Genomic DNA, 69,117 nt, shown 5'->3' on the forward strand with positions numbered 1-69,117 from the left:
CATCAAATCATTCAGCCTCTTTGAGTCATCGACTGATTTCCCTTTGCTGTACTAAGAGCAGAAACTCTCCGTCCTGGACTACAGAGCTGCCCTCCACAGCCTGTGGTGTCCAATGTTGCCTGTTTTCCGGAAGGTCTCCACATTCCGTGTCTGCTCTCCCAATTGCCCACCCTCCCCAGGCCCATCCTCACCCAAGCCAGAGTGTGGGAGCGGGAGTTGGGGAGTCACCAGGGGAATCCTGCACTGACCCCTCTTGCCAACCCAATCCCAGGGATTCCTGCTTGGCTGACCAACTTCCAAGACAGGGGGGTGGAAGCAAGAATCCTCTGTCACAGAGGCCCCGCAGGGTCTTTCCTGGGGCAGGAGGGACTCCCAGGGCAGACCGTCACTGTCCAAGACCAGCAGATGCCAGCGTGTCTACAGACCCCTTCGGAAAGGAGTGAAGGGTACCGATTCCCCCGGCCTAGCCACCCTGTCCTTCCCCTTCAGCAACTGTGGCGCCAGTGGACAGCTAAGGCCTGAGACGGTTGGAGGGTCCAGGTGTCCGGTGACCCCACAATTCCTCAAGAGCGCTTCGCCAAATTGGGCCTGGATGCAGCCCCAACTCCAGCGGGGCCTAAAGTCAAGGCCTCTGGTAAGATACGACCTGGAAAGAGGGAGGGGTAGGTGGGAGCAGAAAAGTGCCGAAAGGGGTGTCCGGTCACAGGGATGTCATCACAGAGGATGCGGGTGGAATGCAGATCGACCAGACAAACGTTTACTGAGCCATTGCAGTACCCGAGGCCCTGCGGTAGGCCTGCTGGTGATGCAAAGAGCGTACCGTGTTCCTGGAGGGGAAGCACGCTGTGCTAAGGGGCACCAGAGAAGTACAAATTACACCAAAAGTTGGGGGGGGGGGACGGGAGGACTTTTGGCCCAAAACATCTGGAGAGCCAGTGGGGGGAGGTGGGAACATCTGGCATGGGCTAGGTGGGCAGGAGTACGAGGGGACTGGATGGGCAGAGATGAAACAGCAGGCTGCCGGGCAGAGGGAGCCAGCATGAGTGACGCGTCGCGGCTCCTAACTCAGGTCCCGCGGGTGGCAGCCACAGACCTGGGAGTGGCCGCGGCCCTCCTGAGCACAGACCTGGGAGACACCTGGCCCACAGCTCGTGACTGGTGCTCCCAATAAGGAGGCAGCGGGCTGGGCTGTTCACGGGAGGCCCTGGCCACGGGGCAATGGCGACCGGAGGCTCTGCCTCTCAGCAGGTTCTCGGCCTGGCCCAAGGGCCTGGAGCGCCAGGGCTCCCCATCAGTGCCCATCCATAGCCTGGCAGGCTGCTGGCCCAGCAGCTCAGAGCAGGAACACTGTCGGGGTGCCAGCTGCCCTAGGTGTGGCTGCCCTGCCTGTGGGCGCGGGCGGGTGACTCATCAAATTACCATCGAGGCTGTGCGAGACTGGGGTTGGGGCTGGGCAGGTGACTGTGAGACAGAGATGGGTTGCATGGCTGCCCAGCTTTTTGGGCACACACCCCACGCGGCTGCCAGCTTTGTGGCTCCCACAGCCTTTCCCTGGCTCCCAAGTGCTATCGATTCTCCCAGCATGGGGCAGAAGGAGTGGCACCTCCAGGAAACGCCACTTCCTGGGCTCCTCTCCTGCCGTGGCCTCCCTTCAAACTTCAGGCCTATCACCCAGTCCCCTACCCCCATTCTTCCCCAAAGGGAGGAAGGGACCGTGCCCCGTGGGGGGAGGGGAGCAGGGCCCATACACCCAGGCCTTCACAGAGCCACGTCTCTGTGCCTCTGTGCACTTGGCTGCCTCTTCTGACAAATCAAGGGGCCAGAGCAGACGGTCTCCGAGGTCTCCTCCACCTCTGAAGTTCTGATGTTTCCAAGGGCAATCGCGGCAGAGCCACACCTAGACCACAGTACTGCGCCAGGAGGGGAGGAGAGATGGGGGCGATGGGAGAGAGGTCGAGCAGAGCCTGCACGGAGGCATGGCCCAGCTCCCAGGAGTGGGGGGAACGTGCCTCTCTGAGATGGAGGAGAGGCCCGCGCTGGGAACCCGATGGGAGTGTAAAGCGGGGAGCGGAAGAGGGCAGCCACATAAAAGGCCAGAGCTGCTGCGGGAGGAAGGAAGGAAGGAAGGAAGGAAGGAAGGAAGGAAGGAAGGAAGGAAATTCTGTTTATTATTACACACCTGCGGGTACCAAGCACTGTGTGCGCTATTTCATGTCGCTTTATGGCCCTAAGAACTGAGAGGTCAGTGTCATTAACCTCATGTTACAAATAAAGAAACTGAGGTAGGAGAGGTTAAGTGGCTTGTTCGAGGCCACACAGCTAACAGTTCCAAAGCTGGGGTGCAGAACTTGCTCTGTTCACTGCAAAGCCCCCTCCTTGTTTTTGCTGGGGTGCGTCCCAGGAAGGCCCTGGGGCCTCTGCTCAGGTGGCTTCTGCTCCTGCAGAGAGCGGAGCCCCCCCCACCCCTCCCCGCCCCGCCCCGGGGCCTTCCCTAGTCCTGCCAAGGGTTTGCAAAACAGCAGCGCGGGCCTGGGGGGAGAGGCCAGGTGGAAAGGCAGGTCCCAGGACGCTGGCGTCGGGAGCACACAACTGGAATCTGGGGTTGGCAGAGGGGTGGGATGTGGAGCAAATCCAGTGCTGACAGCAGCCAGTTGGGACACGGCTTGTTACTCATCACCTTCCCTCCGCTCGGGCCGCGCCTCCACCCACCGCGCCCAGAGACCCGGACCGTGAGTTTTGGCCCGTGGGGCGGCGAGGTGCACGCCCCGGCCTCGCCCGCAGGGCCGGCCCCGCCCGCCTCGGACCCCCCCCCCCCCCCGCCCTGCTCTCCCGGCCTCCGCACCCGCCCTCCCTGCTCCCCGGCTCCCAATCGGGCCGCCAGCCCGTCCTCCTCCTCCCGGGCACCTGCCCCTGCTCCCCGCTGCGGACCCACCATCCAGCGCCACCTGCCTCGATCCGCCAATCAGGCTGCGGCCAGGGGTGGGCGGGGCCAACCAGGCTGAGATCAGGGGTGGGCGGGGCCAACCAGGCTGCGGCCAGGGGTGGGCGGAGCCAACCAGGCTGAGATCAGGGGTGGGCGGGGCCAACCAGGCTGAGATCAGGGGTGGGCGGGGCCAACCAGGCTGTGGTCAGGGGTGGGCGGAGCCAACCTGGCTGCAGCCAAGGGTGGGCGGGGCCTCCGCCATCAGGTCCCCTCCGTCCCTTTCCCCTGAGTCCCTGTCCAGGCCCGGGAGGCTCTGGGGCACCCTCTGTACCTTTCAGGCACAGGGCCCTGTACAAGGGATCTGTGGCACCCCCCCTCCAGGGTGTCATCAGGTCACCCGAGGACTCAGGTGGACCTTCCCGTCCTTTCCTGCCCGGGGCCCCCAAGGACAGCGAGGGGCCAGGCCTCTGAAAGAGCTCCCTGGAGCCCCGCCATTCACACGCTTGGGAAGATGGCTTCAGGGATTGGTTTCCCCCAAGGTGACCGGGACAGGGCCAAGTTTCCCTGCGCTGTCACAGGGCTGCACGTGCATTCCGAGAGTCCCTACCTGCAGAGGATGACAGCCCTCATAGGAGAAATTGGCCTTTAGGAAAAAGCAAAGGCTTGACCTGGAGGCCCCGAGCCTGAATTATCCAAGAGACCCAGGGAAGAGCTTGCTCCGGAGCAGGAGGGTAAATGCAGTTCAACAAAGCCAACATCCACTGGGCACTCATGGGTGCCCGTGATGTGGCTGCCTGGGAAGAAGTGCCTGGCACCCATCCCCTCCCTCCGGCTGCTCAGAGTCACATAGACAGGTGCAAACGGCAGCGTGGGACCAGAGCTTTAGTGCAGGAAGGCACCAGGTACAAAGGGTCCCAGGAGACGGTACTGAGTTCAGTCTGGGGATCCTCAGTGAGATTAGAGAGGATTGACATGTTGACAAGCAGCAGGGAGGCAGGAGGTGGGAGTGTCTGGTCCCCTCCTTGCTTAAGGCTTCTCGATGGCCTCACAGAGTGAAATTCAAACCCAGACAGAGGACTGGAAGGTCCAGCACGATCCTGTGCTGTCCCGTACAGGGGCCACTAGGGACACGCGGCTATCAAGCATTTGACACATGGCTGGTGTTTCAGCGGAGAACTGAGTTTCTTATTTCATTTCATTGTAACAGGCTTCAATAGCCTGCGCAGATACGGAACGTTTCCATCATCCCAGCAAGCTGTACAGGACGGGACAGCCCACCTGCCTCCGTGTCCATCTTGTGAGCACCTCCTCTCCCTCCCCTTATGGGCCACACTGGTCTGCCAGACCAGAGAACATGCCAGGCCCAGGCCCACACCCACTCTTCCCTCTGCCTGGAGCCCTGTCCCCCCACTCCTGACATGGGTGCTCCTCTCATGCTTTGGGGCTCCACCTAAGTACCCCTCTCTATTCTGCACCAGCCTCTCATTCGTGTCCTTCACAACACCTAATATCACTTGTAATCATTTTGCCAGCTCATTCACAAGCTTACGCTTTGCCCCTTAGAATGTAAGCCCAGAGAGAGCAGGACCCGGATTTTTTTTCCCTGGTTGTATTCCCAGGGACTGGCATGGTGCAGCCCATTTAGGCACTCAGCACACCCAGAAGCGACTGTCAGTGCTCCACGCAGGGGAAGTAACACGTGTGCAAAGGCAGAGGCCGGCATCTGCGTGGGGCCGGTCGGTGGAGGGCTGGTAGGGAAACAAAAGGATAAGGGAGACGGTTTCAAGATTGGGGACGTGGCAGTGTGGTTCATCGGGGGAGGTGGTGCCTGAGTCAGGAAGCCACCGAGGAGCCTGCTCGATGACCAAAGGAACTCAGCCAGGAACGGCTGGACAGCAGGGAGCAGGCCCCTTGGCCGCCGTCGCTGTCTATGAAGTCCGAAGGTGCCTGGAACAGGGGTCAGTTGCAGAAGAACAGGGCTAGGTAAGACGGGGGCCATGATGGCAAGCCTAGAGCTCCATAAAGGAGGGTTAACTCTTCCAATTCCCTAGGGGTATCTGCATCAGTCTGGGGTAGAGGGAGGCACAGACCAGTCACCAGGGGGGCTGGAAACTGAGCAAGGAGAAGCTTCGGCCCAATCACTGAGAAGCAGTAGGAGCACCAGAGGCCTCCTCTCAGCCTTCACCCGGGCCGGGCCTCCCCGCTGGCCCAGCTGCCCCTCCTCTTCCCATCTCTAGAGTGTAAGTTCTATTGAGGCAGCACTTCGCCTCCTTCACACCGTACCCCCAGTGCCGAGGACTGGGCCTGTCACGTCGTAGATGTTCAACAAATACCTGCTGAGGGATGCCTAAGTGGCTCATCCGGCTAAGCGTCCGACTCTTGATCTCAGCTTGGGTCTGGATCTCAAGAGTTGTGAGTTCAAGCCCCACACTGGGCTCCATGCTGGGCCTGGAGCCTACTTATCAATCAATCAATAAATACTTGTTGAATAAGTAAATCCTGTTTCTATTCTGTTTCTTAATGAATGAAACTTCAGGTCACAGGGTGTTTGACTTCCAAGAGCACGGCAAGCCCTGGGTGTTGAAAGTGAAATCTGGGTCACAGGTATTGCTGGCGGGAAGGCAGCAGAGAGAATTAGAGCACCATCCCATGCTCATTCATGCTATCACCTTCGAGGATGATAATTTCCTCATCTTGTTTCAGAATCAAACCGAAATTAATTCCTTTCAAGAGGCTTTTCCCACACGCTCCACGTGCACTAACTCAGATGAACTCATACCCCTTAGAGTTTTGTAGCCATCTAAAAATCTGTTCTGCGACTTGCCTGAAAGCATTTCAGAGCTCAGCTCATGGGGCAGAGTCTCACTGACATGTAATCCTTCCCCCTTAGGAGTGTTACCCTCGTCCCAGTCCTGTCTCTGAGGCAGGGCCTCACATGGGGTGGGGCTCAGGCAGGCAGAAGAAAAAGGTGATGGAAAAAGCTCCAGCCTGCTGGCTCAAAGCCATGCACTTGAGCCCCAAACCAATCCGTCCAGCCTGAATATACTGGCTCATCTTGGGCTAGAACGTGTGGCCGACCCTCTTCCTTCCCTTCTCCCAGGTGGGAAGTCTGACCTTGGTCCAAATCAAGGCTTCACCATGGACTTAACCTTTCTGTGTTTCCAGTTCTGCAGCATAATACCTCCTCAGGGGTTATTGGGAGGATGACATCAAATAATATAGGCCAAGCAGCTTGCTACTGGCTCTGCAGATATTGGCGCTCCCCCAGTCCACTGCCAGGCTCCCCTTCACTCTGATGTGGGGTAGGAGAGACAAAGAAAATGTCGTCCAGAGGAGGTGCTTCAAGATTCCCCTGTCTTACGTAGCCCCATGGGTGACATCCGAATCCCGGAGCGTTAGGGCGAGGGTGGATTTGGTGAGCTATCAAATCTACCTCCACTCCTTACAGATCTGGTGCCAGGCGAGAGGCAGGGACTGGTCTGGCATCATGAAGGTAGTTAGTGACACAACTGGAACCGGTACACGGGTCGCCAGACTTTCATGCCACGTGATAGAAACAGATCCTGGTAAAAGATTGATCCATGGAAGGCTTTTGAGCCTTCTGCTTGTCACCGGGAAATCACAAGGAGGCAGCCCGGCACTACCACGGGGTGCCCAGACTCTGGATCCAGGGTGTGTGTTTGGCCCTGTCTCTGCCACTCACCAGCTCAGTGGCCCCACTGAGCCTGTTTCCTCATCTCAAAAAGAGAGATGATGGCCTTGACACTGATACTCACCTTGTAGGATCACTGTAAGGATTCGGATGAGATGGTCCATGCAAAGGGCCCAGAACCATACCTGGTTTGTAGGCTGACTGCTTGAAGGAGCATAGCAAATGTCGGATATTGCTATCAATATATCAAAGGACTGTCAAGGTCGAAATAACCGAGAAACTGAACTTCGTATCTGGGAACAATTTTAAAGATGATCTGTTTCAACTTCCAGGGGCTACAGTACGGCCTTTCATAGCAGCAGAGGCTGTGCAGTCGCCTTCGTCAGGGCTCTTCCACATGCTTGAGGTAGCAAAATCATCATTATATAAAGACGTAATTAACATTTATTGTAGCCAGCATATTAGGCTTTAGATAGGGCAAATGTGTGATACAATGCAGTTGTATTTTTATGTGCTGTTATGTATACTTTATAGTACACTGGGGCCTTTATATAATCAGTGAGCACTGTACTTTAATGCCCATTTTATAGGGCTTTTATAAGGGAGGTCAGATAGTATGGAGGGAAGAGCAGTGACCCAGGAGTCACCAGGCCTGAATGGAATGAAGGCTTTGCCTCATATTAACTGGGTGACACTGGGGCAAGCTATCTCCTCTCCTCATCGGAAAAATTGGGAGGCTGGGCTGGATGATGTCCAAGGATCCACCCAGCACTGACGGCCCATGGCTGGAAGCAGGATCTTAAAATTTCGAGCGATGATAGAGGTCTATGGGTATTGGACTTCTGTACCTACGACATGTTGTTGGCCACATCTCTGATTTATTTGATGCTCTTAGGAAGACAACCCTCGATTATAAAACTATTTCTCTTGGAAACTACGATCTGCTTTACAATACTCCGCTCTCCACATGGCTACCCCATGTATGATGGGGAAAGGCAGGGGCTCCCTCCATATAACACCCACTTCTCGGGGAATGGGCAAGTGACCTTCACGAGGTCCCTGAGACCGTAGCTCAGGTTTTGCAACCCTTTGTCATACGATTCCCAACTAGCATAGACTGATGGCCCCTTCCTCTGCAGATCAAAGGGCGAACGAAAAATGAACTAAGCGAGCTGGGAGCGTGAAATACAAAGGGCAGCTAAAGAGGCAGCTGTGATCGCGTAACACAGCGGGAGGACTCCCCAAGAGTGAGGAGCTGACGGGATGGCACCCTCCGCAGCTCAAAAAGGATGTCCTGAATAGGAATCCTGAGTCATCAAGAAGAGCATGACTTATGTGACCCTCCTCTGCTTAAGGAGGGAAGGCAGGGCGTGATGCCATTTAGAAAGATTTCCATCAACACAGTTTTTAAGAATTCTCAGCCTCTTTTAAAACCCTCAGCTAGCTTTGTGCCTGGGACCATACTCCACGTACATCACTATACATGTGTCCCCAGGGGTTTGCGTGTCTAGGAGGATGCACCCACAAGTGCCGGAATAGTAAGTCCAGAGTGGGGCAGCTTTATGGGGCAGGCAGCCTTCCAGGCTGCCAGGAAGGATCTGAGGACTTGACTTTAAGCTGGCTCTAGCTTTCCTGCTCATTCACCCATTCAACAATATTTTTATTGAGCCCCTAATGCGTGCCAGCCCCATTTTACTCCCGACGTGTGGAGTCTCAGAGGACACTCTGTTCACACGGCGCTTTCCTCCGCGTGCCCGGACACGGCAAGTGTACTGTTCCCTTGTGTCTCAAGTCGGGTCCTTGAGGCTTCATGCCCCCACCCCAGCCCCTTGGGGAGGAAGCCGCCTTAGAGTAGGGCGGTTGTCCCCAAAGGGTTGAGCGCGCCTTGGGACAGGGCTGTGCTTCAGCGCTTGGCCTGGGAGCCCCAGCACGGGGCTGGTCTCACCACGACCCAGGGCAGCAGGTGGCCGCCCCCTCTCCCCGGGGGCCTGCTCCAGACCGGCCTGTTCCTCGAGAGAGAGACGGCTCCCTGGGTTCCCCAGCCCAGCGCATACTTTGTCCCTGAGCGAGCAGGGACAGGACCGAGGGGCGTCTCCCGGCCTCGCCCCTGCACGTCACGGGGGAGGGCGGCGGGAGAGGGGAGCCGAGGGCGCAGGGCCTGGGCCCTGCCCCCAGGAGCACCCGGCTCCGCCGGCGGTGGGTGGCGCAGGGCGGGGGCGGTATATCCAGTCGGACGCAGGGCGGGCCCGCCAGTGCGAGCGCAGCGGGGACGCGGCCAGGCAGGAGCGCACCGCTCGCTCGCTCTATGGGCCTGGGGAGCCGCCTGGGGAGCCGCCGACGCAGCCGCAGCCATGAACCCCTCGCCGCTCAAGACGGCCCTGGCCTACGAGTGCTTCCCCGACCAGGACAACTCCACGCTGGCCCTGCCGTCGGACCAGAAGATGAAGACGGGCACGTCGGGCCGCCAGCGCGTGCAGGAGCAGGTGATGATGACCGTCAAGCGGCAGAAGTCCAAGTCCTCGCAGTCGTCCACCCTGAGCCACTCCAACCGAGGTAAGGGCCCTGCGCCCCCGCGCGCCCCTGCGCCCCCCTGCGCCCCCGCGCGCCCCTGAGCCCCTGCGCCCCTGCGCGCCCCTGAGCCCCCGCGCGCCCCTGCGCCCCTGCGCCCCTGCGCGCCCCTGCGCGCCCCTGCGCCCCCGCCTCCCCTGGGCCGGCGGCGGGACCCAGGCGGCGCCTCCCGGACTGCGGGCGGGGGCGCAAGGGCGCCCGGCACTGGGCACTGAGGGCGGCCGCAGGTGCACCGGCTCAGATACCAGAGCGCGCCGCCCCGCCTGCCCCGGGACCACCCCCCTGCCCACCCCGCCCCTGGACTCGCCGGGGCTCCCCAGTGCGGCCCCTCACCCCGCGCCCCGACCTGGGGCGCCCAGGCCCCCAGGCGCACAGAAGCTGCAGACCCAGGACGCCCCCGGGCCGTGCGCCCCCCGCCCCCCGAGGCCCAGCAAGGGCGTCTGCAGGTGCCTCTGTCCTCAGTGGCCACCGCAGAAGCGCCCTCCTCCCCCATACCCCTCACTTGGCTTGAGCGGGAAGGAGCAGGCGTCAGCAGGTTGGCAAGGCTGCAAATGCCAGGAGGCGCCGGGGCTGAGCGCTCACCGCGAGCACTTGCCCGTTTAGGTGCCCGGCCCCATGCCCCCCGCTGCTGCTGAGGTCCCCCAAGCCGGGGGCTCGGAGAAAGCATCCTTGAAACTCCAGGAGGAAGGGGCGGCATCTGACAGGGACATTTGTGGAGAATTTTTAGACCACGAACCTTAATACAAAGGCTTCCCAGGAAGAATTACACGCCAACTAGCCAACGTTCTGTTTATTTGTGTGTTTAGTTAAATTTAATAAGTACTGATGAAAGATTCTACAGCCCAAACCAGGACAGGCCCACCAAGAGTTATTTAGGGAGTCGGGCCCCTAAGAGAGGGTAAGGGGAGCAGCGGGGGTAGCTAAGAGGAAGGAGGCAGGGAGCCCTGGGCACCTCCCGCCACACCCTGGTGCTCACATTTCCTCCTGGGCCTGGCCTCTCTCCCACTCCCCCTCACTCCTGAGCGACCCCTGTGTTGAGCTGAGGGGGGGAGAATGGCTGGTTGAGCGCTTCCCTGGACCCCGAACTTAAAAGCTCTTTGCTGCTGTGTGTGCCCCTCGCCCTAGCCTGGGCTCCTGGTCCCCCTCCTGCCAGACTTCTCAAGGTCGCACAGACTCCAGGGCATGTGCCACCTCTTTTATTTAGTGCTTTGGTAGCTGCTCACTATCCTTTTTTGGAAGTAGGCTTGAGATCATTAAAAAAAAAAAGAAAGGTGTCGGCATTTCTGGCCACAGCCCAGTCACAGCTTGAGACAACCTACTCTCATCTCTGCGCAAGACTTACCTGTCCCCCTCCGGCTCCCATGTCATCCCTGGCCTGAGCTGCAGGCTCACAGCTCCAGAAAAATCTTAAAAATCCCGGGTGCCCCGAACACCCCTTCTTCTTCCCACCAATGGGGATGCGGTGAGTGTCCGTTATCATGCGGTGCCCTTTCTGGCTCTGCCCTTCGTGGGTAACATCCCTCTGATGGGATCTCCTTCTCTCCGTCCTGGGGTCCTCCAGGGGGCTTCAGCCAGGTGAGGGGTGACCTCCCTGGCAAACACGTACCTCTCCGGAAACAGGCCTCTCCAAGGACTGACCCTGTAGGTGTGTCCCCTCTGCCCTCGGCTCTGGCCAGGTTCCCACAGGGGCAGTTTCCCCAGAGGCGTCCTAGGTGGAAGAGGCGGTTAGGTCACTTGGAGCTGGTGTTTCTGGTTTATCTGGCTTTGTTTTCATCAGATTCCCCCTTCTCTTCATCAGAACCGCCCAAGCATTCCCTGTTTGCTCAGTGGCCATTCCTCCCAACTCTGCTGTCTCTTTCTGTGTTGGTTTCTATCTCATGCACCTGCTCTGGCTGCTGGGAGGGGCGAGCTGGCCCTTGTGGAAGGACCAGGCCCACCTCATTGCCTTAACCCCTCCTGGACACACCGGAATTCTCCAAGAGGGAAGAGTCCCATTCTCGAGGGTGTCTGGTTCTCTGGGGGCCCCTGAATCCTACCAGGGCTCCTCTGGTTAAGAACACCCGCCCCAAAGAAGGCTGGCCACACCTCACAGGCTGCCCGGCAGGTAGCCACCACGCCTTGGACCCCACAAAGGGCAGTCAGGAATCAGCGACTGGTGGTCCCAGCCATAGATCCAGCTTTTCTCCAGGGTCTACCCCGCTAGGGTTTTCTTCTGTCTTATTGGTGAGGGGGAATTGAGTCACCAGGGGTTGGGAGAGGAGCCCCACAGAAGGAGCCTGACACCCAGTACCTATTTCCACCCATGCCTTCCCCAAAACACAGCAGAGGAGATAGATGCCTGGCCCTGGTCAGGACGTCCCCGTGGAGGGGGGCTCCGGGGTCGGGAGACCCTGCGGGAAGAGGCGCCTCTCAACCTGCCTGACCTTCTGGGTCTTTTTCTGAACCGGCTGCTAAGTATTGCTCTCCTGTGCATCAAGGGTGTCCTCATGTGCGTGCGTCAGGGTGCCTTCTCCCACCGTGTGGGAAGCAGGAGGACACCCAGGGGCTGGGGCTGCCCAGCCTGAGATCTTGGCTGGGGAAACTCGGTGCTCCCCATGAGCCGCCCTGCTGGGGGCCAGGAGCACCCGTTAGGCAGCCCAAACGGAATACTCTCCCACCTTCAGGTTCTGTAGAACTTCACTTGGAATCTCTTCCTAACGCTTATCCCGAATCTCATTTGGTCCAACTTGAACGCTGCCGTCACCGTGAACACATCACGCGCGGAGTCTAAGGACACCGCCTTTCTTTCTCGGATCACTTCTCATTCCAGGGAAATCCCGACGCTACCAACGTCCTTGTCCTTGTTTGTCTCACTACCTGCGTAGACAGCTGTGATGTTTTGTTTTTCTTTTTTACTTTCAACCTTCTCATAACTACCATTTCTTATGTAAAATGGCCAAACCTGTATTTCTCCCTGGTCGGAGATAGGGTTGGGCCCCCTGGGGCTAGGGAAGGTGCCTGTCCCCTGGTGCGTCAGGCTGCATCTGTCCCTCACGGGGCAGTGACTAGTCGAGGCCTTCCTAGGGGGCAGGCTTGTGCTGGCTTGGTGGCCCGGGCGCACAGGGGAAGTCCCCCACCTCGGACCCCGCCTTTGTTGGCTTTTCTGTATTTGCCATCAGCCGTGTCTCTGCATAAACCTCTGCCGGAGTGAGGATCAGCTCAGTCTATTCTCTTGGAGGCTGTCCCTTCCAGATGTCACTTCTGGGGTGGGTTTCTGGGGCCCAAATCTGGCATGGGAGAGGGTAGAGGGTGTCTTCGCTTTACCTTGTTCCAGGAACAAAACGCCCTAATTAAACTTCAAATGAACCAATTCCTGTTTCTTTACAATGTACCTTGGCTTGAAGCGAAGGTTTTACCAGACTCTCTGTTTGCCTGTTACAACGCATACAAAAATGCCAGGTATTCCAGAATGTTTCACAGCAGAGTTTGTTTCCCTGGATCCCGCTCCTTTGCTAAATAAAGCTCATTGGCAGAGGTTGGGGGAAAAAAAAAGAAGAAGAAGAAGAAAAAGAAAAAGAAACCAACAAATATTTCTCCCCACGCACCAAATTATAAACACCGATAAGCCAATCCCTCCAGGTCTAAAACTCGGGGAACTGCTTCTGTCGTGGGCTGCGACCCCTAGAGGGTGATCTTTGGACAAAACAAGGTGCGAGGACCTTAGGTATCCTCCCGAGGCTCCCACGGGCACGTGCACACCCGCGCCCCTGCACGGACGCACACGCTCTCCGCCGCCTCGCAGTGGTGCTGGGCAGGAGTCCAGCCTGCGGCCCGGACGCTGAGCGCTGCCTGCACGGATTGCCGGCTGCTGTGGGATGGTGGCCGAGGCACGGGCCCCTCCGGCTTCTGCAACTGTGCGACATGGGGTTAGGTCACCTCCCAAGTGTGCTGTGGTGGTGATCATCGGAGGTAGATTGTGTCGCTCCCTGCCCTGCGCACCGCTCCCTGAGCCGCCTGGGGCTGTCCTTCCAGAAGGCTCCTCCTCGCAACCAGTGGCCCTCACGGGTTCTCAGTGTAGAAGCTGGAGAGACACAGGCCCTGGGGGGCACAGATCAGGCCGTGGAGGCACAGCCGGTGCAGATGCCCCGCGGCCAGGCCTCCCGAGGAGCCAGGGAGAGGGCGCTGGGGGATGGGGGGACACGCACTGTGGGGGACCTCGGCCCTGTTGCAGCCTGTTGGTCAGGCAGGCGGACGTCGGGAGCACCTTGTCCCGGCAGGACCCCGGTCCTGGGCTCAGGAGTGGGGTGGGGATCTAGTGCAAGCGGATCCCTTGCTTCGGGGAGTCCCCAGCCCCCCTGCTTTCGGGGAGAAGGGCCCATAAGTGCATGCGCGTGTGTACACACACACAGTACGGAAGCCACAGCCAGCACAGTGAGCAGAGCAGCTGACCAGAAGCTGACAGGGGCACGCTGGAGGGTTTGGAGTGCCCAGGGCTGGGTGGGGTCTCACCTCTAGAAGAAGCTGATTTTTGTGCAAGGTTTTGAATGCAGGGAGAGGGTTTGGCCGAGACGAAGAGAATGTTTCAGGTGCGGTGGGTGTGACCTATTTGAAGGCTTGGAGGTGGAAGGGGATGAGTCACCCCCTGCAAGGTCTGGCCGTCCGGTCCGGTCGGAGAGAGCCGTCCGCGTATGCTCACAAAGAAGCTGCCTCCCTTTCAAAGCTTTGGTAGGCGAGGAAGCTCGCGTTGGCCCTGTGACACAGGGGAGAATCAGATCATTGTCTCGGGCACCAAAGGGAAGCAGCATCCAGGGACGCTGATGGTCCGAGTGGTGGATTTTGGGAGATGGCTTTACACCCTGGAACGCTGACAGGGATGAGACAAGCTGTGTGGACCGAGCTAGCTGGAATTGAGTGTGCACTGGAGAGAGCTGTGCCTTCTCTGGACACTTGCCCTTGACCTTGGGGTTCTGTGGGTGGGCAGATGCCTCCCGGGGACAACGCACAAGCTGGGCTGGTGGCCGGTTCCACTGAGAAGCCACCATCCTTTGAGTCTGGCCTGTGCAGCCTTCTGGAGAGAAACAGTGGGAATGCAGGTGCTCAGCTACAAGAGTGGGGGTGATTCTGTGGGGTGAGCTGGGTGCTGGGATCTCCTCCCCTTACCGCCCCTGATACCAAGCGTGCTCCTCAAGGAGGGGGCTGTGCCTGTCCTAGAGCTGCTCTCAGATCCTCTGTCTGCCTCCATTACCCCCACCCGACCAGGGACGTTTTTTGGTGGGAAGAGGGCCTGGTTGAGTGGCCTTCAAAGGCTCTGGGCCTGGGCTGCGATTTGGGGGATATGGAGCCTCCAGGCTCCTAAGCGCCTCCACCATGAGGGGTGGGTAGGGACAACTGGTTGAAAGAAAGGGCCTGAGCAGGCCAGGTGTGGCCACATCCCAGCCAGAGCCATGCCCTGTGCCCCAGGTCCCAGGGAAGGAAGAGACACGGCACTTGCTGCAGTGGGTGCCCGAGGTACATGATGATGGACGCTGGCACGGTCACGAGGTCCTAGCACTGTTCCGAGGGCGCAGTCAGCCAGCGGCCACGGGACCGGGTGGAGTCGATCAGGAGAAGCTCCCTAGAAACGAGGGACTAGCTGGGGAAGGGGATACTGTCAGAGCCGTTATCATCACTGTCACTGAGAGCCCCCGTGCTCTTGCTGTCGAACCTGACTTTCCAAGGGTCACGTGCACCAGCCGGACACCCTAGGGTCAGGAGAGGGGAGCAGCATCTTATTAACAGAGGTCACCTCCTACCTGCACCTCTTTGGTCATCGGGCACAACGCAAAGTGTGACTTCAAGTAGGCAACTTCTCTGGACTCCTCCTCTACCTCAGAACCTTGGGCCCCAAGTGCAGCTGCCTTTCTGCCAGAAAAGCAGCGCTGGCTGGCGTGATGGCAGCCTCGTTCTCACAAGGAAGGAAGCAAAGCATCTTAGGGTGGGACTCAGGTGCTCTGGTCCCCTATTGCAGATGGATCTTAGGGAGTGTCTTCAGGAGCCACCTGGAAGGGCCTGGCGGCCGTGGCCCCACCAGAAGTGAGTGTTATAACCCACACCTGTCATCACTAAAGTCACCACTGGGACACAGAGACTGGCTTTTGGAAGCCTAGGGCATTCCAGAGGTCTTATTCACCCCTGCCTCCATGACAGAGAACTCCCTCCCTCCCACATGGAGAGAATTATGTGAGAGGGAGGCAGGCAGGTGCAGGGCATGGAGGGAGGAGATGCTTCATCTGATGACTGAGAGGGTGAGTGATGTCACTGCTGACAGGTTGCCTTTTGAGAAGAAGTGGAGGCCCCACAGGAGCCTGCCCTCCACTGAGCCTCCTGGGGATGCCTCCCCTAGCAGAAAGCCTCGCTGGGGATCCATAGAACCCTTTGTCTGTCACCACCCCAGATTTTCCACCTGAAAGCAGCTGCTGACCCACACCTGCCCTTGGGTGAGATATCCCTGCTGTTGGGGCAACGGCCAAGTGAACTCTGGCCTGTCAAACCCTGGAAGAGATGATAGAAGTAGGCTGGATGCAGGGGAGTCAGACGAGACCAGGCTGTCAGCTGCCTCGGGACCTGACCGTGCGTGCCTAGGGTCCTGGCTGCAGTCCCTTCCCTGGTATGAGCTGGTTCTGGGTGTCTGAGCCCATGAGATTGCCTCCAGGCTCCTCCTGACAGAGGCCGCCTTTTGGGGGGCTGGGGCAGCTTCCCAAGAAAGGAAGAGCAACAAGCTGCCTGCACTCAGTAGGGGAGCTTGGATGAAGTCAGAGGCTCAGGAGTCAGGCCTGGGCCCGCAAGACACCTCTCTCTGGGAGGCCCCCGAGGCGGGCAGCAAGGAGGTGGTGGCGCAGCCTTTGATGTCGCCCCATCTTCCTTGCAAGCTTCTCTGAATGCCATGGGGCATGAGTTACTATAATCACACAGCCGTGGAATGCTGGGGCTGTGTTGGGCCTTTGGGGTATACAGAGGCCAACCCCTTCATTTCACAGAAGAAGCTGAGGCCCAGGGAGAGCAGGTGACTTGCCCAAATGTCAGAGCCAATGTCAACACCTCTAGGCTCCCAGGGCAAGTTACCTCTGCCATGGGCGATCACCCTAATGGCCTGCTGATCCTCCGTGATGGCAGGGTGGGAATCAGGGCAGTGCCCCCTCCTATGTGCTGCGGGGTGGTCCTCTGGCTGGCTTCGGCCAGAGGAAGTGGCCCCAGGCAGAGACACCTGCCACAGTCCAGAGCTGCCCCTCTGCTGTTCCTTCTCTTAACCCAAATACTCCAGTCCTCCTATTGCCCCCAAAAGGCTTGGGAATCTGAGCGGGTGTGGCGGGTGGGGAAGGAGCTAATTTGGCCGGGCAAGATCACTGTCAAGCCCTTCCCCCTACACAGGGTTTCTGATGCTGGAGTCTGACCATCACTTCAGAGAAAAGAAGTACGCATCCCCCTTAGGAGGCTCTCACTGGATCCCACTTTCCTTCCCCCTTCCCCCCCCCCCCCCCGAGGGCTCATCATTTAACGAGTGTGGGGCAAGCTTTGCTCCGGATGTCCAGGCCGCAGAGCGATGGCATTCCCCTCACGCAGAGCCAGTGTCGGGAATGGGGCAGCAGGCAGGATGTGGCTCGGGTACAGACAGCAGGACAGTATGTGTTTAGAGGTAGGAGACATCACCTTGGGCAGGGCTGGTCAGAAGAGGCTTCTCCAAAGGGATGAGATCTTGGACTTGACCTTGAAAGATGGGCGAGATCTGAATGTCGTGGCCGAGAAGGGAAGGCAGACTCGGCAAGGGGCCTGGTATGAGCAAAGTCGTAGGCGTGTCCCCGTCAGCCGTGCTTCAAGGACAGTAAGACAGCCAACAGACCAGCTTTTGCCGGTTGGGACCCACCTACCATCTTTAGGGCCCACCTACCATCTGGTGAAGAGGAGAAGGGAAGGTAGCCCCACCAGGAGCCCAAAACCCAGTTCGGATTTCTGGGATTCAAAGCCATTTTGCCCCTAATAACCCTAATGACACTCTGTCCTCTTGCAGAGCCTGTCATTTGTGGGTCTCCAAGCACTCTGAAAACATTAATTAATCCTCACTGGGGCCTTTGAGGTTGGTGGCCACCCCCCCCTTCACCATCTAGAGCACCTAGGAGATGAAGGAAGGGACAAAAGATCACATCGTCACTAGCGGGGGGCCGGACTGAGGTTTGAAACCAGAAGCTCACCCCGAATTGGCCTCTAATCAGCCCTCCCTGCTCTGTGGCTCTGACCCCGGGGCTCTGGACCCGGAATGCTGAGATCCTGCCAGCCGTCCCCCAGTGGGGAGCTTATCCTCGTGGACCGTGGAGTTGTGATTCCCTGGAGTGGACTGGCGGTGCTCCACGGCCCTCCAGGCCAACTCCTGACTTGTAGGTGTCAACGTAGCCCAAGCAGCAGGGAGTCCTTCCGTCAGCCCAGGGAGGGCTCGGCCGAGATTTGCAGAGCTGTCCCTGCAGCAGCCTGCGTGCGCCCTTCCTTGGCCCTGGCTGCGGAGGGGGGAGGGAGAGAGAGGTGGCGAGCGGATGATGTATTTCCTACCCTCCTCCTTCAAGAGCTCAGACCTGGTCTCCTCCACGGGGCGCGGTGGACCTGGATGCTGTGGGGAGGAGAGGCGAGTGACCAGCATGGCCATCACTGTCCTAACCCCCTGCCTTTGCCCCCAAGGTTCCATGTACGATGGCCTGGCCGACAATTACAACAACTATGGGACCACCAGCCGGAGCAGCTACTTCTCCAAGATGCAGGCGGCGAATGGCTCATGGGGATATCCGGTAAGGAGCTGCTTCCATTCCAAAAGACCTGGAATGTTGGTGGGGATGGGATGGCTCAGACTTTATGGCCGGGCAAACCTGCACTGGTTCCTGAGAAGAGTGACACCGGGTGGGAAGGGGCTGCTTTGGTCCACGAAGTGAGGCCCAACAGCCCTGACCGGGGCCATTGGCTTGGCCATTATTTCATGGATGGCTGTTAGTGTCATCTCCTGTTTGGGCTGATTGGATATTGCCAAGTGTCTCAAATGAGAGTGTTTTAGAAAAACATAAAAAAAAAAAAAAAAAAAAGCCTATTTTCCTAAATGTCTGATATGATCATGGATTTGAGAGAAGTTTGAATTCTTGAGTTCCATTTGTGGATTAACTGAGGAGACCTCCCTGTTCCGTGTGTGCTGATGACCATGGAGAATGCTCTAGAAGTCCCCTGGGGCTGGAAGAGCATGTCCCCTGCAGTGATTCTTGGATAAGAGGGTGCATGCTGGACTGGAGTGTTGCTTGAGTTTATAAGTTGGGCGGGGGCCCCTGGCTGGCTCAGTTGGTGGAACATGTGATTCTTGATCTCAGGGTCATGAGTTTGAGTCCTACGTTGGGCTTGGAGTGTCTGTGTCTATAAGTTGGACAAACCTGGATCCAAACTCTATCTCTGCTACTCACTGAGCATGTGGCCATGGGCAAGATATTTCTACCTCTGGGCCTAAGTCTCCTCACATCTAAAATGGATATAACAAAGTGTATCTCATGGTGTTTGTTGTCAGGATTAAGTGAAATAATGTGCATGGGAAAAAAAAAAACTGATGACAATCAGTCTTAAGGTTATTTTTTCTATCAACATAGGTAGAGATGATCCTAAATTCTTTAATCCTGACCCTGTCACTGCCTTTCTGTGTGATTTCCAACCACCATGACAATCCATCCATTACTGAACAAATATTTATTTAGCCCTACCCCTGCACCAAGGTCTGTGGTAAATGCTCCGGTTCAACCATACAAACCAGTGTACGGGGTTTCCTCTACTCGAAAATCAGGGATATTGGGCTCAATGACACCCTGTCTCTAAATTCTATGACTCCCATTTATTTTTTGCCAGTTTCAACATTAGCCTGTGTGGCTCTTGGGAATTCTTTTGTGAGACATTATGCAGCTGGAGTGAAAGGCTGCTTTTCCAGGGGGCCCGGGGCACTGTCTTCTTGGGACTCCAGGTGTCAGTGGCATTTGCTTGGAGTCCTCGTTGTTTACAGATGTCACCTCTGGGTTTTGGGGTCCTGGGCAAGGGAGAGGGTAGATGGTTTATGAGTCAGGTCTTCTTTTTGCTCTCAGTTTGAGCCTTCCTTCCTGAGCTCTTCTTGGGGCTAATTTGGGAATATTTGCCTTTCTTGCATGTTACAGGGTAGGGACCGAAGGGAAGAATTAACTTTCCTCCTGCAAATCTATTCCCCTCCCATTTTTCTAATTTTTTTTTTATGGCAACTGATACCCTCAGTGCAACCTATAGACAGTTGACTGAGCCCACATGTGGCACAGACGTGGATAAAGTGCTTTGGCATCACGCGTGATGACCAGAGAGAATCTGACTTAGAGAAAGCGGCTTAATAACGCAGTATAAAGGCTTCTGTGAGACCCCGGGAAGGCGGATCACTGGACTGGACCAGCAGGCGGAATGAGCCATCCTGCGGCCTGTGTGGATGTTACTCGTCTTCACATCTATTCTGCTACAGATCAGAGCCGGGAAAGCTTAGTCAGGTCCTTTCGGGCTCTATCACTCCGTGGCTCTGAGACTTCGGATAAACCTCTTACCTTCTCTGGGGATCGGTTTCGCATCTGGGAAGTGGGAATAGTGGGAATGAGGATCTGTGTGTGTGGACTTCACCCACAGGTCGGTGTTACATTAACAGGGAGTGTTATCAGAGGGGCAGCGCGGGGTCATTGCCCTGGAAGCTGGCAGCCAAGAACTGCAGAGCACCTCTTTCAGAGGTCTTTGCTTTAAAAAGAAGAAAAAAAAAATCTCCACCTGGCCCACGTTGGGCATTTCTTCTGGTTCATCAACTCCGTCCTCAGTAATCTGGGCAGCTCCTGATGCTCCCAGGCTCTCCCACCCCTCCCCGCGCCTGTCTCTGACAGTCCATGAAAATGCCTTCCTTTCACGCGCCCCAAGGCCCAACCCTCCTTCCTCCTTCTTCGCTGGCGGGACTTCAGACATGACTCACGTCAGGGTAGCTGCTGAGGCACGTCCTGTCTCCTCTCCACTCAGGAGCGGCTATGGGAACGGCGAAGAGCGCGGCACACACGAGGTTTTGGCAGAGGGAAGGGGGCGAGGTGGCGAGGAAGTGGAATGATGGATGTTGGAGCCAGGCCTGAGCCAGCCAAGGCCGGGGCAAGCCCGACAGGGCCAGGACTGGGGAGGGGGCGAGAGGGACGGCCGGGAGCAGGCTCAGGGCTGGTGACCTACGCCGCGGGCTCTCCCGGGGCTGGTGGCCCTCTCGTCTCCCCCTTCGGCTGAAGGCAGCACAGGGGCCCGGGTGGCCCGAAGCTGCCGGGGGACAATTCCCGCCGCCTTCACGTTCGCCCCGTCAGCCAGCCCGTGTGGGGCAGGTCGGGCCAGGCAGGGGACAAGTGCCCCGCAGACACCCAGCCGGCGGGGTCCTCCCGCCCTCCGTGCCCTGGCAGGGGAGCCGGAGAGCCAGGGTCGGAGGACGACCCGGGCCGGGCTTCCTTGCCATCCCAGGGTCTGCGCCCCTCTGCCGTCGCTCCCAGGATCCTGCGACCCTCTAAAAATTTTTTTTAGACCCAACTATCCGTGTCATTTAGGAGCTATATGATGTAGGAAACCAGCCTTGTTCCTTTGCTGTCATCACCTGTGTTTGACCAGGGACAGCATTAGCCGCCCTGAGCGCCTCACTCCTTAGATCTGGCTCCAACGAACATCCCAAGAGCCAAGATCTGTCGCCGTGAAGTCTGTATGTCATTAAATACGCAGAGGATCTGCAGGCAATTCCAAAAGGAAAGTTCTAAAAATCCCTAAAAAGCCGTGGTGCTACCTTCCCATCTTGCCTTGTGTTCTGTGTCGGCAGCAGCCTTCTAGTTTGCGCACCTCTAACCGCGCCACTTCTGGCCGCCGTCGCCCAGGTCGCAAATTAGGGGAATTGAACAGTCTCCTCATCAAATAAAACCTCCAACAGAGTTAGCCCGACACACAAGAGGCATCGGGGGGCTTAAGGGAAAGAAAAGATGGATCCCAAGACCAGTCACTGGCCCAGTCAGCTCCCCGCTGGCCGCGCCAACCTCCTCCTCCTCCAGGTGGTGCAGATCTCCGGGAGGAGCCGGGGTGGGGGGCAACGGGTGGGGGCAGTTTCCAGCGCCCCTGCTCAGTTTCTCGGGTTGAGCCTCTGCCGTTCCCTTCCGGGTCTCAGAAGCACACTAGTGAGATGCTCGGGCCCCAGTGGGGTTGACGCCGCACAGCTGAGGACGGGCAGGTTCCCAGAGGGTAGATCACTCCGCAGGGTCGCTCGGCTGCTCACGAGGACGGCACCCAGAGCCCCGCCACCCAACTCCCGGTCTAGTGGAGTTCTGCTCTCGGGCTCCAGACTTTCGACGGCCCTGGTATGTGGGGTTTTCACGTCGTCTTCTATTTGTGCGCTTCAATATTTTAACACCACAACCGTGTTTTGGGGACCCGCGTGAGATCTGCGAGTTTGCATCTCTTCATCTCCTCCCTCCTCCTGTCCCCCAACCAAGCCTACTCTTCCCTTGAGGAGCCAGCCTCGTTCAAAAGAAGCGGGAAACACCCATTTTTTTCCTTCTTAAACTCAAGCTGGATTCACTCGGCTATAAGGGTTAATGGGGGTCGGGGCAGAGAGGCCAGATAAAATGCCATCAATGTTTGGGACACATTTACACTAAAAAGTCATTTGTCATTTACCCGAAATTCCAATCTTGCATTTTTATTTGCCAAACGTGGCAAGCCTAGGTCAGGGCATCTCCCCACAGCACCCTCTGTAATCAAATACGGGACCCCCCTGAAGTGCTCCCCTCCCGGGCCGGGGACCCAAACAGGGTTACTTCAGGCCATCGCCACTTCTGGTGAAAAAGTGGAAGCTGTTTGAGTCCCGTTAGGGGACCTTGTAATGGGTCCCTTGAACACCTTCCTCTGGGTCAGCTGAGACCAACTGGGGCGACGAGAGAGCTCGACACCGGAAGGCACAGCCCTTCTGTTCCAAAGCTGGAGACGGGTTCCTACCGCAGGGGTTTGTCCAAGACGAAGCTGAGGCCGGTGGACAATTTTGATTTCCAGGGAATGGCTTTGTCTCCTTTTCTGTCATCTCCTGCTTACCAATCCAGAGGCACACCTTGAGCACTCAGGTCTTCCGGGAGTCACATCAAGTGATGCTCTCGGGTGACGGACTGACCTGGACCGTCCGGCCCACCTGGGCATCGTCAGCCGGGAGGTCTGGGCTGGGGGACACCTGGGGCCGTCATATTGAATCACTCAACTGTGCTCACCGAAATCCAGCCCCGTGCTCCCGAGGGTGGGAGTCTCCAGCAGCATAACCAGGGAAAATCCTGCCTTTGTCCTGCTTGTTGACCCCATTTGTCTACTGTAATCCAGGATTCACTGGCAAATCTTTCTCCCAAACCCTGCTTAGCTGAACTCGCCTAACACACACGTCAGTATTTGATGACACACCCGTGACGGAGTTTTGTGGACAACGTGCTAGGGACCCTCATCCTGAGAAGAACTGATCCTGCCCAGCCCAAACCTGAAGCCACCCGGGTGGCCCCCTTTTACAGATGAGAGCACTGGGGTTGGGTTGCATGAAGCTTCCATAGGGGACGGGAAGCCCAAGCACAGTGTTCTCCAGTTAGCCATGTGGCCGGAGTGTCCCCAAAGGCCAGGCCCTGGGCCTGGTGCTTCAGAGGAGCTGCCAGAAAGAGACATGACGGGATCCTTGCCCTTGATGCAGTGAGACCATCTTTACCAACCCACAGTTAACACCGTCTGTTCCCCAAAACACCCCGGTGTGGAGGGGACACTGGATCTAGATCCTGGCTTTGCCCCTTCACCACTGTATGACCCAGGCATGTTCCTAACCCGACTGAGCCTCAGCTTGCCCATCTCTGAAATGGGTGAGAATTCCGATTCCTATTCTGAAAGGCAGTAAGGGTTGTGGATCCGGCATGGTGGGTCCACAGGGGGAGGCTGGACTCTAATCTCAGCTGCCACAGGCTGCGGGATCTGGGGTGGTCTTCCCCTCTCCAGACCTTGGCTTTCCCATCCATGGGGCAAGGCAGTTGGGCCAGATCCTAGACAGGGACCCGGCTGGCTCGGACCTCTCGGGGTCTCTGTGGGATGTGAAAGCCGAGGGCGAGAGGCTACAGGGCAGCAGTCACAGCCTGCAGGGTGGTCTCCCTGGGGGCAGGGCGGGGCATGTCCTCTGGCTGAGACCCCGCTTCTCCCGCTGGGACCCCGCTTCTGGCCTATGGTGGGTAACGGCTTCTGCAGTCCTCCCTGCTTTCATCGGAGCATTTCCAAGCACCAGGAGAACAGCAGTTTCACCCTTGCAGCAGGAAGGAAAGGCGGCAGGACTCATTCACTGTAGCTTTACGGACAGGAGGCAGGCGCAGCGACGCTCCAGCTGGCCGCTCCCCGACTCAAACCTCTGGCTTCGCCTCCTCCCCGCTCCCATTCCTCAGCTCCGGATGGCCCTGCCCTCCGCGCCCGCAGGGTTCCTCAGGCAGGGCCCGCTGGGCCTCTGTTCTCGAAAAGTCCAGGGCAGGCGAGGTGGAGTGGTCCAGGCTCCCTGTCCCGGCAGCCAGGGCTCCTGCTCCGATGCGTGTGCCAGCTCCAGGTCCCTGCTGCCAGCCGGTGACTCACACCCTCAGCCCGGGAGGTGGGAGGGTCCGCGGGGCCCCAGGCTCCCCCCGGCAGAGGAGTCAGCGAACCTGCTGGCTGAGGGACAGGAGGTGCCCACGAGGCGAGGGGGCTTGGCCCGCGGCGTCATTTCACGGACGCCAGGCCAGGCCTCGCACGCCCCCTGGAAGAAGCCCGTGGCCGACACCTGCATCCGGTGTCCCAGGGACGGGCCCCTGGTGGGGCATCCTTTGGCTCTTGATCCTGTCCTGGGGAGGCCCCTCCTCCTGCTGAGGTCGGGAGCCAGGGAGGCCTCCGCGGAGGCCGGGACGGGCCTCTGCACCACTGGCCCTGATTGTCGCCGGGACCCCGCGCTGGCCCTCAGCTACCCGGCCGCAGACCAGACAGTGGCTCAGCCCACCTCCGGCTCTGATGGCCCAGATGCTGTGTCTCTCCTCAGGGGACGCCTCCCGGGCCCACAGCGTGGCCTTGCAGAGGGCTGGGGACGTGCTTCCGGCAAGTGCGTGCCCCGGGCACCCGAGGGTGGGCTCCAGGGGAGCAAACGAGGCCCGGCCCCTGGAAGAGCTGCGCTTGGAGCGGGGCGTGAAAGGAGAGGGGGTGCCCTCGCAGAGAGGATGTGGGCAGAGCAGGACCCCCCAGGCCTGGGGCTCGGTCCGGCTATAGCACCTGGGCCCTCTTTCCTGACCGATTGCCCCCAAGGAGTGCCAGCTCCAGAGCTCTCGCGAGCCTCCCTGGCCTCCCGCCTCCGATTCCTGGAGGCCAGGACCCGGGATGCCGTCGGAGCTGAGCCAGCCTGCTGTGGTCACTGTCCCCTCTTTCTCCTCACACCCGCATTCACAGCAGAGCCTCCGAGACTTCAGAGGGGAGATTTGAAGAGTTGGGGATAATCGTAAACTTCTTTATTTTACGCCAGAAAAAAAAAAATTAGTGGAGTTTTGTCCGGGGCCTGGTGTTTTGTTTGGGTGCTTGGTCGGTTGGTTTGGTATTTCTTGGTCCCGACAGGAACCACTGTACTCAACCAACAAGTCTTGAAAGTCCTAACGCTGTGGTTAGAAACAACCGAAGGAGGGAACAGCCGCCGTCGAGGGGATATAATTAAAAGCAAACGTGCGCAGCACAAGCTGACCTAGACCCCGCTGGCCTCCGTCCCTCATCTGTAGGGGCGGGGGGGGGGGGGGTCCTGCCTCAGCTCCGGCCTCAGCTCCGGCCCCAGTCCCCGGAAGGAGCAGGCGCTTTGGGCAGGGGCGCCCCAGGTTCTGGGGTGAGCATGCGGGTGGCAGCTTGCCAGGCCGCCAGCGCCCCGGCGCCCTCGTCTGCGGCCGATCTCGAGCATCCCCGTCATTTAGTAATGAGCCGGTGCAGCCTTCTGAATCTACACCAAGGTCGCGGGTTATTTCCCCGCCCGATCCTCGGTCTCCGGAGATCGGCGGGAACCATCGCTCGTCTTCTGATTTTCCGTGCGGGGACGTCAGGCCGCGGGCAAGTGCAGGGACTTGCCCGGTGCCTCACTGCTAGACTTGGCAAAACCCAGTCCAGGGCCCAGTGGGCCGGGGTGAGTCAGGATCTCCTGTCCTGCCCCGCCAGCTGCACATGCTCCAAAGCCAGGAAGCGGGGGGGACGGGAAGCAGGTCCGCGGAAACAAAGCCCTGGGTAAATCTCCTGATGCCTCTTTTCTGGTGTCAGAGTTTTCCTCTTGTCACAGAGCTCAGCGAGACAAATGGGGCGGCATTTCCCAAGTGGGTGGAAGAGCCATCCCCACCCTCCGCTGGGGTGAGGCTCAGCATTCTCCCCCGGGGCCCTGGCAAGTCTCTGCGGAGGCCGTCCTGCCCCGGGAGAGCAGGCTCAGCTGAAAAACAAAATCAAATGGGGTGGGGGGTGGGGGCGAGGGGTAGAGACGGGCTGGGCGGGAAGAGGAGCAGCTCTTGGGCCCTAGACCCCCACCCACCCCGTCCTACTCTCCCGCAGGGCGCACAACGGGGAGGCCCCAAGGGGATGAAGGTGGGGTTTGTTCAGAAGCACCCAGCTAGGTGGGGAAGCCGGCGTTTGTGACTCCAGTGGGGGCTGAATCCTAGAGCGCCCAAGTCCGAGGAAGCCTCTAGGGCACTCCAGCTGGAGAAACAGGATCAGAAAGGTGAGATGAGGGCCCAAGGCCGCACAGCCGGACGAGGAAAATCCCAGACTGGAACCCCCGGTCTCCCCGACTCCTTGCCCGGAGCACCTCGTCACACTGTTACATCCGGGGACCCTCGCCACCGTGGGCGACTGTTCCCCAAGCCTGCGGGCGTCCCCGGCAGTCTGCTGTCACGATTTTTATGGAATCAGCGACCAGCTATGATTTGTTGCTGATGTACTTCATTTTAAATTTCTTTTTTTTTTTGTTTCATTTTAAATTTCAAAGGAAATTTTGAAAGGAAAATGTATATCACTAACTCAGAAGTGAGAAAAAACAAACAAAAAAACCAGGATGCTTTGCCCTGGATGAAAGCTGACTATGACTTATAACCAGTACTAGTGAATAGAAACAAACAAATCATTTAGTTCCCGGTGGATAAAGCTTTTTTTTTTTTTTTTTTCCTTTTTTTTTTTCCCTCCCCCCCCCCCTTTTTTTTCTTTCTGCTCTGAAAGGGAGGCTGGCAAGTACTAAAAAACCTTACTGGTGCCAACCTAGACTTTCTCCTTATGGTAATCAAATGGAAGAAGGAAGAGCTTTCTGTGTGCTTCAGTGTTGGCTATTGAGGTGCCTTAAATGCTCTGATGTCACCTCGCAATCACCTGCGGTGCGTGTCTCACCCTTGGGGAGATTCTGGGTCGCAAAGTCATGACGCAGGATAATTGTCCTAAAGCTGGTCCAGCAGGTCAGGTGAGGCTGAGAACCAAGGAGAAAATCGCCAGAGTGAAGCCCCCTCCCCGAGGTGACCAGCCACACACCCGACGGAATAGTTTTGTTTCTTTAACGGAGCCTTTAAAGACAATATATATTTTTTAACCCTCTGACTCCCTTCACCCATTTCTCCAGCCGCCCCCCACCCCCATTTCTGGCAGCCACCAGTCTGTGCTCTGCGTCTATAAGCATGGGTTTTGTGTATTGGTTCTTGGGGTTTGGGGTTCGGGGTGGATGGGTTCTAGATTCTACATGTAAGAGGGACCATGAGATCATTGTCTTTCTCTGTCTGACTCATTTCACTTAGCGTAAGGCACTCAAGGTCTGTCCATAGTGTCGCGAATGACAAGGCTTCGTCGTTTTTATGGCTTAGTAATATTCCATTGTATGTGCCTACACACCACGATTTCTTTATCCATTCATCCGCCGGTGGACGATCACGCCCACGTCTTGGCCATGTAAACCGTGCTTCAGCGAACGTGGGAATGCACGTATCTCTTCAAGTTAGTGTTTTCCTTTTCTTCGGATAAATGGATCACACAGTAGTTTTATTTTTAATTATTCAAGGGAACTCCATCCTGTCTTCCGCAGGGGCTGCACCAGTTTGCATCCCCACCAACAGGGCACAAGGGTCTCCTCCTTCTCTCTGCTTCCTCGCCAGCATTTGTTATTTCTCCTCTTTCTAGCCGTTCTAACGGGTGTGAGGTCATATCTCGTTGTGGTTTTGATTTGTATTTCCCTGATAGCTAATGCTGTTGAGCAACTTCTCATGTACCTGTTGGCCATTTGCATATATCTTCTTTGGAAAAACGTCTATTCTGTCCATTTTTAAATCAGATTTTTGTTTGTTTTTTTTTTCTATTGAGTTGTAAGAGTTCTTTATGTATTTTGGGTATTAGCCACTTATCAGATAATAGGATTTACAAATATTTTCTCCCATTCTCCCATAGGTTGCCTTTTCGTTTCGGTGATGGTTTCCTTTGCTCTGCAGAAGGGCTCAGTAAGATGGAGTCCTTATTTATTTTTGCTTTTGTTTTTTTGTTTGTTTTTGCATTGGTGTCAGATTCAAAAATCCATCACCAAGAGTTATGTCAAGGAGCTTACTATGTTTTCTTCTAGCAGTTTTATGGTTTCAGGTAAAGATGGTGTTTCTTTTTTTTAATATTTTATGTATTTATTTCAGAGAGAGCATACACACACGTGGGGAGGAGCAGAGGGAGAGGGAGAGAAGCCCAAGCAGATTCTGAGCTGTGGGCAGAGCCTGGCATGGGGCTCAACCCCCGGACCCTGGGATATGATCCAAACTAAAATCAAGAGTTGGCTGCTTAACCGACTGAGCCACCCAGGTGCCCCTAGATGAGGTTTCTGACTGTCTGTTGATGGCCTGAGTGCTGAGCTCTGTGGGAGGGCTCCCGGGGGCCAGCCTGGAGAGGGTCCACAGGAGATTCTAGGCCTCTTCCACATCTGTCTGGAGCCCTCATCCACTCTTGGAGGCCCCATGGTGCCAGGAGCAGAGTGGGGGTGCTGCAGGAGGAAGCGTGAGGAAAGTAGGGGAGCTCAGAGCCAGCCAGTGGCCCAGCCCCCTCTTCTCCACCCTCCTGACTGTCCCCGAGGCTTGGAGCAGGGTGGCCCAACTCCCTGAGCATGAAGAAGCTCAGCAAGACTTGGCTAATTCCAGAAACTCCAGGCCCAGCCTCAGGCACCAGTCTTGACATGACTCCCTGCTTTCCCAGCCCAATCTAGGTGTGCTCCGTGGTGCATTTGGAATAAGGCGTGGTTGAAAGGGTACAGTCACTTTTCTGCACCTTCACTCTCACGGTCCTGGCCCAGACAGACCAGTTGTCATAACCACAAGGTCTCCTTGCCCACCGGTGTCCCTTGGAGCAAAAGGTCTTCCAGCCCAGGTCTTTGGGTAGTGGTGTTGCATCACACAGCCGAGGAGCTACCATCTTCCTAAATGTCTCTAAGGATCTCCCAAAATAGGCCAAAAATGGGGGTGGGGGGCAGATACCTCCTATGTCTGCAGCCCCTGGGGAAGGGGCTTCCTAGGAGTCAGGGCCAGCAACTAGCCAGATGCAGGCGGAGCCCCTGCAGGTGCCCCCTAGCTGCAGGTGCTTTTCGCCATTTAGGCTCCGTTCAAGTCACCAGACCCCCGCGGCCCAGCGGCTGGAGGACAGACACCAGGAGGGAAACTGGAGACCTGAGTCCTGGTTCACCGTCTGCCTCATCTTAGCCGCGTGGCCTTAGCCAGCCGGGTGGCCTTGAGCTCTATGAACGTAATAAATGCTCACAGGGAGCATGCGGTTGCTGCCGTCTGCCCTGACGCTTCACTGGAGGCAGGAGACGATGGACGTGCTGTCAACAGGAGTCTCCAACAAGAGGACGACTGGGGAGCTGTTGGCACACTGTAAAGCGCCACGCCGGCTGAGGCGTTCTTACCGTCCGTTCGAGGAACTTCAGGGAAGTGCTCCACGTAGGCAGGTGTGCATGTGGGAGTGTGTGCCCACGGGCACACGGGCTCCTCTTCCAGAGTGGAGATCCAGCACCCAAGCCCTGGGGGATCCTCCTTTCATGTGAAATTCTCGGCTTCCTCATCAGCGGGAGTTACTTTCCTTCCATGGTCGGGGTCTCCAAGGAGCTCTGTTCTGGGCCACGTAAGCATCTGCCCTGAGGATGTCCCCACTTCACAGCCCAAAGGCCCTCTTCTTCTTACGTCTGGAAGCACCTCCTGGCCCAGTATGTGGGAGGTGGTCAAGCGGGCCACTGAGCCGCCCTCGGACTTCCAGCATGGGGTGCGGGGTGCCGAACTTAGCGGGATCGTCCTGACCCTCGACTATGCTCTTCCAGGAACTGGTGTATCCTCTGAGATTCCGGGATTATTTCATGTCGAAACCTTCTTAGGCTCCTTCCCAGGATGAGCAGTTATAGGGACAGTGGGGTCAGCCTCTGGGTTCAAAAGCTGTGACCACAGAACAGGGGGCTCGGAGGGCAGGATAGTCATGCCTCTGACTTGTCTGACATGAAAGAGAGATGGCCAAGGTCTGGGGGGTGTCCTTTGCCACGGGGTCTGTCCTCACAAGAGGTTAACACCTGCCGGGGATTTCCTTTCCAAAATGTAACAGAGATGTGTACACATGAAACTTTAGGTCCTTGCTCCCCAAACCTGTCCTAAGAAGCTAAGAAAACCCACTTGTCAGATGTGAAGGGGGAGGAGATTCCAGAGAAGATTTTCAGAAAATCCACGTTTTCCTGCAGGTTAGCAGTGAGGCAGGGAGCAGGGCGTGGAGAGGAGCTGGCTTCCCAAGGGCCACGGTGGTTTGTTCCCACGGCAGATGTCATGGAGCGCCCGCCGGCGGCAGGGTGCTGGGGTACACAAGACATTTTGCGCCCTGGTGCCCGATAGCGCCGGGAGCCGCGGGGGCCTGACCCTCCCACCAGCCTGGGACTCAGACTTGGAGCCTCGAGCCCAACAGGGCAAGATGCCTCCTTCACCGGAGCTGTGAGCTCCCTGGAGGATGTAGCACCATCTTGAAAGACCCACAAGCTACAGCCTGGGGTTTTTATGGTCTTTTCTAATTGGGCTGCAGATGTCCAGATGCTTTGGAACCAGAAACTGGATCCGAACTACCCACATTTCTTACTACTGCCCTGGTTGATACAGGCCCCCAGTTTCCACCTCTCAGAGGCGACGAGGGACACTAACCATTATTAACCAGATCTCTGAGAAACTCTGCACTCCCAGGACGGGCATCAAAACTTTCATGGGTTGGGGGTGGGGTTTTTTTACATTTTAAAAATTCAGGTGATAGAAGATGCCCGACACCTGACGTCAGGTTGTGCCTGTTGTGCCTCACCTGCCCGAGTAGACCGATCCACCAGCCTCTGTCCTTCGGTTTGCAAACTGGGATTCCCTCCTGAGTAGGTGCTGCTGGCCTCAGGGTGCTGGGATGGAATCATGGGGCCGTGCCTCCCTGGCCTTAAGGACACCCCAGCAGACCCCCCACCACCACAGCCACCTCCAAACAGAACGGGCTAGCTCTTTGCCCGGATGTCAGGGCTTTGGCTTGGGGAGCAGGGGGTGGCCCTGCTCTCCACACTCCACACGAACCTACGTGCCAGAGACAGGAAAGGAGGACCAGCCCAGGGTGGGACCCCCTGCTCCCCGCCAGAGCGGGAGTGGGGCCCAGGAGGAGACCGGGATCGGCACTCCTGCTGCTGAAGTCCCACCTTGAGTGACTCAGGCCCAGAGGCTCTCGTCTCTCCCTCCCTCCCTCTCTCTCTCTCTCTCTCTCTCTCTCTGACTCAAACTGCTCAGTAAGCAGCTCCTCTCGCCCAGAGAACTCCCCGCGCCCTGGGGCCCTGATTGTCCCCTGCTGGGCAGCCCCTGCTGAGTGAGGCTGAGCTCCCCAGACCCCCCGAAAAAGTGGAGCGCAGCACCGTGAGGCCCCCTCCGCCCCCTGGGACGAGCCAGCGGCGCCTGTGCCCGGTCCTGGCTAAAATCCCAGGAAGACGAAAGAGAGCCCCTGCATGCCGGGCACAGAGGGGGAGCAGGAGGCAAAGGGGGTCTGTCCTCGAGGCATTTTCCATACAGGTCCTTTGTCGGGGCCTCGCCGGGCCCCGCGTGTGTGCTCTGGCTCTCAGGAGGAGAGGAGGGCGTGGGGATTCCACTGCTGAAGGTGGCCCTGCCGGCACCCGCTGGGTGTGTGACTCGCTGGGGAAGAGCCGGGTGTGTCCTGCTGGGAGCCGGTTTGGCCAGCCCCACCTTGCTGGCAGAAGCGTGTTTCAAAATGGGCTAATAGCTGGGGACACAGACACTCTTTTCATCTCGGTCTGCCCAGCACATGCCTGCCTCCCTCTGTCTGGTCAGCCGCGGCTGGAGGAGAACCCTCCAGACTCAGCCAACCAGCTCGGGAGGCCCCGGTCAAGAGGTTAGGGTAGGAACCCCGGTCCCCCACGGCCGGAAGCCACACGCGGGGCCACCCCCACACGCGGGCTTGCCTCCTCCGGAACCCCTCCGCCTTCCTGGCGGCTCGTTTCGTTGCCAAGGATCCCCTGTGCCCACGGAGGCCCGAATTCCCGTCCCCGGCACACATTCCCACGGCAAGTCAAGGCACTCCTTTGGGCGCTTGCGATGAGGCCAGCCCTGTTCTAGGCACGGCGAAGGGCGTCTTTACCCCGGAGGACTTGGGGAAAATGACCATCGCCAACCAAAGAACGCAGGAGGTCACAGCCAGTGGGGGTGTGCAGATGGGTCAGTCCGGCTCTGGGCCCAACGGGGATCCGGAGAAGGGACCTTGGTTGGGTCAAAGCAGGCTTTGCGCAGGTGACTGGAGAAGAGGCCTCGGAGAAACAGGATTTGGGAGGAGGGGCAAGGGAAGCGATGCAGGATGGAGGAGAGGCTGGCGGGCGCAGGCCGCGGCCCGTGTCATCAGACGGCATCAAGCTGTATGTTGGGGGGGGCAGGGGTGACCGGACAGACAAGGGCCCAGGCTGGTGAGTTTGTCTTGCAGCGGGCTTGTCAAGCAAGGAAAGCTGTGTCCGAGGAAGGTCAAGTGGATGGCACCACCAGGAAGGCCCCCGGGTCCCAGAGGCCAGTCGGGGGCTGGCGGGAGGCCCTGGAATTGTTGAGCAGCGATCTGAGGCCTGCTGGGGCCGCGGCCTGGGTGGTGGGAGGGGGAAAGGAGGAGTCAGAAGGGATTCTCAGTTGGAAGGACAGAAGGATGCCATCTCTTCCTGAATGGCTGGACACTGTCGCGTCCCAGGACCTTGGGCCAACTGGAGCTCCTCCAGGTCGGGGGCCTCTTCGGACTCTCTCAGGGAGAAACTGACTCTAGTCAGTTCTTTGAGGCCCTGGGCCTTGTCCGTGTTAGTCTGGTCACCCTCCCAGACTCAGTTTCCTTGCCTGCCAAGTGAGAGGGTTGGCCTCTGAGCCTTCCTGACGTGAGGAGGAGCCGGAAGAGGGGGCAGGACTCAGCAGGATATAAATGACACGGTTTTCCAAGAATGAAGGGGAGAAAGGGGAGAAAGGGAATGCCAAGACCTAGGTCATCAGCAGAAGGGGGGCAGAGCAGGGCCTGGGCGGGAGGGGCTTCTTGCAAAGGGCAGCTCTGTCCAGGGCATCTGGAAGGTGGCTCCAAGTGCCGACCTCCCGAGACCCCGTGGTCTTCCAGGTGGAGAAACATGTCTCTCTGGGCACACCCTGGGCTTCCCCTAGTGTCGGGCCCAGCCTGGTCTCTGGTTGAGGGTCAGCTCTGCCCACCCCGCCGCCCGGGAAGTCGAGCTTCCAGCCTCTGGAATGTTCCGATGCATGGGCCATCCGTGGAGGCTGGAGTTTCCCAAGGAAGCCTGAGATAACCAGACGGGGGGTGTGTGTGTCTCACTGTCCTTTGTATTCAAAGCAGAGGACCTGCCAGCAGATCACTATCTGAGTGTGGGGGTGGGCCTGGGAGCCCCGTTGTCGGCGTCGGCAGTGGAGCGCTCCCCGCTGCTGGGGGCACATGTGCACGCTGCTCGGATTCCGGCCCAGCTGCGGCGGCTCGCTCAGGACCTGGGGGGCGGGGGGGGCGGGCATCCTCGCGGGGCACGATGACTGCGAGGCCGACCGGCGTCCGGGGCCTGGGGGCCAGAGGCAGCTAACCCTCCCGCAGCCTGGTGAAGAAGTGTCCTGCCCCACATGCAGCCGGCACCCACGTCAGGAACACCCCGTCGCCCCGTCATAAAGCCGAACCCGCTAACCACGCTCCCCGGAACCCTACTGAGCCCCGTTCCGCAGCCGCGGGGTGAGCCCAGCGGAGGGCGGCCCCTCTCCCGCACCAGCCTGCATGGGCTCATCCATGTGCGATCCTGCTCCCCCTTTCTTATGGCTCGGGTCGTATAAAGCCCTCGGCCAGGTCCTGGAGGCCACCGTCTGTCTCCCGCCTGAGCACCGGAGGGCCACAGATGTCCCTACTGAACAAACATTTACGTCATGCGCTGTCCCAAGCACTTCACAAACATCCATTCACTGCATTCTTCCCACACTGGGTACAATTATAATCCTGGTTTTATAGATTCAAAAACAAAACAAAACTAAGGCGTGCTGTGTTTAATTAAGGTAGCCAAGGCCACCCATCGGGTCGTCGCTCAGCCCGGGCGGTGCAGCTCCAGAATCCCTGGTCTTGACCGTCGGGCCTCCCTCTGCCTGGGGGGCTGGAGCAATGTAGCTGGGGTCCCCGGATTCCAGCCTGATAGAAACCTGGAAAGGTCACGGGCCATTGGTCTGAGCCTGGGAGGGAGACCGGACCCCCTGCCATACGGGGACGGGAAAGGGCCCGGCAAGGAGGAAGCCTGGCTACACCCCACCACCCCCGCCCAAGGACAGCACAGGGTCATGACGGCGGGAGGCACCCACGGCTGTCCTCAGCCCCCAGCCGCCGTGACACCGGGGCCTGGGTGACGCCGCTGGGGTGTGGCTGGCGGGGGGTCAGGAAATGCAGTCCCACCGGGTCATTCTGCCTCCTCCACCACAGCTGCTCCCCCCGCGCCCAGCGCCCTTCCCTGGGGCTGCCCACCCTCGCCGAGACTTGGCAGGGCCGCCCGCTGCTCCTTTTCCCAGCACAGGAGAGCAGAGCCCAAAGCCTCTGTCAGGCTTAATCAGCATGATCACATTTTCGCTGGGTTTGGTCCAGGATGAGCCTTTGGGCTCCTCATCAGGTGTCTGAGATGACGTCCAGGAGCGTCATTTACTGAGAACAAGAGAGCTCCTTGTTGCATTTCCATGTACGGCCTAGCCGGCCCCATGGGAGTGCTCAGCTTGCTCTCGCAAGTGCCATCATCACCTTCCCCACCCAGGGAGGATGGAGTGCGGAGGGGTGTGGCCACTGGCCTAAAGCCGGGGAGGCCTAATTGCATATTTTGTGCGAGGTGCACATTCCATGTCAAACATGCTCAGAAAATTGCCCCACTCCTCTTCGCTCTGCCTGTTATTGTCCACTTTGGCCTCCCCGGCACCTGCACACCTGTTCCCTTTGCGGTAGGTTGGTTTGACCCAGTTTGGGGAAGAAAACTGTGCCCGCCTGAATGCCCAGCCGAGCGTGTGGGTGGACGAGGTGGGAGCGCCACTGCCGACGTTAACAGTGTGTGGCTGCTGACTTTTGGGTGCCACTTGTGACTGGGACCTTGACCCATGGGGCGTTTCCCCCACAGAGATGAAAGGCCACTGGCCAAGACAAGGCCCTTCCCAGCCTTTTGCGGCTACAGCTGGTGGGAAGGACAGTGAGCCAGTTGCCCCACCACGTCCCCTACACGCGTGCACACACGCACTCACACTCATGGGGTGGGGCAGGCAGGCTCTGGGCTGCTAGACTTGGCCTTGGCTCATCCCAGCAAAGGTGAGATCCAAGTCAGCACCTGTGTGGAGACACTTTATCTCTGCAGACTCGGTGTTGCCCTCTAGTCAGAGGACAAGTCGGAGCACGCAGACCCACCACCAGCCTGTGAGCTCCTGGGAAAGTCCCCCCTTCCACAGATCAGTTCCGAGCCCGTCCTCACCCAGTCTCCAGCTTTGCAGGCTCTCCCCGGGGGGGCGGGGGGGGGCCTGCCTCCCCAGGTGAGCTCACACAGAGCCCTGGGGGTCGCCCCATATTTTCCTGCCAGATGGAGCCTCTGCCCAACCTCTCCCTCCTGCCAGCCTGACAACAAAGCCCAGAAGACCCCCGCCCCTTGCACCCCACCCTAAGCCCCTGGGCCGGAGCCCTTGTAAAAGAGAGCCCAGGAGCAGAAGCGTTTGCTCCCTTTGGCCTGTGAGGGGTTCCCCTGGAGGGCCTGTTACCATTTGCTTCTTGCCCTGGCAGAGGAGAGGCAACAGGAGTTCAGCAAAAAATAATAATAATAATAATAATTATAATAACAGTGCAAAACAGTTCTGGCCGAAAAAGGAGGAATTTCCCCACGCTGCGTACCGATAACCCAGGGAGGCTGGCTGTGTTGGAGGCTGCTGGTAGCTGGGGATGGTACGGGGGGCCGAGCGGGGACGTGGGGGCCTGAGCACATGCCCATCCCTCTCTGAGTTGGAAGTCCCCTGTCTTCTCTGGGCCTCTGACTCCCAGGTAGGGCTGGATGAGTGGCTTCCCCCCACAGTAAGGAGCGCATCACAGCCCAGCATCCCTGTGCTGTTTCTCAGCACCACATGTGTCTCTGCTCCCTGCATCGCACTCAGAGAGCTTACGTGCCAGCGTATGCTATTCTGTTCCTTTAAAAAAAATTTTATTTTATTTTATTTTTAAAGATTTTATTTATTTATTCATGGAGACACTGAGAGAGAGGCAGAGACACTGGCAGAGGGAGAAGCAGACTCCCTGTGGGGAGCATGATGTGGGACTTGATCCTGGGACCCCAGGGTCACGCCCCGGGCCAAAGGCAGGTGCTAAACCCCTGAGCCACCTGGGCGTCCCTGTCCCTTTTTATTTTTTTAATTTTTTAAAAATATTTTTCCATTTTTTTAAAATGAGAGTCACAATCAGCTAAATCGATGTCATAATCCATAATGGGTCACAACCTGCAGTTTGAAAAATAATGATGTATGAGATGACGGCCAAGGTGCCTTCCACTGCAAACATCCCGGGATCCCACGATCATCGTGACACAGGCCGGGGCAGGCCCACGTCCCGTGGAATCCCCGGTCAGGAACCTGGACTGAGCCTTTCTCCCTTTCTCTGAGCAGATCTACAACGGGACCCTCAAGCGGGAGAATGACAACCGGCGCTTCAGCTCCTACAGCCAGATGGAGAACTGGGGCCGGCACTACCCACGGGGCACCTGTACCACCACCGGCGCCGGCAGCGACATCTGCTTCATGCAGAAGATCAAGGCGAGCCGCAGCGAGCCGGACCTCTACTGTGACCCTCGCGGCACCCTGCGCAAGGGCACGCTGGGCAACCGGGGCCAGAAGACCACCCAGAACCGCTACAGCTTCTACAGCACCTGCAGCGGCCAGAAGGCGGTCAAGAAGTGTCCCGTGCGCCCGCCCTCCTGCACCTCCAAGCCGGACCCCGTGTACGTCCCACCCATCTCCTGCAACAAGGACCTGTCCTTTGGCCACTCAAGGGCCAGCTCCAAGTAAGTGCCTCCAGGCTGCGTGGGGGGCGGCGGGCAGGCTGGGGGCCGGGCTGGGGGCCGGGCTGCACTCTGCGAGGCAGCTGCTCACGATAGGAAGGACCACCTCGGTCCCCAGGACGTTCACCGTCCCCGCCAGGGGGTGTTCCTGGCCTTGGGACACTCTCCGTGAAGCGGGGAGACCGAACCCCGACAGCAACACGAATGCAGGAGCCTGGAGGTTCTACAGGGTCGCAGGCTGTGGACAGAGCGGGGCTAATGAGAGGACCTGGCCAGGCCGGCGGGGCTCCAAGCCTGCGCCTCCAGACAGCAGCAGCACCTGGGAACGTGTGAGAAATGCTCATTTCCGGGTCGTGCCCAGACCTACGGACTCAGAAACTCTCGGGGCGGGGGGCAGCGTGTGCTTTAACAAGGCCTCCAGGGGACTGGGCTTCTGTGATCTTGGGCGGGCAGCTCTCTGCCCGTGTCCCGAAAGAGCAAAGCCGCGCGCCCTGATGTAGGCCATGGGAGAGGGGGCCACGTTCCACCTCACAGGACAAAAGTCAACCAGGACAGACAGACGTAAAAACCGAGGAACTGGAGCTAGTGCTGAGGAACAGAGGACACGTCTTGTCTCAACACCCAGGGACCATCACGCAGTGAGAAGGAAGGAGACGAAGTGGGGTGTCCTGTAAAGAGCCACAGGCACAGGGTGGCTTGGGCACGGCCACAGCGTTTCGGGGACGGGGGACGTTGGGCCTGCGCTCCGGGGCTCAGAGCTCCATAAGCCTCCAAACTGCTCCTTATCACCTCCTACATTGATTCCTTCATTTGACAAACATTAACGCGGCATCTACGCTGCTCCAGGGCCTGTGGTAAGCGTCGGGGACGGCCCAGAGCTACCCTAGGGCGACAGCATCAGCTGATTAACCGCTTGTCCCAGAGCTCCAGGAGCCTCGCAGGCCTCGTCTCTGATCCTCAAGGCCCCTTCCAGGCAGATGCTGGAACTCCTGAGGTGGAAACGCGCACGGCAAAGTGAACTCAGGGTCACACAGCTGATAGAGCATCCTGTGCTTGTCCCCGCTGTGTCACAGTGTTTTCATAATAAGCTGAGCCCCGCTGTGAAGCTGGACCTCTCCTAACTACTCAAAGGCCATCAGGTGGACTTGGGATGATTTGGAGAAGGACTGAGAAGCCCTCTCCCGTGGAGCAGGGGTGGCGGCGGCATCTAGCCCGGGCTTATTGCCCCAAACCAGAGGCCCTGAGAGGACAAGGCCTGGGTAGGACATGGAAGGGGATGTATGGCAAGCCACTTAGAGATGATGTGACATTTTCTCAATGCAGGGTACGAGCGCTACTGATACCAGAAACACCAGAGAGCTCTGCCCCTTGGGTGATTTTTCCAGAAACGGAGCCAGGATGCCACACTAAACCCACAAATATTTACTGAGCATTTACTATGGCAAGGCTGAGGCTAGTACAAACGAGGAGAAGGCCCCTCCAGAAATGCTGGGGAGACGTCTAGTGGGGGGGGCTGGGGCCCCAGGAGGAGCTGCCCCTGCCCTCGGGAAGTTTCCATCTCTGTGGGGAACCAGGACACACACAGGTGGAAAGGCAGCCTGGCAGTCAGGCACACCTGAGCCCTGATGTGGACTCGGCGACGAGAAGAGTCTGTCTGGGGTGGACCTCGTAGGCGGCTGGAGAGCGTGCGGCAGGCAGAGCAGAGCCAGAGCCTTGGTTTGAAATATGCGATGTTTAGGTCTGTGGCTCCAAAAAGCTGGCTCTCCGCCATTTCATGGGGTCCAACTTAACCCGGGCCCTTGGCTATCGGTGTCAGTGGTCTGCACCTGAACCTGCAGCCTGGGGAAGCCACTGTCGGGAGCACCACAGTGAGCAGGTTTCAGGGCCGCTAGTCTGGCAAAAGGGAGCAAAGCTCTGGATGGGGGAGCTTGGAGGAGAGAGGCAGTTCTGGGGGTCTCTTGCTGTGGTCCAGTGAGAGCCCTCATGGTCACGAGGAAGGCAGTGCCGTGAGGATGGAGCGGGTGTGAGAATTTTTATGTAAGAAGCTGGGGCAGCCCGGGGGGCTCAGCGGTTTAGCGCCGCCTTCAGCCCAGGGCGTGATCCTGGGGTCCCGGGATCGAGTCCCGCGTCGGGCTCCCTGCATGGAGCCTGCTTCTCCCTCTGCCTGTGTCTCTGCCTCTCCCTCTGTCTCTGTCTCTCTCTCTCTGTGTCTCTCATGAATAAATAAATAAAATCTTAAAAAAAGAAGAAGAAGAGGAATTAGCTGGACTTTGGGAGAGATGGAGGCATCGATGGATAGAGACAGAAGGGAGGGAAGATGGATGCATGGACAGGCTCGCAGCGTTCTCTTCCATTTTCCCAGCATCGGGCATAGGCATGAGAGATGGCGAGTGGGTGGGGAGCCCCCGCAGAAATAGGGCCATTTGTCCTCAGTGCACAGCTAATTGACCAGGGCGTCATCGCAGCGAGCCTCTTCCCTCTGGCAGAGCTGCTCCACGGAGCGTTCTCCAAGTGGGCCCGGGGCTGCCTTGTTCTGCTTTGATGAGGCCGTGGCCGCTTGGGCATCCAGGGGGATTTCTGAGCCCCCAGCCTGGGGCCACCAGCCTGCCCTGTGACCCGCCCTCGGCCCATTGCCCACAGGATCTGCAGTGAGGATATTGAGTGCAGTGGGCTGACCATCCCCAAGGCTGTGCAGTACCTGAGCTCCCAGGACGAGAAGTACCAGGCCATCGGGGCCTATTACATCCAGCACACCTGCTTCCAGGACGAATCGGCCAAACAACAGGTAACCGCATACCTTCCTCCCCTGGAGGCTGGAGCAGGGACTGGGTCTGTCAGCCTGAGCCCATTTCGGGGGGGGGGGGGGGCCAGTGGCAATTGCTCCCCTTCACCCTGCCTGGCCGCCTGGGGCGAGGGGTCTGCTGGGCATTGCCTAAGATCACAGCTGGGCAGCTTAGCCCTCTAGCTGGGTGGACATTAGTCAGGCGTGTTTCCTCCACTGGTCGTGGAAGAAACAGCCGTGGGTTCAACAGAAATCCCCTTTCCCGACTGCCACCAGAGAATGTGACTACTTTCCACCCTTCAACTCCCTCCCCACCCCCTTTCCCTCTTTCTGTCTCGTCTCTCTGCCTCTCTGTCTCCCCCCTCCCTCTGCTCTCCATAGCTTGATCCTCTTTCGCACCTGGCACCCACGGGAGATCTCACCATCTCCCGAGTTTGGCTGGCGGGAAGGACACCTGTGGGGCTCTGCAGCGCAGCGCAAGGGCGTAGGGTCCTAGAAGGGTTTCCTAGAGATTCCAGGATCCTTCCGCATCAACGTTCCTGCCACAGGAGAGAGTTCCCGGGGGAGGGTCTGTCCTGCTTTAGGACTCTGTATGCATCCCCTCCCCTGGTCCTCCGAGGAGGGAAGCGGGGCTCCGAGCAGAGGAGTGCCTTCCTGGGGTCTCCTGCGCGGACGTGGGGGAGCGAGCATCTGAGTCCATCTTGCTGTCTTCTGGCCGGTTGCCATTACCCCACGCTGTGTATTTATTTGGGTTGACTTGAATATTTCGGAACTGGCAGTGGACTCCCGGGTCTGAGAACAATCGCTTTGAGTAGAGTCCTTCGATCAGCCTCACGTCCTTGACCGGGCAAGGCGGGCCCCCTGTCCCAACAGGTGTATCAGCTGGGAGGCATCTGCAAGCTGGTGGACCTCCTGCGGAGCCCCAACCAGAACGTGCAGCAGGCTGCGGCTGGGGCCCTGCGTAACCTGGTGTTCCGGAGCGTCACGAACAAGCTGGAGACCCGGAGGCAGAGCGGGATCCGAGAGGCTGTCAGCCTCCTGAGGAGAACCGGGAGCACTGAGATCCAGAAACAACTGACCGGTAGGGAGCCCGAGGCCTGGGGGGCTGGCGGGGTTCCCGGGCCGCTGGCTGCAGCCCCCAGGTGGGGTGTGGGGCAGCCCCTCCAGGCTGGGCTGCAGACTCGGCCCCAGGCTAATGCCTCGGGAGCCCCGCGTACCGGCCTCGGCCAGAGTAGTGGTGTCCACATGGTGCGCACCCGCGAGGGACCGAGGTCTTTTTGAAGATAGAAGGCGAAGGGTGCAAGGCCAGGTCCAGGCAGGATCCAAACTCAGCGGAGCCTGCGATCTGCAGGTGAAGGGAGGAGGGGCGTCAAGGAGACAGACTAACGGGGTCTCAAGCGCCTTCCCGTGCTCAGGCCGGGGCTCCAGAGACAGAAGGAGCTCTGAAGCCCTCAGACTGGACGGGGAGGAGGAGACCATGCACGGAGTGACATGAGAAGTATTTCTGGGGTGACTCTCAGGTGGAAGCCAGAGAACATTAGGCGACTCTGAGTGCTCACATTCATATTAAGAGCCGCGGAGCAGTCAAGTGTGTCGGGATCACTTTCCATATTCCTAATTTTAACCTAGATAAAGAAGTCGAGGTGCTCCCTGCCCTCTAGAACCCGCAGTCTCCTGGGGACGCTGCTGGGAAGCGGGCTGAGGGGGCCAGGAGACGCCAGATGTAGTCAAGCAGGCCCGCTTGGAAGGTGACCTTTCCGCAGGGCTCCGTTGCCGGAGCAGGCTGGGGAGGCACCCGTTGCTGGGCCCTTCCCGAGCCTGGCCTGTGTGGAGCTGACCGTCCCCACCCTGCAGGGCTGCTCTGGAACCTGTCGTCCACTGACGAGCTGAAGGAGGAGCTCATCGCCGACGCCCTCCCCGTGCTGGCCGACCGGGTCATCATCCCCTTCTCCGGCTGGTGTGATGGCAACAGCAACGTGACCCGGGAAATGGTGGACCCCGAAGTCTTCTTCAATGCCACCGGCTGCTTGAGGTGAGAGGAGAGCAGGTCCCCGGGGCTCTTTGTACCCGGCCCCAGGCCTTTCCCCAGGCCGCCCCATCCCGTCCAGGACTCGGCCTTGGCGGAGAGCATGCAAGGCGGGCTGGTCCTCGTGGGCAGACCCCAGGCGTCCCTGACCCCCCCATAAGGATCGGGACTCCGAACCTCCTTAAGGGACCACCGCCGACTTAGGTAGAAACCTAAGAGTGGAAATGCCGGATCTGAATCGCCAAACTGGTTCAACCATGTCCCCTCCCCGCCCCCCCGTCCCCCCAAAAATGCCTTTCATGGACTGTCCTGAAGAGTGTTCTTTTGGGCAAAAGCCTGCGGATTGGCTCCTAATGAGTCACTTCCCAGCTGTGGTGCTAAAACCAGCTGCCATATTCGTCGGCACGAAGGCAGCACTGCTCTGCGCAAAGTCTCCTGCGTCCCACGCGGGAGTGAAGCAAGGCCCCGGGCTGTTGGTGGAGGGACCCGGAGAGGGGTTAGAAGCCGGCTCGTGAGTGCCGGTGTGGAGGTGAAGCGGAGAATGGGTCCCCTGTAGGGCCACGCCTTGCTCTGATGGTGCTCCTGGGAGCCCCAGAATGAGGGCTGCAGTCGGCCTGGGCTCCTGTGGCTCAGCCTCCATCGGTGGCCTCCAGTGAGCAAAGCCAGAGGACCAAGGACTCAATGGGGCACCCGCACCAGGCGAATAGGCCCAGGCTGCTTGGGAAGGAGCCCACGGCTGGGACAGAACAGAGCTTCCATGGGGAAGCAGCACGTGGCCCCCAGCCGAGCACCCCTCGGCTCCATCCTGAGACCCGGCCCCTGGCCCCGGCACCTCCCAGCGCTTCTCCTGCCCCGCAGAGAGAAACTGGGCAGGCCGAAGCTTCCAGCCCCAGTTCGGCAGGTGCCCACAGGTGGGAGGACGTGTGCCTTGGCCTGCCAGCTGCCCCGGAGCCCGTGACAGTCATAAAGTTCCAGGCCTGGGGCCCAGGTGGGCAGACAGGGGGGTGCACGGAGCTGAGCTCAAATGAGAGCCCACCCAGCCTCAGGCAGGAAGGCGCCGCAGAACTGGCCGGAAGACGTTCCCTTCCCTCGTCCTCGTTTCTCTGGCTTCCTCTCCTCCTCCCCGGCCTCCAGCCTCTCCCCATCCCCTCTGCCCCCGCGCCCCCACCTGCGTGGCCCCCGCCCGGCCTCCTCCCTACACCCTCCCCTGCTGCCCTGCCTCCTCACACCCTCCCTGTTCTCTCCCCCAGGAACCTGAGCTCGGCCGATGCCGGCCGCCAGACCATGCGGAACTACACGGGGCTCATTGACTCCCTCATGGCCTACGTCCAGAACTGCGTGGCCGCCAGCCGCTGTGACGACAAGGTGAGGGCGCCCAGCTGGCACCCCACGCCGGCCCCGGGCCTCCGTCCTCCTCTCTGTCCCGAGCTCCGAGGCTCAGGGCCTCCCCCAGCCCGTGAGGGCGGTGCCCTGGACTCACTCCTGTCCCCGGCTCCACGAGGCAGGCCTGTCGGGGCCCTTACGGCATGGCCTGGGGACAGGACGGAGGCCCAGGGACCGGCCAGTGAGGGGGAGGGCTGGGTGCAGAGGGCTCCACTGGCTGGGGCATGGGGGGCAGGGGCAGGTCCCCGTCCCTCGCTTAGAGACACCCCCGTGACGTCTGTTTGTCTGTCTGCGCTTGGCGCGCCCAGAGGTGACCGTGGTCCCAGCTGCCTCATGGGCTGCTTGAAGGGCTCAATGACACAATAAGCAAAGCACGAAGAGGGCCGGGCACCGGGTGAGCTCTCCGAGACCTCCGCGGCTCCCGTGGTCCTGAGGACCCACGCTCGTGCCCCCAGAGACCCTCCCTGCACTGGGGCTCTGGCCCCACCACCGCTTCCCGCTGCCTCCCAAGGAGGCCATTGGCAAAGCCACCCTCCTGTCCCCTCTGGACTTCTGGACACACTGTCACAAAGAGACAGAAAGGAAAAACCACGGAGGGAAGAGAAACTGAGGGCTGAGATGTTTGTAGCACGGCAGGACAGCGACTCGGGAGGACAGCGAGGTCCCGCGGTCCCCAGGTGACCGGGGACTGTCGGGGCATCACGGGCACTGGGTCCCGCACACGGTCTCCCTGTGGAGAGATTTTGTCTCTCCCTCCTCCACTGGAAGTGACAGCGGAGCCTCAGGAGAGACACAGTCAGGGGCTCAGCCAGGTCCCGAGGGGCATCACGTTTTTCTGCTCTGGAAGCGACACCCCGTGTCCTGTGTAACCCGGACCCTGCAGCCCTGAGGCCCTCAAGCCCTAGCGGGGCCAAGCATCACTGGGACAGGGGGTTTGCTGGCCCAAACCCCAGCCTGTCCCCAGGGGACAAATGGGTCAGTGTCTCAGGTCTCACAGCCCGTGCGGACGTGGGGTAGGTCAGGCACCTCTGGTTTGGGGAGCCGAGGACCAGCCAGCCGTGAAAGGGGAATCACAGGGACGTGGGGGCTCCAGGGCTTTGGAGCCTAAATACGTCAAGGCCAGTCCTGGAATACCTGCCAGGACAGGTGTGTTCTCAGGAGCCCGGCCCGACCGCCGGCACAGTGGCTGTAGCGGTAGAAGCAGTGGCCGCTGCCAGTCGTGTCCTACTATGTGCTGCCCCGTGGCGGGCGCTTCCAGGCGCTTCTGATCTGCCCAGTAGCCCAGTGAAGTAGGTGCCACAGTCCTGTTTTACGACTGAGAACCCGGGGCCGGGAGGGGAAGCAAGCCACACCCCGGCTGGGAAATGATAGAACTGGATTCAAATCCAGGCTCGGGGAGGTCCGGGGGGTTGCTGCAGACGGTGGCGGCTGCCCGTGCCCGTCCCTCCTGGGGCCCCTGGCTCGTTGGCTCGGGCAGGCGTGCGCCCGGGAAGCCCTCGGGCCGGGCCAGGCTCAGCCGCCCTGCTTCTGCTTGGCCCCTAGTCCGTGGAGAACTGCATGTGCATCCTGCACAACCTCTCCTACCGCCTGGACGCGGAGGTGCCCACGCGCTACCGCCAGCTGGAGTACAACGCGCGCAACGCCTACACGGAGAAGTCCTCCACCGGCTGCTTCAGCAACAAGAGCGATAAGATGATGGTGAGCACGGCCCCCTCGCGGAGCCAGGGCCCCTGCCCGCCACGCACCCCGCTGGCCCGCTGCCCGGCCCACCCTTTCCCCTCTGTCCCCACGCCCACCCCCCGAAGCCTGAACGCAGCCAGAGGGCCCAAGCGCAGGCCAGAGCCCGGGCCCTGGGCGGCTCTGCTCTCTGGGAGCTGGGGACTGGCCTTCCGTCCTGCACACAGTGGGGATCTGTGCTCTCCACGCTCTGGGAGCTCCGACCACCCAGAGATCAAAAGCTCCAGCCCCGTTTGCAGAGCTTTCCCCTCTTACGCGTGCTTGGCAAGTCTGGCCCGGCCTCCCCATGACCCGGGAAGGTTTGGGGCTAGCCAGCCCTCCGAGCCCCCCTGGCCCAGTTGCCACCAACTCCCAAGCCTCCCAGGTTCTCCCCCAGAAGCGGGAGGGGGCTGTGGACGCAGGGTCAGGCTCCCCCCACTGGGTGCAGCTATGGAAACTGGGCCCCAGACCCGGGTGAGTCAGGCTCGGGATCTGACTCCGGGAGGGGAGGAAGCACCGTGGTGTGAGACCCCAAAGCCGCCCGGAAGGTCTGGGCAGAGCTGGCCTGCGGCACCCGTCCCAGGATCCCGAGATGGTCTCTGCCCCCCTCAGAGACAGCCCCGCTCACCTCTGCGGAGCCTCCCATCAGAAGCAGCACCCTGAGGTGGGGGGCACCCAGATGCTCCCTGCTGACCTGCCCTCTGTCCCCAGAACAACAACTACGACTGCCCCCTCCCGGAGGAAGAGGCCAACCCCAAGGGCAGCAGCTGGCTGTACCACTCGGATGCCATCCGCACCTACCTGAACCTCATGGGCAAGAGCAAGAAAGACGCCACCTTGGAGGCCTGCGCCGGCGCCCTGCAGAACCTGACGGCCAGCAAGGGGCTGGTGAGGAGCGGCCTCCTCCCTCCCCGCCCGCCGCGCCCCCCGTCGCTCCAACCGAGGCCTGGCTCGCCTCCCTTCTCTGCCCTCCCACAAGCGTGTCCAGGGTCTGAGCCCTGTCGGACACCCGTGGGCTTCGGAGCTCGCTCCTACAGACACGCACAGAGGCAGCATCACATGTGCCGGGGGAGCGATGAGGAAGGAGAAGCGGCCCAGGCCCCTCTAGGAACTCGCAGGCGGGGGCTGGGGGGGACCCACGCCCGTGGGATTCCCTATGTGCCCGCGGAGTCCCCTGTGCCTCGTGACTCCTGACCCCACGCTGGGCCCTGCCTGGGGGGTGGGGAGGACACAGGGATGGAGCATGTTTGTGGCAGGAGGGGTCTCTCGTGTGTGGAACCGGCAGAGGGGAAATGGAGGGTCGGGAGCACGGGCAGGTCTAGAGGAAAGCGGGGCCGACTCAGTAGATGGAGAGGCCAAAGCGAGGCTGGAGGACCTGGCGGGCGGCGTGGCACGGAGCACGGGGCCGCTGGGGTCTGCAGGCGTCGGTGGGGAGGCAGCCGGCCATCCCTCCTCTTCACTTAGCACAAAAGAGAATCAGGTGGAAGCTGGACCAGGGTGAGCGGAGGGAAGGAAGGAACTTTCCTGACCTGACTATGAGAGGATGCAGCTGGGGGTCTGCAAGAACTGCAGGCCAGTCTGGGAGCAGGCGACCGCCAGGTGGCTTTGTCGCTAGAGACACAGATGAGCGGACCTGCTTGCAGGGGCCCTGGGCTGTAGCTGCACCTGCGCACCAGTCCGTCCTGGGCAGGACCCAACACATAACGTATTGGGTTCTACGGAGGCGTGGAAGCTGGAGGGTGGTCGGTGCCCCCTTAACTGACAAACACCACGGACCGCATGAGCGCCCCGGCTGGGAACCGTCAGGGAGGCGGGCTGGCTTCCTGGGTGGGCAGCGGCATCGGCCCAGGCACCAGGGCCACTGCAGCGCGGGGCCCGAGACGTGGCTCTCATCACCCTGCGGGCCCAGGCGGGTCCGGGAGTGGAGGTCAAGGTCAGGAAGGTGGTGCATTTTTGCCCGGGAGCTCCGTTGGCTCCTGGGGCGCCAGCACATCTGTCTGTCGTTGCCCGTGATCCCAACACGAAAGAGACAAAGGTGCTGGGGCTCCCTTGTTTGGGATTTCCCGGCCGGGTCCACCGCGGCCCCCGGGCAGCCCCAGGCGGGAAGGCCCTCACCCGGCCCTTCTTTCTCAGATGTCCAGTGGCATGAGCCAGCTGATCGGGCTCAAGGAGAAAGGCCTGCCCCAGATCGCTCGCCTCCTGCAATCGGGCAACTCTGATGTGGTGCGGTCCGGAGCCTCGCTCCTGAGCAACATGTCCCGCCACCCCGTGCTGCACAGAGCGATGGGTAAGTGCCCCCCCAGCCCCGGACCGCCGCGCGCCCCCGGGGCCTCCAGCTAGGACTTGGCAGACGCGCCACTTTCCAGAGCCGGCTGCAAGGCCACCCTCTCACCCACCCGAGGGCGGGTATTCCACGACTGAGGCTGGGAGGCAGCAAGGGCAGGTCACCCCGAGATGGGGAGCAGGTGTGCAGAGGTCGCAGCTGGGTCCCCCCCTGCGTTGTTGCTCTGAGGGGTTCCCTTTCCAGGACCCTGGCGAGGGCAGTCGGGGACTGTGGCCCCAGGGGGAGCCCCTCGGCCCCTCCCTCCCCGGGCCCTCTGACCCTGTGCCCTCCGCTCCTTTCTCTCTCAGGGAACCAGGTATTCCCCGAGGTGACCAGGCTCCTCACCAGTCACACTGGGAACACCAGCAACTCGGAAGACATCCTGTCCTCGGCCTGCTACACGGTGAGGAACCTGATGGCCTCCCAGCCGCAGATGGCCAAGCAGTACTTCACCAGCAGCATGGTCAACAACATCATCAACCTGTGCCGCAGCAGGTGGGCCGGGAAGGGGCTGGCCTCCTGCCCACACACCTCCACCCCACCCTGCCCGCTCCCCAGGCAAAGCAGGCGGCTCCCTGAGAAGGCCCAGGGTGGCGGGCAGGGGAGCAGCAGCGCCTCGTGCAGACAGGGGGAGGCTTGGACACAGAGAAGGTCCAGAAGCCAAGAGCACTGCGGGGCGGAGTCCAGCAGCCAGGCCTCCGGGCTGCGCAGAGGGGACAGAGGCAGTGCATCCTCAGCTGCGGGCCACACGGGAGGGTCCCCGGAGGGTCAGCAGGAGACACGGAGCAGCAGACCCTGCCGGGTGGGAACTTTTTTCTGCTCCGTGAGGCTTCCTCCTCCCAGGACGAGGGCCGGGGGACCAGAATGGCCCCCGAGACAATCCTAGGGTACTTCTAAGTGGGCAGGGCCACGGGGTCGTGCCCAGGGTACAGAGTGACCAGCCCAGTGGGGCTCCTCTCTCATGCACGCCCGGGGCTGCCCCACATCTCTAAGGCCCGAAGGGGAGGGGAGGAGGCAGGAGGGTGCTCATTCTCATGCCTCCCCGAGTCTCACCCCACAAATGAACTTCCCGCCTGCCCAGTGCCTCACCCAAGGCTGCGGAAGCTGCCCGCCTCCTCCTGTCCGACATGTGGTCCAGCAAGGAACTGCAGGGTGTCCTCAGACAGGTAAGGGCCCGCGCCGTCCCACCGCGCGCCGCCCTCCACCCCTGCCCCCTGCCCCGGAGGCTCTCCCACGCGCCCCCTGCGCTGAAGCAAACCCAGTGGGGCGAGAAGAGGGAGGCAGCATGGCCAGCCCGCCCCGGGGGAGCCCGCGCGACAACGACACGATCACACTCTGAACAAGCCTCTGGGCTGGAATCCCGGGAGGCTGCTGGGCACGCGGAGGGCAGAGGGAATCAAGGAAGTGTGCGAGGGGCCCGGGGTAGGATCCCTTCGGAGCAAACTGAAAAGTGTGGGAACAAAAGGCACAGAATTCGCCCGAGGGCCTGGTATAGCTGCACAGGTCGGTGTGGGCCAGAGCCCGGGGGCCCTGGGGGGGTTGAAGTAGAGAGTTTCATGATTAAAGCAAACCTGGAAGCCGCCCTGGTCGGCAGGGGCAGTCAGAGGGACGGGGAGGTGCCCGGCGCAAGCCTGGGGACGCTGTGGCCACACTGCAGAAACGGGTGGGTGGCGGAGAGGCCGGGCAGCCCTGTGGGAAGAGGGAGAGCAGTCCCGATATCAGGAGTCCGAAGGGATGGGACTGGGTGCGGGTGCGGGGGCGGGACCCGAGGAGAGAGGCCAGGCTGCCACGCAGGCGGGAGCGCTGGGCGGGCGAAGCCACGGGAGCGGCAGGCCCGTCACGGGGCACAGGTGTGGGGGCGCCCGGGGGAATAGGGCAGAAGCAGGACAGGAGCCTCCCCTGGGGCTGGGGAGCCGGAGGGGCTGTGCAAGGTGGCCAGGAGGGGCCCGAAGCCCGTGGGGGGCAGCACTGGCGGGGGGCGGCGGCTCCAGGGCTGCTGAGGCCGCAGGGAGGACCCGGACGTGGGGATCCCGAAGCGCTGCCTGTGAAGGCCCTGCTGGCGACTCTAGGGGAGCGCTGGGGCCCCTGCATGGGCGAGGAGGGGTGGGGAGGATGGAGCAGGGCAGAGCTGCGCCCCTCAGTTTGGCCCAGGAAGGAGGAAGACAAAGGGATGGGGAACAAAGGAGCCCTGTTCCATGGCAGAGGGGACCCAGGCGTGTTTGTCGTGGGATGCAGAGGAGTGGACAGAGCAGGAGATGGTGAAGGGGCAGCGGGAGGACGAGGAGACCACAGGACCCAGGGGGCGCAGGGGGTGGAGGGAGATGCGGGGGGACAGCCGCCCTGCAGAGGTCAGGGTTGACGGGCACGTCGGAAGGCCCGGGCCCGGGGGGGACCCTGTCCCCTGGTGGACAACGCAGTGCTCCTCCCCGGCCCCCCACCCGCCTGTAGCCGCCCAGGAGACACAGCGGAAGGGAGGCCGGGGAGGACCCTGGTGAGAAGGCCCTAAGCCCTTCCATGGGGTCCAGAAGGGTCGGCCCACCCAGGGATCCCGAGACCACACCCAAGGTGAGGCACACGGACAGCCCCCTGCCTAGTTAGGCCCCTTCCGGACGGAGCCAGCGGGAACCAGCTCGCCATTGGGCCCCCCCCCCCGGCTCCCCGACGCCTGACAGCGGGGCCGCCTGCACCCGGGCCGCACCTCCACCTCCGTCGGGTCCTGTCAGCCGCAGCGAGGGGGGTGACCCTCTAGAGGAGCTGCCGGTGGCTTCTGTGCACCCTGCGGAGTAGGAGTTTGCCGTGATGAGGGAGTCACGCAGGAGGGTCCGGGACCCGGGAACGCGCACCTGGGCTCCCTCCACCGAGTCCAGGCACACAGGAGCGAGCAAGCGTGGGCGGCGGCGAACCAGCACCGTGTGGTGCTGCCCCGACCCAGCGGGCTGCGGGCTCCCGGCACCCGGGATCTGGATCCCTCGTGTTCCCACAGGCCGGACTGAGGGCGGGCTGCCACGGGGGCCCCCTCCGCTGTCCTCGTTCACTGCAAAGCACTTATTGAGCGCCTGCTGTATGCTGGGAGAGGCCACAGAAAGGAGATCGTGTGACTCCTCCGCAGGCGTGCAGGGCTGGCGGGGCCGAAGGGGGGAGGACAGGCAGGCAAGCGGAGCCCACGGAGCCCACGGAGCCCACGCGCCCGGCAGCTTCTCAGGGCTGCACCCCGCCGCTGCGGCGAGTGAGAAACGCTGGACCGGACGCGTCCTCCCTGCCAAGGGCTCTTGTCAAGATGGGAAAGGAAAGCAAAACCCTGGACGGGGAGAGCCAGAGGGAGACAAACAGCTGTTCTAATGTGCTTGTGGGTATGGTTGTGTTTAAAGCGTAATGACCATGAGCTTGAAGCCCTCGTGGGAAATTCGGATTTCTGCGGGTGCGCGTGGGAACCGCAGAGGCGCTGCTGGAGGCCCAGACGCACTTCACTACCCGGGGGAGCCGGGGCCTTGGTGGTGGCTGGTTAGGCCGGGCTTGGCCCTGACACACGTGTGCAAGGCCTCCAGGGCCCGGGCTCGAGCCCCAGGACACCCTGGGAGGGCAGTCGCCGGCCCCGCGGGAAGTCCCACCGTTTCATCCTAGAGCATTTCATGCAGCTGCTGTTTCTCCCCACCCCCCTCCTGCAGCAAGGCCTGGATAGGAACATGCTGGGGGCCTTAGCCGGACCCAACAGCCTCAGGAACTTCACCTCCCGATTCTAAGGGGCCGAGCAAGTACAGATTGCAGGTAAGAATTGGCTCCCCCCAGGGCAGAGGCACCTCCAGGACACTCGAGGGCGAGGCGGGGCCTGCGCTCCCGGGGGACAGTATAGACCATATAGACCTATACCAAGCCGTATAGACCACTTGGCTAGGGTGCCGTGGGCCGTCCCAACCACAGGCCATTAGGGGAGTGCAACGTCCTGAGAGCGTCAGCAGGCCAGACGTCTGCACAGAACTCCTAGGTACAGCTGTGTAGGTTGTGCACTGCACAACCTGGGAAGTGCCGTTCCAGCTTTGCACACCTACTGCTCACTTCCTTAGCCTTTTTATGATTCACTTTCCAGTCCACACAGGGCTAACGTGGATAAGCTTGTTTCCAGCTGCTGATTGCAGGGGCCGAAAGCTCAGAGCCGGTGCCTACGACAAAGGCCTATGCAAGCCCTAGCTTTCATTAGAATCGCCTGGGATGCTCCCTAAAGCACACACTCTGGGCCCCGACCCCAGCCGTTGTGACTCGGTGGCTCTGGAGTGGAAAGTGCATCCTTAGACTACAGCACCCAGAGCGTTTCTGATGCGGGTGACATCAGCAGGCTTCTCTAGAGGGTCACCAGAGATGTGACCTGGTGTGGAGCCATCTGCAGAGAGCCAGGCGTGAGGACAGGGTCGTCCCCTGAGCTGAAGGGGGCTCTCTGCCAGCACCCCGGCACCTGCGGAGGGTCCTGGGGGGGGTGGGAGAGGGCTGTGAGTTTGACGCAGATGAAGATAAATAAGATGTCAGGCACCTTCTCCTGGCAGGTGCGGGTGGAGGGGGTGGCAGGATGGGCCAGACCTCCCGGTGTGGCGGTGTCTCCCTCCACGTGCTAACCGGACGCCTTCTCCTTTTCCAGAAATGATACAACCCAGCTGAGAAGACCTGAGGCCTTGCCGGAGGGGTGGCTCTGTCCACCCCGTGCAGTGTTTGGAAAGGTTCAAATGCAATGGAAAGCAACCCTGAAAACTGTGGATGATGGAAATATTTTTAGATTTTTTTTTTTCCTTGGGGGAACTGGCAAGCAAGGAGGGGGGGTTGGGAAGGGTGGGGGGGACTTTTCTTGAGTTAAAGGGGCTTATGTTTCATGTCAATATTTCTTCCGCTGAGAAATGGTATATATATATATATATGTACGATGTAAGTGTGCGCGCACGCGTGCACGCTTGGTGTGAGCGCCTGAGAGCATGACCACAAACTGCAAAAAGCTAAGCTGTTCCTGCAGGTCCTGCGGTGGGAAAAAGGACTGTCCCGTGTTTCTACGCTACCTGTGCTTTTCGATCGGTTCCCAAATGTGTCATGCCGGGGCCGGGGCGGGCGCCCAGGGCGGGGAAGCGTCACAGGGGAGCCGTCTCCGGGGTGGGGGAGGCCCACCTACCCCCGCGAGAGGCAGCTTTGCAGGAAGGGAGGCTGGCAAGATGCAGCTGTCTGATGAGACTGCGCCTCCTGCATCGCCACGGGGCTTGGGGCTGGATGGGGTTGGGCTCCAGGGAACGGGCAAGGACAGTCACGCTTGCTTTGCTGTCTGACGCCTGTTCCGGGGGAGCAGGAGGCAGCAGACGGGGCTGGCCGTTCTCCGGGGTGGGTACCAGTCAGAGGAGCCTCAGCCTAGAAAGCATCTGCCGTCAGGGGCCTGGCACCTATTTGTTTCAGGAGAAAGAAGGCGACATGGTGCTCAGAGCCAAAGAGCTGTTGGGGGAGTGGCTGTTTGGCCTTCCTATTCCCAGGGGAGAGGGGACAGGCTGGGGCTGGACAGACAGACACCTGCCCCAGGCTCCGGTGGGACAGTGGCCGCTGGGAAATGAGGCAGGAGGGTCTGCGGAGCGGGAGGGGGTGTGCCCTGGGTTCCTGGAGCTGCCACTTCCGGGCACCTACAAGCCCCAGCCCCAGCCAGAGCCCGTCCCCACCTTCCCTGGACCCTCAGCCATCCTGTCTCCACCGTGTCTTTGGGGAAAACCACGGTGGATGTGATATAAGAGGCTTGTCAGGGGCGCCGGCCACACCCGGGGGCCCAGGCGGCTGCGCACTGCAGAGGGGAAGCAGCAGCGGGGGCTCCTGGGGTCAGGGCCTCCGGGGAGCGCTCGCTGTCAACAGCCTCAGTCCACACTGAGCCAGAGCCGAGCAGGTTCCCAAGGCTCCCCGCTGTCCGCCTCCACCGCCTGCCTGCGCCCTGGTGGCCTCAGCCCGGAGTGGCCCACGGCCTCTCTGCTTCTCCCCTCAGGCCCCGTGCCCTCCCCCCGGCCCATGCTACCCCCCTAATCCGGCCCCACCCCTCACCCCAGCATTCAGGCCCAGAAGGCCCCTTTCTGGACTGAGGAAGTGCCTGTTAGGACATGAGACAGACCGGGGCCAGACGTGGGATGACAGGCCACCTGCCCCCTGTCCCCGGCTGCTGTGGGCCCTGCCTGCTGGTGATGGAAGGTCTACTCCTGGCTCCCGCCCTGGCGGTGGGTTCCAGAAGGGTCCTCTGCCAGCCACCAGGGCTCCCAGGAATTCGCTCCTTAGAATAAAATACGGAGCACCCAGAGGTGCCAGGCAGCGTCCTCAGCACTCAGCATCCGTCAGTGAACAAAACAGCCCCCGGCCCTGTCCTCACGCAGCTTCCGTTCTCCAGGAGGAAGCAGGAGATGCAGCTGTTGGGCTTTGGGGACCCCCAGTCCCATCAGGGCGGGAGGGAAACAGCCCAGTACAGAGAGTGTGGGGGCCCCCGGCAGGGGGTGGGGGCGGGCGAGGAGCCGTGGGCCGAGGGCGAAGGTCAGGCCAGGCCTGATGTTGTAGCCTCTCTTGTGCTTTCTCGGGCCTGTCCCCCGGGCCTCTGACCCACGGCTGTCACCTTGGAAGAGGCACAACGGAGAGGGTCCTGAGGGCGCATTTCCTAAAGACGGGGAGGACGGGGCTTGCCCAGGACGGCTCAGTAGTCTCAGCACGTAGCGGCCTCACGCGACTCGGTTGACTCCCCAAACAAGACATTGCAATTTGGGGCCAGCGAGGCAGGACGGAGACCACCCAGTCTCTGCCTGGCCCTGCCCTGCCCCCAGGATCTCTTGTGCTTGAGACAGAGCCGCTCACTGGCCACCGGCAGCCTGTCCAGTGGGGGCCAGACCCCGCCGCCCCCGCGCCTCCCCTAGTGACGCAGTGAAGGGCTCTCTCCGGACACGCGGAGACGGTGCTGTTGCCTCCTGCCCGCCCCAGAGCCGGGCGGAAGGCTGGGGTGGCTGGGAGGGGAAGGCCGGGGTGATGGATGGGCGAGGGAAGCCCGGGGGATGATGCTGGAGCACCCGGGACCCCCGGAGCGCACCCCTCCCTCTGCGCCCTGCTTGTGTAAGAACGTCGTGCTGGCCCGGCCCGTGGCCCCTGTGTGATGCACTATGTATTTGCTTTTTTTGGAAATATAGGAAATCAATAAATTGCTGGCATTTCTTTGAAGCTTGTGAGCCGTGAGTTATTTGGGGGGTGCCGCTGAGGCAAGAGGAGCCGCTCGCTCCTTTCCTGAGCCTGTGCCAGGCAAGGGAGACGGCGCCGCGTCCGTGCCCTTGAGCCCCACGGTGGCTCCGCGGCGCCAGCATCGCTACCCAGTCCCACGAATGAGTCACGCGAGGCTTAGAGGGGAGCCCGGATGCCCCGTGTGCCCCCGTGAGGGCGGCGGCCGGGGCTGCTGTAGGAGATGAAGCTCAGAAGGTGAGAGGAGCCCGTTTCCCGGAGGTGCACCCACCTGCGTCCTGCGAGGTGCTCGGGCGCACAGAGGCGGAGGGTGCGTGGGCCGGCCACGGGCTTATGGGGTGAGAGGCGCGAGGAACCCTCTAAGGCCAGGAGGACGGTTCCCGGCGCTGGTCTGCACATCCGCCCACGTCAGGGCCACCCGGCGGCAGAGGGCTGCGAACCGGAGGGCCGGGCCGGACGCGCTGCTCCCAGCTGGGGCGGGTGCTGACTCCCGGCCTCGGGGCCCCCGTGCTCGGGCCTCTGGTTCGGTGGCACTGAGCGTGGCCCGGGAGGAAGGGCTGTTCCTCAGCCTGGAGGGGGGGGCTGTCTGCGGCCCAGATTGTCAACACGCTGGGTCTGGGACCCCTGGGGATGTCCTAAGACCTGAGAACATGCAGTGGCTCCGAAATGCGAGCTTGGATGACAAATGCAAAATCAAGAAATGTCTGACGCTAAGCGTCCTCCAGGACCGCACAGTCACGCGGGAAACACACGGCGCAACGGCGCGCTGCCCTCTGATGCCCCCGACAGGCGGCGCCCAGACCGAGGACCAACCCCCCTGGGGCCCGGCCTTAACTGTCCCCTCCCGAGGGTCACCGCCATCCTGCTTGTGACAGCACAGGGGGGTCTTGCCTGTTTTGCACTTGGCGTAGTGGAGTCGGGATGTCGCTCGCTCGTGTCTGGCTCCCCTGGGTCATCCCCTGCTGTCCACGCCACGTTCTCGCAGCTGGGAACGTGGGGTCGTCCAACACGGGACAGTGCAACATGCACCTGACATCGCCATCACGGTTACAGCCAGGATTTCTTTCTTTTTCCTTTTTTTTAAGATTTTCTTTCTTTATTCATGAGAGACACACAGAGAGAGGCAGAGACACAGGCAGAGGGAGAAGCAGGCTCCATGCAGGGAGCCCGACGCAGGACTCGATCCCGGGACCCTGGGGTCACACCCTGAGCCAGAGGCAGACGCTCCACCGCTGAGCCTGCGGGCGCCCCACATCTAGGATTTCCAAATAGTCGGGACCGAGACAGATCAGCCGTCTCGCGTCCCAAAAGTTCTCACGTGTGGTGTGATCTCTGGGAAATTAAAAGTAACAACAGAGAAATTTCACCTGACGCGGGTGCAGGTGCCTCTAACATGTAGGGGCGGCAAAGGGCTGCCGAGGTCCTCAGTGGGGCATCCCCGGCCAAGAGGGTGACAGGCCTTCCTGGCCCCTCAGAGGACTAGCCTATGAGCCTGGGAGGGCCTTGGGCCCCAGCAGCAGAGGGCAGGACCAAACTGGGGGGCACCTGTTTGGGGGAACAGCTGGAATCCTAGATGGTGCCAAGGGAAGGGTCCCAAGGTCCTGGAGGCGGAGTCTCCCCGACCCCACAGCCAGGCTGCACGAGTCCATCTGTCCCTGAGCCTTGAAGCCATTTCCTCCTGTCCCTTTGCAGCTGGCCTGGCCCACTGATCCCCTGGGGGCCCCAGCTCCTGCAGAGACAAAGGCTCTGTGCATCACTTGTGAAAATGCAGAGAAAAAAAGAAAAAAGGAAAATGCAGAGGAAGAGGGAACAGAAGTCGTTAACAATAACAATAGTCTTGGGGGCACTTGGGGGAGCCTGGGGGCTCAGCGGTGTAGGGGCTGCCTTCCGCCCAGGGCGTGACCTTGGGGTCCCCAGATTGAGTCCCGCTCCCCGCAGGGAGGCTGCTTCTCCCTCCGCCTGTGTCTCTGCCTCTCTCCATGTCTCTCATGAATAAATAAAGTCTTTAAAAATAACAGTAGTGTTTTTCCTGGAGGGGCCAAATAATAACCCCTTTACCTTTCAGAGCCTTGGCAGATTCGGATTCGTCTCCTGCTCTGAGCCCTGGCCCAGGCAAGTGACCGAGCAGAGCTGGGGGGGTGGGCACACGGGCCGAGGCAGAAGTGAAGAGAGAAAGCGGCTTCCCCAGTGGCACCCAGCAGCCCCAGCGTCCTCCATCCCCACCCCGTGCCCTGGGCCGCTGGGGGCGTGGGTGCCTGCCCAGTGCCGGGGCTTTGGGGCACAAGCCAGCCCCCACGCGGAGGCCGTGCTGCACGGGGCCCTATGGGGGGGGGGGGGTCACATGCTCTGCGGACAAGCCATCCGGAGAGTTCCGACTCGCACCACATGGGCTGAGCAGAACCCGCGGTCAACATCACCCCGTGGTTGGTCAGAACATGGGGCTAGTGAGCCCCCAAGATGCTGTAGTGTCCCCGCAGGTGCACCCGCACCCCAACTGGTCCTCCCTGCCCCCCCCCCGAGGCCGCACGGCTCCAGCAGGTACAAAGGCCACTATGGCAGCCTCCCAGGGGACTTTGTCAAACAGACGCCCCGTGCTGGCACATCAGCAGACACGTCCCGGACACGAAAGGACTGCGAGCTCCCACTGCCCCGGACCCGCTAGTCAGCTGCTGACAGGTTCCACGGGCGGTGGATTCCTTAAGAAAACACCCCAAGCTAACCAGGCGGTTCAAATCTCTGGGCCCTAATTCTCACCCCTGTACACAAAGCCATTAAAATCCTGCCCCGTACACCTCACTCAGAATGGGAGCTTTGGGGCGCCTCTGGCTCAGGGGGTGAGCACCTGCCTTCGGCTCAGGACCTGACCCTGGGGTCCTGGGATGGAGCCCCACATTGGGCCCCCGCCTCCGTCTGCCTCTGCCCGGCCCATCGTGCCCCTGCCTCCACCCGTGCTCTCTCTCTGCCTCAAATAAAGAATTAAACCTTAGGAGGAGAGAAAAGAAAGAAAGAAAGAAAGAAAGAAAGAAAGAAAGAAAGAAAGAAAGAAAGAAAGAAAGAAAGAAAGAAAGAAAGAAAAAGAGAAAGAAAGAAAGAAAGAAAGAGAGAGAGAGAAAGAAAGAAAGAAAGAAAAAGAGAAAGAAAGAAAGAAAGAAAGAAAGAAAGAAAGAAAGAAAGAGGAAAGAAAGAAAGAAAGAAAGAAAGAAAGAAAGAAAGGAGGGAGGGAGGGAAGGGAAAGAAGGGAAGGAGGGAAGGAAGGAAGAAAGAAAGAAAAGAAGAAAGAAGGAAGGAAAGAACCAACCCTTCAAGCAGGTCTCCAACCCCCAGGGCGCCCCGTGTGCCATTCGGGATCCTCCCAAGCTCCACTCCTGCGTTCTGGGACCCAGAGTTTTCCTGGAGGACGGTACGGCTGGGCTGCGGGGCCCAGGTGTAGACCTAGGGGTGCACCTAGGGGGGCACATATTAATTACATTTAGTCTTCATGTCGATGCCACAAGGCAGGTTTGACCATTCCCATTTCTCAGACAGTGAAACTACGGCTCGGAGACGCTCAGTCACTTATCCAGGCCACACAGCCGGTGAGCGATAGACGCAGAATTTGGACCAGGTCTGAGCCCGAGGCTGTTGCTCTTCCCCCTTCGCTGTAACTGCATTTAGTCAGCAGCGGCCAGCAGTTAGGCTGACTTCTCCCTGCCCTCGAGTGACCGTCCTGTACTGTCATGTCCCCTTGGAGCAAGAAACTGCTGGGAAAAAAAAAAATTATTGTCCTTGGAAAAGGGTCTCTAGACAAAGCCAGGAGTGAACCGCAGCCCCCTCCACCACCTCGCGGCGCCTCCAAGCTGATAAAGGCCGTTTCACGGACAAGAAGCCAGGCCTGACTCTGAAAGAAACCTCTTGCCCAAACTCTCCATCCGGTTTTCTTTTGCCAGCCCAGAGCCAGACCCGCCGGCCCCCACCCTGCCTGAGCTTGCGCCCTCCTGGGAGCAGAGTCTGTTCTCGGCCTCACTGACCAGAGCAGGCCTGTGGGTGGGGAGCTGTAGGCCCCGGAGCCAGGGCCTGGAAGGCGGGCGGACAGGGAGCAGGACGGACGCGGCACCCTGGCCTCACCCTACGGCGTCCTGGGCCCACCCTGGGGAACTGGCCCGCATCAGTCTCAGGCTGTCAGCGTTGGAAGCGTCTTCAGGATTCCCTTGTCGGGTGATCTTCGCACCGTTTCCAGCCCCGGATACTATCACGGAAGGCTGAGACACCAAACAGGTAAGATCAAAGCGCCCTGGGGAAAGCGTCTGGGGGTAGGGGCTCCCACTGCCCACCCCTTTGCTTCCCAGGAGAGGGGCCCTCAGAAGCCCAGGCTCTAAGGAGCTGTTGGAAAATCTCTGGTCCAGCCCGGCCTCCCTGTTTTGCCGCTGAGCAGACAGACCCAGGCGGGGTCGCGAGCAGCTCTGCCAGCAGAGCCAGGCCTGGAGCTTGGGCCTCTTGAACTGCAGACCAGGTCCGCCTGCAGGGCCCTCGCCTCCCCCACTGGACCAAGGGCACCTTCTGGTGCTCTCCGGGGGCTCTGCTGGAGCTAGCACGACACTCGCCCCCGGGGAATGGTGGCAGCCCATCATCTCTTCCTGCACTAGACGGTGAGCACCTCCAGGCAGTGATCCCCGCAGCACCTGGCGCAGAGAAGAGGCCAGGTGCCCTACAGGCACACACAGCCGCGTGGCTGGTCGAAGGATCTGTGACAGCACCTGCCACCATGTGGCACAGAGCAGACGCTCGGTGTTAGTGCTGCTGTATGATTAAGTAGGACTCCTCTTATAACCCCAGCGTTGGTGACCGGGATGCTGGAGGGGACAAACTGAGGCCAAGTGTCCCCCATCCTAAAGAGGCAGATGCCAGACATCTTTGAGCGAGGATGTGAGAGCTTTTAAACCATAAGACTAGATAAGATGATCAAGGAAGTGCGTGTACGTAGAAAAGAGAAGAGGTGGGGCGCCTGGTGGCTCAGTCGGTTAAGCATTCGACTCTTGATCTCAGCTCAGGTCTCTCTTTTTTTTTTTTTTTAAGATTAATTAATTAATTAATTTAGAGAGAGTGCCTGCATGGGTTGGGGCATGGATGGGAGAGGGAGAGAGAGAGACTCTCAAGCAGACTCCCTGCTGAGCACAGAGCCTCAGCTTCACAACCCTGAGATCAGGACCTGAGCCAAAATCAAGAGTCGGGTGTTAAACCAACTGAGCCACCCAGGCCCCCCTGATTTCAGCTTTATAGATTTTCCCACAAATCATTGAATATGTTTATTTTTATTCTCTCTGTTCTTCAGATTAATTCATTTTTATTTATCTTCCTTCAAGTCCACTGACAAATTTTCCATCATTGTAAATGTGCTGTTGAGTTCATCCGGTGAATTTCTATTTTACATGAATTTTTCAGTCTTAGAATTTCCATTGGGCTCTATTTAATACTCTGTATTTCTTTGATAATATTTCGTAATAATTTTCAACTTATTCATTAATTGTAGGTATATTTTCCTTTATATCTTTGAGCAAAGTTACCATCTTTGCTTTAAAATCTCCGTCTTGCTGGGGTGCCTGGGTGGCTCGGTGGCTTGAGCATCCAACCTTGATTTTGGCTCAGGTTGTGATCTCAGGACCATAGGACTGGGTCGCATGTCAGGCTCCAGGCTTAGTGCAGAGTCCGCTTGGGATTCTCTCTCTCCCTCTCCCTCTGCCCCTTCTCTCCAACTCTCTCTCTCTCTCTAAATAAAAAAATAATAATAAATCCTTTTTAAAACTCATGAAATTAAATATTTATCTGCATTCATGATCAGTCTCCATCTATTGCCTTTTCTTTCAAGTATGGGTTACGGGGGATCCCTGGGTGGTGCCGCGGTTTAGCGCCTGCCTTTGGCCCAGGGCGCGATCCTGGAGACCCGGGATCGAATCCCACGTCGGGCTCCCGGTGCATGGAGCCTGCTTCTCCTTCTGCCTGTGTCTCTGCCTCTGTGTGTGTGTGTGTGTGACTATCATAAATAAATTTTAAAAATTAAAAAAAAAAGTATGGGTTACGTTTTCTTATTTCTTATTGTTAGTAAGCTTGGGTTGCATCCTGGACACCATGAATGATAAGTTGTACAGCCTCTAGATTGTGTTATATTCCTTTGAGGAATACTAAATTTTTTTTAGCAGGAAATTAACTGGCTGAAATCAAACTTCCTTTGTGGTGAGCACCAGCTAAGGTCTCCGTTCGGTTCATTTAGTTATGTTGGGCTGTTTGGATCCTTTCCCACACATGCGTAATTCAAAAGTCACCTAGAGGTTTGAGCAGAGTCTATATTCAGGATTTGTGGAAGTCTCTCTGTGACTCTCTTTTCAATATTTCCCTCCTCCACGTTCCAAATGCCTCAAACTCTTGCCTCTAGTTCTTCAATCAGTAAGGCTAGGAGCGTTTACTCAAGCTTTTGACAGTCTGCATAGAGCCAACTGCAGCTGGCCATTGGGAGAGAAGTTATGAAAATAGAAAACTTACCCAATGCATTGTTATTCTTCTGAGAGTCAACGCCTCTTCATTTCCTGACTGCTTTTTGGTCGTGCTTTAATGCCCTCATGCAGTTGTTGCTTTTCATATTTTGTGCAGCTTTAAGCTATTATCTGTAGGAAAGATGACTTAATAGGCTCTATTCCACCATCACTGAAAATGGAACCTTCTGACCATCAAATTTAATGACATGAACGTCACTGGTGCCTTGATAAGAGCACCAAAGTTTACATAGTAAGAGTAGAAAGTTGACTAGAGTGGGTTCATGAGAAAATGGGAAAAAAATGAAATTTTGGATAGTAAATATTGACAGTTTCACGAGTTGTTTTGTTGTAAAGGGAAAGAGAAATGAAGTGATTTCTGGAGGTGGATGTGGTATCAAGAGTGAGATAAAAGCATGTCTTCTGGGATCCCTGGGTGGTGCAGCGGTTTGGCACCTGCCTTTGGCCCAGGGCACGATCCTGGGGACCTGGAATCGAGTCCCACGTCAGGCTCCCGGTGCATGGAGCCTGCTTCTCCCTCTGCCTGGGTCTCTGCCTCTCTCTCTCTCTCTCTCTCTCTCTCTGTGTGTGTGTGTGACTACCATAAATAAATAAAATTTTTTTAAAAAAAGCATGTCTTCTATGCTGATGAGAATAACCTAGGAGAGGAGGAAAAGCTGATAACACAGGAAAAGAGGGAATGATGGATGGATGTTCTTGATGCTGGAATGATGTTCTTGAACAGACAAGAAAAGATAGGACATGCACAAGGGGAGGCTCAGCCTTGGATAGATCGTGGACGGTTCATCCACACTCAGCGAGGCAGGTGGGTGGATAGGTGGGGAGGAGCAGGCTGGTTGGAGTTCTCTTTGTTTTCCTTCCATGTTCTCAGTGAGATAAGAAACTCAATTATCATCTGAGAGTGAGGATAGAGGAGGAGCCATGAAACCGTTCTCTAGGAAAGTAGAACTAAAGAACTAACAAAGTAATAGGAAGGCTGGGCAGCACTAAGAACCCTCTTCGAATTGGCGTCAGGAATTTAAAAGGGGGTCAGCATAGGCCTGGAGGTTCTCCACCCACATTTCGCTACCACACAGGTGCAGGTGTAGAATGGGTGGAGAGTTTTTAACCAGAGATTTTTCCCAGAAGGTATGACGAGGCAAAGTAAGGGAGTTAAGGCAGCGTGCAAAGGAGTGCTTAGAGATGGGCCGAGAACTTTAACCCCGGCACCTAAGGAGACAACAAGGGGTTTGAGGGCTGATTAAAATTAAGGTGACAGAGTGAGTAAATTATAGGGTCTGAAGAATTATGAGAGGCAGACGACTTGAGGGAGTGAGGCACGCGTCAGGGAGCGTGACGCTTGAAATGGAAAACATGGAAAAATTGTCATCCTTGGTAACAGTAGGATGAGCTGACCGAGGGAGTGGGTAGCTGAGCTAGGACAGAGGCAAATTCGGTGGTGGATGGGGGATCAAGGAACCAAGAGGCCAGGCTAGGACCCTTGGAAGGATCGTCCTCCTGGACGTCGAAATCACCAAGAATTAGGAGAGAACTCACATGGAGAAAGTGGTGGTGGCAGACTGGAGCTAAAGTCTGCAGGGAAATGAGGGGAGTGGCCCGGAGACCCGGAGGTGACTGCAACGGTCTACACTGAAGTGGAGTTCCAGGGCGGCCCCAGACCTTCTTCTCTTCCTGGGTTCCGCCTGTAGTACCTTCTAGTCGATGCGCAAACATCTTCCGGTGATACAGGTGAGCTCCCTCCCAAATTGGCAGAGGTGACCCAAGAGCGAACCACTAGGATTACAGTGGGAAGGGACCCCCCCTTCGCTGCCGGCGGGTGGGAGCCGTGCGGGTCCGCAGGCGGCTGGTGGTCACGCTGACTCACAGAGGCTGGGGTGGGCGTGGGGCTGGTCCAGGGAGCAGAGCGAACTCTCTTGGTTGTCAACCTACCAGGTCATCTTGAGAGGAGAGTTGCGACATTTGGGACAATTGGCAGACGGGTGTGGGATGGAGCAAGAGATGCAGGAGGGAGGGAGGGAGGCAGAGGAGAGGATCTGGGGCTTTGCTAGAAAGTCAGGAGATTGGGTCTGCCTGTCTGTCACGCAGAGGAAACCGAGGCACCACGCCGGGAGAGGGCAGGTAGCAAGCCTCAGGCCCCCGGTGGCTCTCCGGATTGCTGCTTGCCAGCTGCCCGCCACCTCCCGGGGCCTGCCTTTCTCTACTCAGGGCTCCGCAAGCTTAAAGCCACCCTGAGCCACCCGTATTTGGGGTAGTTTGCTTTTGAGAAACAAAGGACAAAGGTCAATGAAGTCACCACCGGCCCAGTCATCCCAGCAAGAACTCGAGCCTCGTCTTTCATACCTCCTGTCTCATTTGGGCCCCAAGCCCTTCCAGCTCTGAGATGACACCTCGACCCCACAGCCACAACCAGAGTCTTACACGGGACCGCCCCAGGCCCGGCCTTGGCCGTTTCAAGGTGCGCCTCCCGGGCCCCGCCTCCGCTCCCCCCACCTGCCGGCGCCACTGTGCGGCCCCGAGAGCGACCCGACATCCCACATCGCCCGGCTCCCAATTTTCTGCAGAGAACCTTGGATCTCACGTGCTGGAGTGTCCCAGATGCCCCGAGGCCCCCCCGGCCCGGCCCCTCCGCTCCCTCTGTGCCCCTGGAGGCATCTCCCGAACTCGACGTGCCCTCCGGCCGCGGGCCCCGGGGTCCTGCACCTGCGCGCAGGTCTACTTCGCCCTCGGCCCACGCGGAGCTCCTGCGGGCCCAACGGCAACTTCCTCAGCACTGGCCGGGGTCCAGCAGGGAGCATGAGCCCCGGGTGCAAGGACGCGGAGTTGAGGGGACCCCGGGGCAGTCTCCTGCTGCACCGGCCCTACAAGCCGCCCCGGCCTCCCTCGCCGCTCTCTGCACAGCCGCCCCTGAGCCCCCGGTCGGAGGCCGCCCTGGCTGTTGGCTGCGTCTCCCCGCGGCTCACCCACCGACGCCCCGGGGCAGGGGGCTGTGTGTCCTCCTCCGGACAGCTCTCTCAGTACCTGAACAGCCACATACCCAGCCTAGACCTTCTGGATCCTTCTGACTTTCCTTACAGGGCGTGGGTTAGCGGCCCCTTTGCTGTCTGGGGCACCGGGTTTTGAACGCATCTCAGGTTGTCTTCATCCCGCTTAAGAACTGGGGCTCTGAACGGGCCTAGGACACCAGATGTGGCCCGAGTGGCACCATAGCCTGTGGAGTGGGGCCTCTCCGATTTGGGGTGCACGGGTCTAGTCTCCTCTGTCATCCAGCCCTGAAATTGCTGGGTTCCTGGCCTCTCTGAGCCCCCGTTGGACGTCATGCAGAGGTCCGGACTGCAGGGCCCCCGGCCTGTGGCGGCTCCTACTCTGAGCCTCCCCGGGGAGCGGGATCTCGAAAGGAGCAAGGAAACTGGCCGTGGGCCTCTTGGTGTTTAGAACTGGAACTCTCCAGTGCGGACGGACCCGGCTTTGGGATAAATTTATTCTCAGGGAATTTCGTTCCAGCTGGGGAAGCGGTCGGAAGCCACAAAAAGTGACGTCTCCGTAAAACTGTGAGGCAACGCCCGCTCTGCCCCAGAGCCAGTGGGCGGCCTTGGGAAAGCCTCCTCGCCCCTTTCCTTTCCGCTAAAATAAGGTGTGTGGGGTCCCCCGAGTTCTGCCTCTCGGAACACCCCTGCCCTCCAAGACCCCTTTCCCCGCGGCCCCTCCCGCTCCCCTGGGGTCTCCAGGAGCCCAGACCTTGGCGGCAGCCTGCCCGAGCGCCCCGGCAGGGGCTGGGGACCCCACAGTCTGGTTCTGACACAGATTCCCACACGGTGCCGGTGGCAGGAGGGAGGCAGGCGGCCGAGGAAGCTGGTGAGTCAGGCTGTCAGAACTGGCCCTGCCAGTTCCACGTGTCATCTAACCACGGTGTCAGCAAAAGCCCAGGCCAGGTTTGGGCTCGAAACCTCTTCCAGCTGCTCCCGCGCATTCTCCAGGTGGGCAAGGCATAGAGCTTTCCTGCAGAAGCCCAGGCAGCTGCCGGATTTGCAAAAGCCCTTCCCTCCCTCCCTCTCCCTCAGGAGGGAGTCACACCTTCTTTTATAATGGTCATCAGGCCATGGGAACTGCCTTTTCCCTGCTGGCAGGACAGGACAGGATGGGACGGGATGCCAACTCCACACTGGGCTGGCAGATCTGGGGATACCAGCATTCGAGACTCAAAACAAAGGCCCATGGACTCTGGGCGAGGGGACGCTGTCTGGACCCACTCAGCCACGGCCCAGAAGGGCCTGGAGACAGCAGCTCCACCGGACACCCCTCCAGAAGCTCCCCCAGACCACAGACTCAGCTTCTCACCTCGGGCAATGGGGGCAAGGGACCCCTTAGCACCAGGGAGCCTCACGTAGAAATTTCAGTGTCGGGGTGCCTGTCTATGCGTGTGTGCAAGTGTGCATGAGTGTGCGTGTGACTGCAGAAGGGAATTAGGTTAGCATTTCCCGGAGTTATTCCTACAGGACATTCATAAACGCTAAGTGACAAAAGAAGTCTAAGTGGTTCTTTTTTTTTAGATTTTGTTTATTCATGAGAGACCCAGAGAGAGAGAGAGAGGCAGAGACACAGGCCGAGGGAGAGGAAGGCTCCCTGCGGGGAGCCCGATGCGGGACTCGATCCCAGGACCCCAGGGGCACGCCCTGAGCCAAAGGTGGATGCTCAACCACTGAGCCCCAAAGTGCCACAAAAGAAGTCTAAGTTTTAGGGACTCTGGGCTAAATGAAATTAAACAGCTTTGTTCCACGCATGTTCCCCCAGAAGCTTTAATGTGTTGCTGCGTGTCACAGCAGAGAGAGGACGAGAGAAAGGGAGAGGAAGTGGGGGTGACGGGAAGCCCCTCCTGCGCTTCTCTGGAGGAGGAACACTTCTGGGCAGAGCACCTGTGCCAGCCTGGGTGATGCTCACACTGATTACGCTGACTTCTGAAGGGAGATTCTGGAACCCCAGGCAAAGGCCCTTCTGGGACAGTAAATGGCAAACCAGATGAGCATGGCCTGGGAGAGACCTCTGTCCCAGCTGAACAAGGCTCAGGGTCATCCCAGTGTGCCTGGCCTTCAGCTGGACAGGCTGGCGGGGAGGCCATTGGAGAAGACAGCTTGGGGGTCAAGGAGCAGAGCAGGGCCCGGGTCAGCATTTACAGAATGAAGCACTCCCTCTGCCTCCAGCCAGCCTGATAGCAGCTGACGGGATCCCCGAGCCCCCATCTTCTCAGGGGTCTGCCGAGCAAGGGTTGCAAGGTGTGTGCCGATCCCTGGGGATCGGGTTAACCTCCAGATTCTGAGCATCTGCACTTCCGGGAGCTCCCAGGTGGATGCTGTTGCTGCCGTCAGGGGCCCAAGGACCCCACTCTGAGCAGCAAGGTGCTAGCCGGTGCAGGAAGGCTTTCTGGAAGGATCAGCCTCTGGTAGAGGGGAGACCCGAGGGCGGAGTTAGCAGAGCACAGAGCTGGGGATGGGAACACTGGGGAGGTGGGGAGAGACCGCAGGTAAGACAGGGATGTGCGGAAAGGAAACCAGTGCGGCCTGGCGCTCAGATTCTAGGGCGCGGTGTGGGGCGAGAGGCACCGACGAGAGCTGGGGGATGGACACCGAGGTCCAGCTGCTGGCAAATTCCACCCGCCCCATCGCAGCCCCCAGCCCTGGAGCCACATGGGGAGGTTGACCATAATTCTGGCGCAGGGCCTAGGGACCCCAGGGTGAGCGCTAATCTCCAGAAGAGGAGCGTGGCCATGTGGGCTCCATGTCTCCCCACTCTGCAGAAGAGATCTCTGATGTCCTGGCAGGAGGTAGGAGTGTCTTCAGCACCTTCCCCCGGCCTCCCGTCACCGTCACTGTCACTGGTGGCTGCAGGCCAGGCAGGATGGGCTCACTCACCCGGCCAGGCCCATCTTCCCATGACGATGGGTCCAACGCCCCCCCAGGAAGGAGAGGGCAGGAAGGAGGGGCCGCCCAAGGCCTGCTCTAAGGCCTGTAGGGTGGAAGGGACAGGGGACCTAAACTGGGGACATCTCAGAGGAAGAGGGGGAGCAGACACCACAGGGAGGGGGAATGGCAAGGGAGACACACAGGGGGAAGGGAGCCTTTCGATCGCCACAATATCCCAGACACTCACAGGCTTGTGCCACAGGGATAAGCACTGTTCTGAGCACTTATATTTATTTTTGTAAAGATTTTATTTATTTGTGAGAGACACAGAGAGAGAGAGACAGAGAGGCAGAGACACAGGCAGAGGGAGAAGCAGGCTCCATGCAGGGAGCCCGATGCGGGACTCTAACTGGGTCCCTGGGATCACGCCCTGAGCCGAGGCAGGTGCTCAACCGCTGAGCCCCCAGGTGCCCCAAGCACTTAGATTTATATAAGCTCATTTCATCCTCCAAAATCCAATGAGGCAGCTGCTAATACCATCCCCACCTTAGAAAACAACAACAACAACTGAGACCCTAACTTGGCCAAGATGACTCAGCGAATACATGGTAGGATGGGGATGGAATCCGGGGAGTCTGGCCTCAGAGTTGCTGCCCTTAAACACTTTCCAGAAGACAACAGGTTCTGGGGCACACATGGCTTCACTCTCCACCACCCCCCACCCCCTCGTCTGGCCAAGTAGGGTGCAGAACGGGTTGTCGATGACCAGACCGCCAGTACCACTCTGTCAGCCGTGGCAAGGCAGCCTGATTCTTTCTCGGGGGGAAAAACTCCTTTCCAACTGGTGCTTCCCCACCCCTCTGCCCTCAGCCCTGGTCACTCGTGCAGGGCACAGCAGCCCTGGCCTCTTCATCTCCATGAGCTGAAAATGCTGCTAGTTTTCGGAGTGCCGGTTTCCTCAGTGTCCAACGGTGCCAACAGCCCCCACCGCAGTGCTCCCATATCTCTCTGTTTGCCTTTGCAAGCAGCGAGATCATCCCCGGCCTTTTTCAAACACCGTATACGTGTCGCCTGTCCAGGGTGAAGCCTTGACTCCTTGGGGATCCACGGCCGGTCCTTCATTCAGCAGTTTCTGAGTGCCCCGGGGTCCCAGTCACACTCTTGGGCTGGGGATTAGGCAGTGAACAAAAAACCGACTAACTCCGGGTCTTCTGGAGCTTACAGTAAGGAGACAAACGACAACCGAGACCGGGGGAGGAGACCAGAAGTGCCAGGTGGAAGGGAGGGTGCAAGGAAGTTTTCGTCTTGGCCAAGGAAACCTCCCGCTCCCCTCCCCGAGGAGGCTCAGGAAAGTCCTGGACAAAGGGAGGTTTGACTAGGAAATCGCCGTGTTCTCTCCATCACTGCTGCCACCTGTGCTCCGGGGAAGCTCCTTCTCCGCCGGATGGTGGGTTCCTCCAGTAAAGGTTCCAAAGCTTGACGCCGACTGGCAATTCTTTCAACAGCCCCATTATAGTGACTACGACTTTGACCTCACCCCACTTCAAATTCCACCCTCGTCCTTGACTCACGGCTGGCTCCCTCGCTCCCCTTGCCCAGCACAGGCCAGACTCGGGGAGGCAGGGCGGGGCCGAGCTCTCTTATACACCCCCTTTTCCAGTCGGGCCCCCCTCAGGCTGCGATGGTGCCAGGGAAAGGGAAGGAGCCCACGCTGGCTAGTTCCCACGTGTGTCACACCGTCGCCCCGAGCACAGGCCCCAGCTCTGCTTTGCAGTCTGTTAACTCGGAGGGACCCAGACGGGGCCCAGGAGCCCACATCCATCTGGTTGGCCACTACCATGGTCCAGAGCACGTGCTCACTAAATATGCGTCGGATTTATGGGACGACGGAGCCAACGAACGCATGAGCCCTGCCAGGAGACGCCTTAGTCACAAGCTAACTCAGGGCTAACACTGATACCGCACGAGTGAAGTAAGCACCTGAACCTCTTAAGATCAGTTTTTCTTTTTCTAGGTCCCTTTGGTTGATTTTTAAATTTATTCACGGTGGTTTGACAACTACCAAAGTCAATACAAAGATGACGTAACTATTTTAGCACACTTTCCCTCTCTGTCAGTATTTGACGGTCAAACACCCAAATCCTGTACAAGATCTGCTGAATGAGGGCGGTTTCCTCCTGCAGTCATCCAACCCGGATGGGGCGCCGGGGCCCATGGATGAACAAGCCAGGGCCCCCCGCCCCACGAAGCCCATCCAGACAGCGAGGGCAGTGAGGAAGTCAACAGCCGAGCCCCCAGAGGCCCGTGTTCCTTAGCGAGTCGTTTTATCCGCACCAGGGACAGCGGCAAGGTCGGTAAGGTCGCGCACTCGCGCAGCCGCCGTCCAGGGACGTGGCAGCTGCCACGGACGGGATGGGACAGCATTTTACACGCGTTCTCTGACAGGGGCCGATGCGCGCGCATTCTGCATTGTGGTATCAGAAAGGATT

General features: G+C 59.3%; 1 protein-coding gene across 1 annotated transcript; it reads left to right on the plus strand.

Moving 5' to 3' along the window:
* Window positions 1–8,847: 8,847 nt before the first annotated feature.
* On the plus strand, window positions 8,848–52,012 carry PKP1 (plakophilin 1). The gene is made up of 14 exons (XM_026018033.2): window positions 8,848–9,128; window positions 17,826–17,932; window positions 36,380–36,774; window positions 39,412–39,556; window positions 40,427–40,634; window positions 41,408–41,585; window positions 42,830–42,944; window positions 44,505–44,660; window positions 45,390–45,566; window positions 46,812–46,965; window positions 47,310–47,496; window positions 48,083–48,167; window positions 50,667–50,766; window positions 51,629–52,012. Exons 1-13 carry the CDS (start codon window positions 8,927–8,929, stop codon window positions 50,739–50,741), a joined length of 2,184 nt encoding a protein of 727 aa, XP_025873818.1. The 5' UTR covers window positions 8,848–8,926; the 3' UTR covers window positions 50,742–50,766; window positions 51,629–52,012.
* The last annotated feature ends 17,105 nt before the right edge of the window (window positions 52,013–69,117 follow it).

Source organism: Vulpes vulpes, chromosome 13 (assembly GCF_048418805.1).
Source record: "Vulpes vulpes isolate BD-2025 chromosome 13, VulVul3, whole genome shotgun sequence".
In the NCBI taxonomy this organism is placed as follows: Eukaryota; Metazoa; Chordata; class Mammalia; order Carnivora; family Canidae; genus Vulpes; species Vulpes vulpes.

What these genes read in the sequence shown, in the direction of transcription:
- PKP1 (XM_026018033.2), top strand. Translation starts at nt 8,927, where the DNA reads ATGAACCCCTCGCCGCTCAAGACGGCCCTGGCCTACGAGTGCTTCCCC. An exon ending in GATCCAGAAACAACTGACCG is followed by an intron (nt 40,635 to 41,407) that starts GTAGGGAGCCCG and finishes CCCACCCTGCAG; the next exon opens with GGCTGCTCTGGAACCTGTCG. An exon ending in ATCAACCTGTGCCGCAGCAG is followed by an intron (nt 47,497 to 48,082) that starts GTGGGCCGGGAA and finishes CCGCCTGCCCAG; the next exon opens with TGCCTCACCCAAGGCTGCGG.